The sequence below is a fragment of the Sorghum bicolor genome, chromosome 7 (assembly GCF_000003195.3).
Source record: "Sorghum bicolor cultivar BTx623 chromosome 7, Sorghum_bicolor_NCBIv3, whole genome shotgun sequence".
NCBI classification, from domain to species: domain Eukaryota; kingdom Viridiplantae; phylum Streptophyta; class Magnoliopsida; order Poales; family Poaceae; genus Sorghum; species Sorghum bicolor.
The window spans coordinates 996,283-1,062,815 of record NC_012876.2 but is presented as its reverse complement, the minus strand read 5'-3'; the positions used below and the strand labels follow the sequence as shown (position 1 = coordinate 1,062,815).

At 42.6% G+C, this 66,533-nt stretch overlaps 3 protein-coding genes across 4 annotated transcripts; 2 read left to right on the top strand and 1 right to left on the bottom strand.

Moving 5' to 3' along the window:
- On the top strand, positions 12,110-37,659 carry LOC8064368 (U-box domain-containing protein 4). The gene is made up of 9 exons (XM_002444856.2): positions 12,110-12,143; positions 12,990-13,060; positions 21,200-21,279; positions 21,394-21,460; positions 31,602-31,923; positions 33,214-33,488; positions 34,526-34,639; positions 35,076-37,103; positions 37,216-37,659. The coding sequence occupies exons 1-9, from the start codon at positions 12,110-12,112 to the stop codon at positions 37,273-37,275; spliced, it is 3,051 nt and encodes a 1,016-aa protein (XP_002444901.2). The 3' UTR covers positions 37,276-37,659.
- On the bottom strand, positions 38,335-47,730 carry LOC8068544 (phospholipase SGR2). 2 transcript variants are annotated; one of them, XM_002443691.2, is made up of 22 exons: positions 47,257-47,727; positions 46,668-46,768; positions 46,200-46,352; positions 45,894-46,049; positions 45,386-45,457; positions 45,165-45,308; positions 44,488-44,538; positions 43,494-43,664; positions 42,881-43,030; positions 42,545-42,610; positions 41,925-42,446; positions 41,589-41,676; positions 41,384-41,490; positions 41,222-41,294; positions 40,647-40,749; positions 40,335-40,428; positions 40,183-40,245; positions 39,942-39,990; positions 39,756-39,856; positions 39,312-39,358; positions 38,981-39,224; positions 38,335-38,681 (listed from the first exon to the last, which is right to left on the bottom strand). In XM_002443691.2, exons 1-21 carry the CDS (start codon positions 47,537-47,539, stop codon positions 38,993-38,995), a joined length of 2,826 nt encoding a protein of 941 aa, XP_002443736.1. In that variant the 5' UTR covers positions 47,540-47,727; the 3' UTR covers positions 38,335-38,681; positions 38,981-38,992. The 2 variants fall into 2 exon arrangements, 1 of the variants encoding a protein (XP_002443736.1); XR_002455501.1 differs by lacking the exons at positions 38,335-38,681; positions 38,981-39,224; positions 39,312-39,358; positions 39,756-39,856; positions 39,942-39,990 and having other exon boundaries at positions 40,192-40,245; positions 40,335-40,444; positions 47,257-47,730.
- LOC8068543 lies at positions 57,747-60,670 on the top strand. The gene is made up of 2 exons (XM_002444855.2): positions 57,747-58,849; positions 59,611-60,670. Exons 1-2 carry the CDS (start codon positions 58,253-58,255, stop codon positions 60,250-60,252), a joined length of 1,239 nt encoding a protein of 412 aa, XP_002444900.1. The 5' UTR covers positions 57,747-58,252; the 3' UTR covers positions 60,253-60,670.

Below are 66,533 nucleotides of genomic sequence, written 5' to 3'. Positions count from 1 at the left end.
TCCGGAAGTGATCGGGTGTGCCGAATTGGACAGGCAATGTTATCTGTCCGAGGGGCACCGAACTTTGACCTGGCAAAACCCCCCAGAATTGGGCGTCGTAAGGTTTTAGTTGTGCCGGTGATATCTTGAGGGCGGGCAGGCTGTTGCGGAAGAGGATGTCGATGGAGCTTCCCCCGTCCACGAGCACGCGCTCGAATCTGATGCTGTTGATGCAGGGGTCAAGAATCAGGGGGAAACGACCCGGCTCTGGGATAGCGGCCCACTGGTCTTTCCTGCTGAACGAGATCTCCCTGTGGGACCACGTGGGAAATTTCGGGTCTGCGATCAGCCCGTCCGTGCTGTCTATGTTGAGGCAGGCTCTTTTTAACAGCTTTCTTTCTCGCCTGGACTCGGTGGAGACCTTGCCCCCGAAAATGGAATGGACCACGTCGGTGGGGCTGACGTATTGGTGTCGGGGATCCCTATCTTGGTCCTCATCCTCGTCTTCGCGGTCGTGCCCGTCGCGCTTGTTATTTTTCTTGGCGGAGTCGTCTTGGGCGGCCCGCCGTGTATAGATACTTTTGAGGACGCGGCACTCTTCCATGGTATGATTGGACTTTGGGTGCAGTTGGCATGGTCCCTTCAACGTTTTGTTGTAGTCTTCTTGGTAGTCCCGTCGTCCATTGGGACGTTTAACCGTATTTACTTCGTGGTCGTAGTCGCGGGGGCGCTTTCCTCTGAAGTCGTCGCGGCTGTCGCGCCGCCGATCCCAACCCTCTCGGTGATCGCGGTTGTCGGAGCGGCGGTGATTTCTGCTGTCGTAGCGACCACGACCGTCATCTCGCCGGGGAGGCTGGTCGGGACCTCTCGCATCGTCTCGGATTAGTTTTTCTGCGTCGTCGGCATCGGCGTAATTTTTGGCCGTGGCGAGGAGCTCTGCTACCGTTGTTGGACGTTTACGCAACAGCTTGCTCCTCAGCGCTTCGTGGAATCGCAGGCCCTTGATGAAGGCTGAGATGGCCTCGTCATGAGAGATCTTCGGGATTTTGAGGCGCATATCCGAGAATCGTCGGATGTAATCGCGCAGAGGTTCGTTCTTCCTGTCCCTTATTCTTTCAAGGTCATACTTGTTTTCGGGCTGCTCGCATGTGGCGATGAAGTTGTCGATGAAGGCCTGGCGCAGCTCTTCCCAAGAGTCGAAGGAGTCCTCAGGCAAGCCGAGAAGCCACTGATGGCCAGCCTGGTCGAGAACTACGGGGAAGTAGTTGGCCATGACGTGCTCATCCCCTGCCGCTGATCGGACGGCGATTTCATAGAGGGTGATCCAGTTCTCTGGATTTTCCTTGCCATCGTATTTTTTAAGTTTTTCGAGCTTGAAATTGCGAGGCCACACAACCTGGCGGAGGTGTGAGGAGAACTGTCTTAGGCCCGGAGGACCGTGCGTTGCATCGTACTCGATGCGGCGCAGGTTTTCGTGGACTGCTCTCTCTGCGGCGCGCCTGTTGATGCGGTCCCGGGCATCTTTGGGAGGGATGTTGTGGCGGAGATCCCTGTGTTGATTTTCTTCTTGGCCGCGTGCGCGGTTCTGCTGGCGGCGGCCATCGGCATCCCCACCACCATTGTCGCGCCGTGAATCCCCTCGACGATTGTCGGGGGAGCGGCTGCGGTGACGCCTGCTGGGCGAGGCCCGGCTACGATTAGTCTGGTCGGAGGCGGCTCCCGTATAAGAGACGTCCTGGACTCTCTTGAGCAGAGTGGCTGTCTGTCCCATTGCGGCGATCAGGTGTGCTCGGATGCTGGTCCGGACTCCCTGGCATTCGGGGGTATCAGGAAGCCGATCTAGGTTAGCCATGGCAACAACCACGTTGGCGCTTGGCGTTTTGTAGACTGGCTGGTCCCCGACCATGTCAAAGGCATCGTTGAGATTATTTGGTGGCATTTGTTGTTGCTCGTCCGCACGTCGTCGGGCGCGCTCGGCGTTACGCTGTTCGCGGAGTTGCCTCTGGTCATCTGTTTCTCCATCAACGTCCGGTTCGTCGGCGCTGACATTAAACACAATATCCCCTCGCCGGGGGGGAAATATCGGGAATCGGTCGAAACCCGGAGGGTGTGAAGGAAAATCCAGGTCGTAGTCCTCGTCTTCGGTGTTTATAACCTCGGTGGGAACGGAGCCAGTGCTTGAGTTGGTGCTGGAGACCTGGCCGTCCCGTATTTCTCGGATTGTCACCATGTTGACGTGGTGACGATTGTTCCTTGTCGGCGACCAACCCGCCTTGCTGAAAACGGATTGGGTGTGCCGTGAGTAAACAGAGGCCGAGTTGTTCAGGCCGCAAGGATAGTCTTCCTTCCTGAGCTCGACGGATCGTCCTGAGGGGGTTGAGGTTATCGTCAAAGACGTCCCCAGCCGTTCGTGTGTGGCGACACGAGTTAGCCGGCGGGATTTGAAAAAATCTGCTGAAGCAGCTTGGTCGGGCCGACACAGAACTCCATCTATTAGTTGGGAAACTTCGAGTAGCTTGGAGTCAACGCGATCGAGCGCTTGGAGAAAGTCCGAGCAGTCGATCTCCTTTCCCTTGTAGAGTGGGAACGGTGGTCGGGCGCTTGGTGCCGTCGAGCGCGTGGTCGGAGACTGCGTGGTCTCAGATTGGATCTGGGTCTCATTCGAAACCGTGGTCGCGAAGCCGCCGCTGTACGTCGTCCACGTGATCTGGCCGACGGTGAACGTGAGGCCTTCGGGCACGGTCGCGGAAGCTGGGATCGTAACCATCTTGTTCGCCGGAAAAGTTGCACGCACACCCCCTACCTGGCGCGCCACTGTCGACGAAAGCTGGTCGGCAGTCTACCTTGGGGTATACCCACGGTAGTAGTTTATCGGTAGACGGTGCGCAAACTACGAACTCGATGGTGACGCAAGACACGGACAAGCTTTTTATCCAGGTTCGGCCGCCGAGTTGGCATAATACCTACGTCCTGCGTCTGGCTGTATTGATTTGTGTTGAGAGAATATGATGTGTGCTAGGGGGGTCCCTTGCCCCTCCTTATATAGTCTGGAGGGCAGGGTTACAGATCTGGAAACTAATCCTAGTCGGTTACAATTGCCATGGATAATTCGATATCAATTCCTATTCTAACCGACTAGAGTCCTGCTTAATCTCCACATCTTGTTTCCTTGCGCGAAACTCCAGGTTGTCGGATCAAGCCTTGAACTCGTCTCGTAATGGGCCCAGCCTCCTGGCCGAAGTCTAGCCGTAAGGGTATAGGGGTTTATACCCCCACAATGACCAAAGTTTAACTCCAGCTTTTATAATTCTTAATAATTTGGTCAACTCAACTTTGATATATTTCTTTGGAAAGTCTATCACCTTCTTTTATTAAATAAAATATGACCAGCGCATAGTTGTCCTCTCCGTTACACTTTGAGCCTCGAAAATTCGTGTCCGTTTAACGATAGCTCCGTTCTTAATCGTTCTTGCGTTGTCACGATCGTAGCATCAAGTCGTGTCATTTAGCGCACTTCTTTTCAAAGCTTTTCTTTTGATTGTTGTTAGTTCTTAGTCGTTATTGTTTGTTTGTTTGTTTGTGTTGCTTGGTTGCTACGAGTAGAAGAAGCGTGCATCGTCAACAGTGAAGATCAGGAGCTGAGGACCGATAATCGAAGCAGAAGTTGGAGATCAGAAGAAAGAAGCCAAAGGATTCTGAGTAGATATACACTGGGAATTAAGGCAAGTGCAGACACCCTTTGATCATATTGTACCTATGAACTTTAAATACATTTACTTTCCACTGCATGTGTCTTAATACTGCAAACCCTAAGGACGTGACTAGCCCTCTACTATATTCCTTATACTTCTGGGTTTATACATGGGTAGAATAGTGAACAGTAGTTATGCTTAGCTGCTCTACTCATCTAATCTATATAATAATAAAAGTAATAATCTTGATCAATGAATTCTTCAATGATGAATAATGTTTAAATGATGAACAATGGTCACTTCGGTGATGGAGATGTTGCGGTGCTTGCGAGCATCGTGGTTTGGTTGAGAAAAGGGGGAGCGGGTAGTGTTGGTGGTCCGGTTTGCCGGGCGTACCCGTTTCTGCTCTCCGTAAGGACTTAGTCAGGGAGCGGCCCCCTGGGACTTACAGTGCAGCTCCAAGCTATATGGCTCTGGCTTGACTAATTAGCAGGACCTCCACTAGTAGGGTGTTACTTTCTGGGTAGGCGTGAGGAAGTAGCTTGGGTAATGAATATTAAGTTAGCGGCTGCTCGGTACGCCATGGCTATGGGTATCGACTGTCGAGCGCCCCGGTGAAAACTTGCGAGTGACATCCTATTAGTTGGACCCTGTGAAAGGTCTCATAGTGAAACCCTGTCTGCTCACCTCGGTAGTGTTTTGGGGAGTCGCGACCCCGGGCGAATGGGAATCACGACTTGGAGTGAAAGTGCACACCTCTGCAGAGTGTAAAACTGATATATCAGCCGTGCTCATGGTCACGAGCGGCCCAGACCCTCACTTGATGAGCAAATTGGATTCACTGGATACTTGGAGATGGATCTTGGCGAGGTTGCTACCTCGTGTTTTGGCGGAATGGCTATTCCGTGTTGGCAGGATTGCTATCCTGCGTTAATATTTGGGGTTAATCCCTGGACTTCTATAATTAATTAGGATAGTCCTTTAAAAGATGCTAATTACTACTTACACTAATTAAGGGTTGGGTTTATGCTACTCATAATTAGTAGTAGGTTGTTCTAATAATAGTCATAATTAAAAGTGATCAACTAAAATGCTACCGCAGTCAAACCAAGTCAGCTTTACCTTGTTTTAAGTCTTGCATGTCATTACTTTCCGTCTGTGCTTGCTGAGTTCGACATGAACTCACCCTTGCTATTTCCCCCACACCCCCAGTGTGTAGTAAAGTGCTGCTCAGAAGAAGGATAAAGATGTCATGAAGTTTTCCAGAAGTATATCAGAAGTGCTTGGTGTACGGAGCCCCCAGTCAACCGTCCCTGAGAAGAATGGAGCCAAAGAACTTTAGCTACTGTTTCCGCATACTCTGATGTTTGTAAGTGTTATTATAAATATGTTTTCCGCTATATATAACATTGTTTCTGATATTTCTATTCTTTTGTTGTATGTGTGGACTTCCTGGGCACACATATGACGACTCTGGTCTTATTTTAAAAGCCAGGGTGTGACAGTTCCATCCTCAATCTCGACGCTCCCCCTCCTCTCTGCCCTCAATCTCCCTCTTCTCTATCAGATTTGGTGGTTCTCGCCCTCAATCTGCATCTATTCCCTTGTTCTTGATCCCTGAAAGTTGATTCCTCCTCCCTGACTCCTCCGTGTCTTCTGTACGTCGTTCTCATCACCGTTCGGCGCACCTTCCTAGGCTCCAGTCTCCGTTGAGGTACGGAGGGTGTGCTCACGGTCTTTCCCGTCATTTCCGATGCTCCGGCTACATAGGTAATCCCTAACCCTAATACCTAACCCTAACCCTAACCCTAATCTGCATCTGTTCCCTTGTTCATTGATGCAGCCGTTGAGGTACCGGAGACGGCAAGGATGGCCCTAGGCGACGATAAATGCAAGTTTGATCACTCGCAGAATGATGAGCTGCGGATGCGCGGGATGACCGGGGATGATGAGGATGACAATGTCCAAGATGACGTGGTTGCCGCCTTTGGACAGTTTGCTGCCGATCCCCATCCTCGTGATGATGATGACATCCCGGTGCATGCGGCTGCAACCGATCCTGAGGGCGACAGTGGCGATAGTGAGGTAGCAGGCTCCAATCGGCCTTCTACCTCTGCTGCCTGGGAGGATTTTGACAAGATGTGCAAGAAGGTTCCAACTAAGAAGAACCCAATCAGGTATGGTGGTGTCTGCAAACACTGCAAGAAGAAATACTTTGTTTATTCTGCCAATGGTACTGGGTGTCTTACTCGACATCTTAAGGTTTGTGTTCAACGTCGTGAAAAATGCCGCATGTCTCAAACTCATATTGGTTTTAACCCTGATGGTTCTGTTAGAAGTTGTACATACAATGCTGATCTTGCTCGTGTTGAACTTGTCCGTATGCTTGCTAGGCTAGATTTGCCCTTGATGATTGGTGAAACAGATGCTTTTAAGGAGTACATAAAAAAGGCTCACAATCCTGTGTCTAAACAAACCACCGGTAGAGATCTGTTTAAGTACTATAGTCAGCAACGTGAGAAATTGATTACTTATTTACAAGATAATGTTGTGTCGTCTGTTACTGTTACCTCTGACATTTGGTTTAGAAAGGCCAAATAAGACTACCTGTCTGTTGTGGCTCATTTCATTAATGCCGATTGGCAATTAGAGAAGAGAGTGCTTGATTTAAGGTTGATTGATGCCTCACATAATGCTGATAACATTGTTGAACCTGTTAAATCTATCTTTGCTGAGTATGGTATACTCAATAAGGTTTTCTCTGTGACTTTAGATAATGCATCTGCCAATAAAAATGCAATGGATAAACTGAAACCTATACTAAAAGAGTATTTAGGTGCTGATCTATTTTTGCATCAAAGATGTGCTTGTCATATCATTAACCTGATTATTAAGGAAGCATTGATTGTTGTAACTCCTCTTATTGATAACTTTAGAACTATAATCTCTTTTTTGAACTCATCTAATCAAAGAATTGTTGCATACAAGAGTTATTGCATTGCTTTATCTGTTAGACCTAGGAAGTTCTCACGAGACATGGATGTGTTGTGGAACTCTATGCTGAAAACATTGTTACCTCACAGGAGTACTTTTAGTACTTTCATTGAGGCTAATTATCCTAGACCAACTGGTTCTCCTTTCCTGTTGACTGATGATCACTGGGAAATGGCTGAGAAGATGTTAAATTTCTTGAACTCTTTTATGAGTCCACTGTTCATTTGTCTGGTGTGTACTATCCTACGTCTCCACTGATGATTCATCATATTGTTAAGATTGCTATTCACCTGCATAAATATCAACATGATGAACACCTAAGAGCTATTGTCCAGTCTATGATTGACAAATATAATAAATACTAGAAGAACATTCCTAGTCTTTACTCCATTGCATTCATACTTGATCCTAGAGCTAAGATCAAGGGCTTTACCAAAGTGCTGAGAAAGTTAAACCTCTTTTTAATGTTGATTACACTGACAAATTGCTGGACACAAGAGCTATTCTTTTTAAAATGTACAATAGGTATGATGCAATGCATGGCTGAGATGTTCCTGCATCCCATTCTGGTAAGAAAATAACAGCTTGGGCTGACATTTATGATGATGATGAGCTTGACGTTGGAGCTGTCAGTGCTTCTCTCCCTTCTAATCTTGATCAGTCCAGGAATGTGTCTGTCACTTCTTTGCTACAGGTAGCTTGTGCTACTAGCTCTAGTGAGCTTGCTACCTACCTAGACTCAGATACAATGAGCCAGTTAGATGATGATTTTGATCTGATGCAATGGTGGCATGAGCACAAGCTTTCATGTGCTTTCTATTCTTGCAAAAGATATATTTATTGTCCCTATGTCAACCATCTCTTCAGAATCTATCTTTAGAACTACTAACACAATCATCGAGGAGCGTCGGCGGCGGCTGAACCCTGAGACTGTTGAGGCACTAACCTGCATCAAAGACTGGGAAAATGTTGAATCAAGACTGCAGCACATGGTGGAGGACAAGGAGCTGGAAGAGGCCTTTGAAGCACTTTATCTTGATGTTGATTAAGTTCTCCATTTATGTAATGGTTCTGTAATAATTATTAAAACTTGGACATGCTGGATGATGGATGTGATGAACAATTTAAGGAGTTGGCTGTACTCTTTTCCTGTTTAGGATTTCTTACAAGGGTGAGTTTTACCTAGACAAGTTTTTAATGAGGCAGCCATTGCACAGCTCCTTAAATTAGTTTTAGTTTCACAACTTCTCTGTGTTCTTTGCTCTGTTGCTTTCTTCTTGCATTGTGTGATGATTTATTGATTTTGATGACTTACAAGTTATGTATGTGAAATTATGAGTTCAATGAGTGGCTTTGTAATAGTAGTGCCAGGGCTGGCACGGGCACGCTAGGCCGTTGTGCCAGCACGGCACGCCAGGCACGACTCAGCTGGTTTAGGGCTATGCGTGGGCTAGGTGATCGTCACAGCACGACACGACCAATGCGAACGTACTCATGTGTCGCATCTGGAACCCCATAGGTGAGCATACGCATTGCGGCAGTGACTTTTTGGAAGCAACTCGACCCAAGAACATTGACCGCAATTCTTTTCTCGACAAAGTAATCACCATGCTCTTCTACAACATTCATTATGCGTTTGAAAAGCTCCCTAGACATCCTGCAAGAAATAGAATGAGAATTTTTGAGACATATCTACATTGAATTTTAGTTGTAAGTACTAAAAAATCTTTAAACATTCGGTTGAACACTCATAACTATATTAGGGTGAGCAAGGTATAGTCATCATACCCCTCTTGCAGAAAAACCCAAGATACATGGACTAAAAGTCTATGTTTAACTTGTAAACTATTGGGGGTTGGGAGAAAGATTGCCTCCTCCCACCTACCCTATAAATACAACCATGTGTGCCAAGGCAAGAGACATTATATACAACCCTACTCTTTCTCTCTTTTCCAATGTTTATTTTGAGTCAAGTTCATGGTGAAGGTACACACGAGGACCTTGATACCAACAAATTCTTTGTACAAAAATTAATATATTTAACATAGTGGTGTAATTATACTAATTAAGAGAGAATTGATATTAGTTTGTATTAATACTTATATAGTCCCACAAAGGTATATCATTCTTACCATCAAGTTTTTTGTATGGATTTGTTTTAATGAGTTATATATGCTCATGATCAAGGGCATAAATAATAAACAAAACCTTATGTATTCACAAAATATTACAGTAAAACTATCTACTCTATGATAAATAAGTTGACTATAAAGAGTACTTTATCATAACTGCAAAATACATAATATTCTAAAACTATGAATCAATAAAAAATTATGTTAAGGGTATAGAAGGGTTTAGAAGTCTCTCTCTTGACCATCTACGAAGAAGATGATGAATTTGATTGCAACAACTAGACTTATAAATTAGTTTTCTTAAGTTTACTGTAATCAGATGTCTTGTTCATGAAGATGTAAACAACTGCCAAAATGCATGAGAAAGTGTAAGTACATTTGACACCGTTGCGGGACCAATGAGTTCATCGAGTGATATTACAGCCCTTAGTCCCTTAAAAGATTTAAAATAAAGTTTATATGATGAGGCACCCCTCAATTCAAAGTTTAAAGCGGCTTCTAAAATCAAGTGGCTTCAATTTCTAATTTGGTTTGAAATTGAGTTTAGGTTATGCCTCACTATCAAGAGGAATACAAATCTAGGTGATATAAAGAAGATCGAGTTGCTAAGTATCAAATTAAAATCAATTTTGAGAGACACTCTATCACAACAACATGGGCACATGGGAAGAATTTGGTTTTCTTCCTCTATTGGTAGTAATGATCTATGTCAGTGGTACTTATGAGGTTGGCGGTACCTTCCTCTCGGCGGTATTGGTAACTGCTAGTGGTACCAACATGTTTGGAAGAACCTGCTGATGCTGGTGGTACCAACGATCATCGGTATTACCGACATTTATTGGTGGTATTGACTATCTTGTTTGCACAGCTTTGCCAGTGTCTGTATAAAAACTATAGGTGTTGGTACTATGGATGATGCTCTAGATGATCACTCTCCCCTTTCTAACTATTATCCATTGGGTACTGCTAGCGCCCAGACGACTAGCGCCAGAAGCGCGTCCAGACGCCGAGCTCCCCACCCGCACCACATAGAGAAAAAAATAAAACCATCCGCCCTAACCAACTCGGCTCGCGTGGAGGACTGCCCTTCGTCCGCTCCCTGCGGAAGGAGCTCGTCCCCATCCCCACGAGCATGAGATCCTCCCTGCCCCTCACCTCGCTGCCCCCTAGCACATCCGCCCGCCGTCGTCCCCACAGAAAGTGATTCCCGCCCCATGCCCGCACAGAGAAGAAAGGCGACCATCACGTGCATGGATCTATCTGCCCCAACCTTGCCAACCTAACACCTCTGATCCAACCACCAGGTCACCACCATAGTCTGTCCTCTAGCTGCAACATGAAAAAAGGCTATTGCAAACATCGAAGGACATCTAAAATGCAACAAAAAGAAAAACTGCTAAAACAAACAAAAATAGCTATTAAAACATCAAAAAGAATATCTAATGCAACAAACAAAAATATGAAATGCAACATCAAAAAAGTCTACTGCAACATTCAAAACACATCTACTGCAACATGAGGGGAGAATCGGCTGCAACATTGAGAAAAAGTTATTACAATATCTCAAGCACTACTAATGCAATCATAACGCCTCTTTCAACAAAAAATCTACTACAACATCGGGAGAAAATCTGCTAGAACAATGAGAAAAATCTATTACAACATCTTACGCACTACTAATGCAACATAAAAAAAGGCGCTTGTTGAAACAAAAAAATCTACTGCAATATCGAGGGAGAATCTACCACAACAATGAAAAAAGCAAAATGAAACATCTCAAGAACTGCTCTGCAATATCAGAGAAACGCCTATTGCAACAACCAAAAAAAGGTACCATTGCAGCATTCGACATCATCTGTTGCAACATTGAAAATGAATCATTGCAAAACAACGACGAGATCTGACTCGTCGGAACACTAGCTACCACCAAACCCTTAGATCCAGAAGGGGAAGTAGAGGAGGAGGTGCAAAAGGAGGGAGCAGATCTAGATGTAGTGGGAGAAAGGAGAGGGAGAGAGACCTCAAATCTAGATCCCTCCCTACCTACCTCATGGGAAGGCGCACGGGCTCATCAGAAGTCGCCCGCCATGGCCCCCACTTTGACAGCCATGGATGTTGTGGGGAAAGGAGGGGGAGAGATGCCTCAGATCTAGATTAGGAAGGTGCACGTGGAGGAAGGGTGGCTAGATCCATAGAGGGGGGAGGGGAGGAGGTTTGCTTGAGCCACCGTGGAGTAAGGGGAGCGACCGCATGGAGTGGAGAGAGAGGGTCACGGCCACAGCTACGAAGAAGAAGTGGTGTGCAGTGGAGGTCACGATGCAGAATGAGGAATCGATGCAGTCTTTTTTTCTTCTGTTGTATAACCGTCGCTCGGTTTAGTTGGGCCGCAGGCCCAAGCCGTGGTGCCCGGACAGAGCGGACTCCCACATTCTATCATTATCGTTATCCATTCTTTATCCATGACCAACCTTCAGACCAAAAGGCTCTTGGCACTCAAAGCTCTCCTCTCATCTCCCCTTTGCCCCTAGATCCCAATATTGGAAGGGATTGAGTGAGAGAAGATTTCTTGGTGAGAGAAATAATGAAGCAAGCTTGAGCAATTGATTTCTTCCTCAAGTGAGTTGGATTTGTGTTTATTACTCTTGGGGCTTTGGCCCTAGCCGGCTAGGCATTGCCCAGGAGCTCCCGATCTATGTGAGAACCCTGAGAAGCTTGTATTACCATTGATTTTGTAGTGAAGAACTCAAGTTGATATTTGTGGTTGCTTGGGAGAGGCAAAGGAGGTGGAGGAGACTCCGGCCTTAGTGGTCACCTCAACCACAAAGATGTAGGTACTTATTAGTGGGGTGGCCAAACCTTGGGATAAATATTTGTGTCCCTTATACTTGTTGTTGTTGTTGTTGTTGTCTCTTTCTCTGTCAAGCTGTTTCTTAGGTATTGGCCCCAATCTACAAATTGGAGGTGTTCTAAGGGCAAGGGAGTACCTTATCACCATCTACCTCTAGAAAAGTGGGGTAAAACTCATATCTGAAATCAAGCTTCATTATCTCTAGCTTCATTGTCTCTGATTCAGTAGCTTTCCTATAGGGGTCGGTAGTACCGATGAGTTTGGATATCCATAGGTAGTAGCAACAAAATTGATGGTACCATGTTGGGGGGAGTAACCCTGGCCTAGCTCCTTCCCTGACCCTAGAACTACTGACCGTTTTAACTGACCTCTGCTCAATGAGGGTGCACTTCATCCGCTCAAGCTATGTCGTTGTATCTATGCAGGTGATCAAGAAGCTGCGCCAAAGGCAAGCCTCAACGACGATGGAGGACAAACCTGCATCGGGGACGCAGGAAGGTCAGGGTCTATTGTAAAGGGGAGTCACACTGATAGAGAGAATCTTTCTGACACAAAGAAGTAGGCCCAGGAGTTGGCAAGCACAAGTCATCATGTTATGTTTCCTTTCTAGGGGTTTACCCCATAGTAATTTTACCAGGTCACCTAGGTATGGCCTATAAATACTCGGTGACTCTTGTAAGGGTGGATGGTATTTTATTAGGAATGAATTAATGTGCACTTAATCTGCTTACTTGCTAGTTCCAAACCTTCATCACTCTACCCTCGTTGCCTCTCATCTTACTATGCAAAACACTGACCTCTCCCCACGAGAGCGAGAGACCATGAGTGACCTCACATACTACCGATATTTACCCATTTGCTGCTTTGAGTTTATGTTTAGGTTTTTTAGGTACGCCTATTCACCCCCTACTCTCTCTAGGCATTGTAGATCCTTTCAGAAGAACAAGGTTTAAACTTATATTAAGTCTTTATTTGATTACAAGTGTCAAGCTTCTATTTTTACCAAAATAACTATTAAAAATAGTAAAAAAATAGATTAGTTAAAACAAAACTTTCATTTTTTTTTGTTAAAGGAGAACTATTAGAAACAATATCATAATATGAATGTTATAACTAATATATACCTCTAGGAAAACTTTAGGTAAATCGTGAAACATTAACTATTAGAAGTGATATCATAATACAAATATCATCATCATATATACCTCCAAAACAACTTTAGCTAAATCAAGAAACATGTTCGATATATATCTTTTTGATGCGATACAGGTACTCAAACTTTTGAATTCTAGATCAAAAATCAATTATTATCTGTCATTATCCATCTTTCATTGGGCGTCACAGATTGGGCATTGTTCGCCTTTAATCAAGTGTCGGGTGTCAATGTAACGCAACGATCAAAGATCATCGTTCAGGTAAAGTTTAAGTCTAATTCCAAGCCCTACTGTTGAATCTTATGTGTGTTGTAAGCCATGTCTAGTTCCAATTTGCAAGTCATGTCTCCTTCAAATTGGGATAGAAAATATGTAAAGCTATCATATACATAAGAAGAAACAAAACATAGAGAAGATAACTCAATACCCAAATTTTATTGTAGTTTAGGGCAATATATGCTACATTGCTATTGTTTTTATTTTAACACTATATCTAGGGTCTTATTTAGATATTCACTCAAGGACCATAAATTACTCCGGATGCCACTGTTTGTCATCAGAAATAAAGAAAGCAGGGGTAAAATGGGCATTTTTTTAGTTTTTTCATACTAACGACAGTTATGCATGTAGGCAAATTTTGTTGTTGGACACTATAACACTGTAACTGTTTTCCACATACCACTAAAAAGGTTGCATTGGCAAGAAACCGTTACAAAATCATACATATTTGAAGAGACACTAGAGTTTTCATCTCAAACAAGGCACAAAACATATAAATCTTGAGAGAAATACCCTTACCCATCCTATATAGATATTGCCATGAACACAATATGAATGAACTTATATCTAATATGAGTTGTCTCCTTTGTCATTTAATCTTTGCTTGACATTTCCACACTTATATATTCTTGATTCATCTTCAACCTTGATCAAAGATAATTCACTATCAAACTCTTCTTGATCATGCAAAGCAAGCCACACTTGAGACCAATCCAAAATCTTTCACTCATGTCTCTTTTGTCATTTGCCAAATATGCTTGCTTTCTCATGATACTATGATATCCCATAACATATAAGCCATTTCATCAATTTCATTTGTATTGCTGTCTTCTTCAAACTAGTTTGTTTTCATAATTTTCTAACACAACAATACTAAATCTTGGCTTCATTTCAACACCATGCATGTGGAATACCAACAAGCTTGCCTTCTTGTTGAACCTTTGATACATCTTGTTATGAAATATTCATGTGTATGCAATATACTTAATTTCATATTCAACACTTAGCAAACTTGTTAGTCCTTTAATTGTGTTGCCATTCAACTCACCAAAACTCATTAAAGGGCTAGATGTACTTACAATCTCTCTCTCTTGGTGATTGATGACAACACAATTAAAGCTTACAAGAGATTGATAAACAATAAGATTTTTAATCCTATGATATAGAGAGCTCCCCCTAAATGTGTGCATTGAAAGGAATTCAAATTTTGGACTTAAATGCCAAATTCACATATTTAAGAAGTGTGGGAACTCTCCTATATCTTAGCATTTGTGGGGTGCAAGGTGTCAATAAGATAAATGTGATGCTCATGACAGTTTATGCACTCTGGAAGTTGCTAAACTGCCATTCCGTGGAACCTCCACGTTGAGGTGCGGAACCTCCATAAGTTGTGCAATTAGCACAAGTAAACAATACATCATTCAAAGTATGAATGTCACACACTGGCATGAGCAATCCTTATCAAGAGAATCAATTTAAACTCTCCTTGCCCAAACCCACAATTTTGAAAAATCTTACATGCCTCTCTTTTACCCCTTTAAATCCACAAATCAATCTGTCCTCCCTTACACTCTCCCCCAATATTTCTCCCCCTTTGGCATTAATCTATAAAAAGGATCTCTCCACCAAAAGGAAGAAATAATGGTAGATAAGTGAGGGCAGGAGGTAGGTAAAAGTTCAACATATAGAATTTCTCTCCTAAGTTTTCTATCAAACAAAGTATGCAACACTTTAAGTCAAGATTCTTGAGAAGTTAGCATATTTAGTTTATACCTCACTTAGACGACAATTAACATGAGACAAACTCACTTCATCATCACAAGAGGTATATCAACTGAATATCTAACTCATTCTCTAGTAGTCACCATAAGAACAAACTCATGGTGTGACCAAAAACATTCTATACACATGCACACACTAGCATGTAAGGGCCTAGATGCACAAAGGCAACACAAGTGTTCATGGAGCGATATACCTTTGATCTAAGCTTCATAATCTCCACCGTGATCATGAAATTTTGAGTTTAGTGCTTTCATGGGCTTTCCACAATGCAAAAAAAAAACTTCATTTGTACCCATCTATCTTGATCATAGGAGATATCACAAGCTTGTGTTTGACTTTAGTTGAAAGTTCATTGCTAGCTCTTGTTGTCATTATGAGATACCAATTGAAGACATATTTCTTGATATACCAAATCTAGAGATTATCCACTAATACCAGTTGAAATATGATCTTCACAATTGAATGACATCAGAGTATTACATGAGCAATATGATCTCCACCAATTTATGATCTTCAGAGCAAAACAAAATAAAAGGAATAAAGTCAATCTCATAAACCCATGTCTGAGACAGCAAGGCTAAAATAAATACAGATGCAACTATAATAATCACACAGAGTGGTGAGCCTGGAATAGACAAACTAAGAAAGAGCATGTCAACCATGCATACCTGCATTTGCAAAACAAATGAACTTCAGTTCAGATTGCAACAAATACATTTCTCATAATAGCTATGTTTCAGACATCACTTCATGCCATAATATTTAAGATGGATTTAACCATACATTTTAACAGAATTTAAGATGGTTTTTTCTCATAATATGATCAATTCCCAATACATTGGTAATTCTAATCAAAACTACAGGACCTCTGAGGTATTAGTTAGCAGCAAGGTACATACACTATTATGAAAGGTATTGATGCTTAGCTACGGTCGCTGCTACCCAAGATATAAGAGCAAAGCCGCTGATGTGCTGCTGTCCACCTGCTTTTACACAAAACTGAGCTGCTCCTGGAAATCGATAAACAAAAGACCTCACATGGTGCTCCTCTGAACTGCTGAAAACCGCAAGCAAAGAGAAGGTAGGACGGATAACTCAAATTATGTCTGTATGGTTTTATTTCTGACTTGAACACTAGTGGTCACTGAGCTCAACAAATAAAAACAAAGAGCAGATAACTCAAATTGGCGGATGTGTATATTCTAGCATGATTTGTTTTTGGACATCTAACCAATCAAACAGCATGATGACTAGCTTCCATGATGAGTGAGGCTGGAGACTAGGTTTTCTCCAAACATGACAATAGACCACTAAAAATGTCATATCAATGTGCTTATGTAAGCCTACTTTAACTGCTGCATGAGCATAGCAGCTACTGTTCACAAAAGCATATCTTCGTGGATTTATTCCAAGATTTAATAGCGATATGCTTTCAATGGTAGATAACTTACGTGTGTCCATATGTGTGAGTGTCTACATTATACTGTGTAATTCTCAAATAAAAAAATCTATTAATAATTCTGGAGTGCATTACTGTTCAAACCTTCTGTATTTGTAATCTCTCTTGATTACCTCATACGTTGATTAGTTGAGGTTTAGATAAAAAAACATGTGGACGGATTGTTTATTATTTGACTTCAAGATGTTTTATAAGTTACCTAGAGCAGCAAGATTAATCTTTTGCCCATTTGTTGTCACATCAGCAAGTGTTGGTAGTCAAATCATATCTCGATATGGGATTACTGAATTACTATGCTAGCATTGTAGATTACTAGACTGTGAAACAGACATTCCTTGGTTATTTTTAAACTACAATTTAGGTTAGCATAAAAGTTTCTCTGACACTTAATTGCTTTAGAAAATAAGGTTCAAATAAATTTTAATTTTATCAGGCTGAATAGTGAACATATTTAGTCACAACTTTGAGAGAAATTTTAATATTTAACCCTTAATTCACACACTTCTTAATATTTGACATCTAATTTATATAGACCTTTCAAATTTTGACCCTATGCATATCAATTATTTCTTATTTTTTTCGAAACTCACATCAATTCTTTCAATCAGAGGGATTTCTCATATTTTTCTATCCTTTTCTATTCCCAAATATCTCTGTGCACTCTTGAGGCACGGGAAAAGTCAAAGTCTATTTGTTTGTCTGACAACAAATCAGCAAAGAGTACTTTTAGCTATTGTTTTTCAACGTGCCAACATACACGTGCACACGCACACATGCCCATCACTCGTTCGCGCTGCCCTGCCCTCGGTTATGAGTCATCAGCAAATTAGATTCCACTCTGTATGGTCGACTCCGTCGATGTCGTGGTGAACCGCCTACAGCTCGCGTTCAATCATAGACGCTACGCCTGCCGCGTTGAGGCTGGACCTGGACCTCGAGGCGCTTGACGACGCTAGCATGCGGCTCTTGGACTACCTCGACCACAACAGACATAGGAAGGTGAGGTGGATGCGTTGGTGTTGTGTACTGCCGGGGAGGATCAGAATGGTGCATCGTGCGGCAGGAGCTCAACTCCGGGCATGGCAACCATGCAAGGGCGAGTAGAGAGAAAGAGGGCAAGGGAGCTAAGACCGACATGGGCGGGCGTGCGAGTAGGGCGGGCAGGGGTGGTGCATGCCCCTGGCACCAGGGGCCGACATGGGCCTCTGGGCGTCAAGAGGCCGCTCCTATGCGTGCGCCTCTAGGTCTGGGCGTTGCGGTTCGGCCAACACTTTGCGCAGGACCGGTGTGTGCGGTGCATGCTCAGGGACGAGCTGTGGTGTTGTGGGCCCGTAGTGCTCTCCGTGGTAGCGGTCGCCATGTGGCTATGAGTAGCTTATTGGTTGATCGCGGAGATGACAGCTTTGTTGAGTCTTATATAGTACACCTCCCGTCTGTAGGTTATATCCGTAGGAGACCTTTGTTACGTGGTAGATTCATACTATGTTTGCGGTCTTCATAGTAATTTTGCAGTTGAATAGTAGAAGACATGGAATGTCTGAGTTAGAAGTAAAACCCTTATCGAGTTATCCTCTCTATACTTCTACTATCGACCCCATACTAGATTGATCCTTCCCTATGTTTAAATATTGTTTCCACTTTAGATCTTGTCCCTAGCATAGTTTATATTTCCAACTGAAAGGTCCTAATATGGCTAGAGGGGGGTGAATAGCCTATTTAAAAATTCTACAAAAACACTAGAGCAAGAGGTCAATAAATAACAAAGCGAAGCTTTTTGCTCTAGCTCTAATGGGGTGTTTGCAAGCCACCTACCCAACAATTCTAGTTGCTATGATCACTATGCACACAAGAACTAAGTCTCTACTTACACTAGAGAGCTACCTAAAGTTTCTATACAAGAAGTAAGCTACTCTAGTTTGCAAGAAAGTAAAGAGAGAGAGTTTGATCTTTTATACCACCACGTGGAGGGGATGAACCAATCACAATATTATGAAGTCCAATCACCGGGAGAAATCCAATCAACAAACACAATGGAGACACAAGATTTTTCTTCCGAGGTTCACGTGCTTGCCGGCACGCTACGTCCCCGTTGTGTCGACCAACACTTGGTGGTTCGGTGGCTAAGAGGTGTAGCACGAACCTCATCCTCACTAGGACACCACAAGAACCTACCCACAAGTGAGGTAACTCAATGACACGAGCAATCCACTAGAGTTACCTTTCGGCTCTCCGCCGGGGAAGGTACAAGACCCCTCACAATCACCGAGAGATGGCCACGAACAATCACCAACTCGTGCCAATGCTCCTCCGCTGCTCCAAGCCGTCTAGGTGGCGGCAACCACCAAGAGTAACAAGAAAACCGCAGCTAGAACGATCCCCAAGTGCCACTAGATGCAATCACTCAAGCAAATGCACTTGGAATCACTCCCAATCTCACAAAGATGTTTAATCTATGAAGGAGATGAGTGGGAGGTGTTTGCTTAGGCTCACAAGGATGTCAAGTATGTTAGAATGCCAAGAGTGTAAGTCCCAAGCCGGCCAAACACGTATTTATAGCCCCTCAAACAAATAGAGCCGTTGGCTCTTTCACTGGGCGAAACACGGGGTCACCGGACGCTCTTAAAGGGGCACCGGACGCTCAGCACCAGTGTCCGGTGCTCCAACGTCAGCCGCGTGTCAGAGTCTAACGGTCACCTGCAGTGCACCGGACGCTGAGCAAGTTAGCACCGGACGCATCCGGTGCACACCGGACTCATGCGCAGAGAGTTCCGCAAACCTGCGGGACACCGGACGCTAGCCACCGGACGCACCCTGAGCGTCCGGTGCTCACCGAACTCGTGCGCAGAGAGGGTCGCCAAGACGCCCGCACACCGGACGCGCACCACCGGACGCTCAAGCCAGCGTCCGGTGCCTATCGTCCGGTGCCTTACCCTAGCTGGGCTAGGCACTGTCTGCACCGGACGCTCAGACTTAGCGTCCGGTGCCTCAGTGGCCAGCGTCCGGTGAGTGTTTTCTCAGCGAGAAACACTCCCGCGACTTCTCCAAATTTCCCACCGGCGCAATAGAAAATATGCACTTCATTTTCTCGAAAAGCGCCGAATCCCGCCTCGCAAGCTCGGCGGGAGGGAGAGAGGAACCCATCCTCTCTCTACCCTCGAAACTCCACCTCCTTCTCAAAGTGTGCCAACACCACAACGTGTGTAAACCAACAAGCGTGCACGTGTGTTAGCATTTTCACAATCATTTTCTTTGAAGGAGTTAAGTTAGCTCACTAGGTTCTAAATGCATGCACATGAACAATGACACCTAGTGGCACTTGATAACCGCTTAGCCAAAGAATTCCCCTCTTTATAGTACGGCTATCTATCCTAAATGTGATCACACCCTCTATGGTGTCTTGATCACCAAAACCAAAACCCTAAGCAATACCTTTGCCTTGATCTCCATAGGGTTTTGTTTTTCTCTTTCTTCTTTTCCAAGTTGAGCACTTGATCACCTTGTGGTCATCACCATGATCATCACTTGCTCCATCACTTGGCATGTACCAGCCTCATTGAGTCTACACACACTTAGTATAGAGGTTAGTACTAGGGTTTCATCAATTATCTAAAACCAAACTAGGGCTTTCACCAACTCATTCACCCTTTTATAGTCAAGTTAGTACGTAGTTGACTCACACTTTTTTCTGTGGATACGATATTCAAAACCTTTCGGGTGAAAGCTACACGATATCCGTGCGCTTGTGGACCATTTCTGTTCACGTTAATAAATACCAACAGCTACCATAGCTTTAATACGAGCATTATGCAAGTAAAAAATTAGTAGGGCAATGTTATTTGGTAAGTTATTTGGTACCCAACCCCACCCGCCCGTAGGGCAGCCTTCCAGTCTGACGTCTCGTAGTGTCATCTTTTAATCATGTAGCTTGCTATGTTATAGGATCTCCCACTACAAAAAATCTAGGTAGCTTGCTATGCTATAGGATTTCCTACTGCAAGAAATCTGGGCTTCTACGATGATTGTTAGGGTTTTATGATGATAGATATCAATGACAATAGTTGATCGTCATAAAATATAAAACTATCATATGTGGCTGCCAGGATACAAATCATATGTTCTACGTGGACTCTTCACGTCCATGTCTCCTAGACTCATTTTAGAATTCAAGAAAACACTTCAAAACAGCAACCAAATGTAGCCTCTTCATGGTTCAAACCTGCACCGTATAGCCGTATAAACACTCTTTTTAACATCTGGACCTTCAAAACAACTACTACAGAACAAAGTGGCCTTAGCATGGTTCAAACCTGCACGGTTGCACCTCAGCTGTTAGACCAAACGAGACTGAGGTAACCAATCGAGCCAAGTTTCTGTTGGTACTAGAAAACTAGGCGCGGCTTTGCCATGCCCCCTAGAGACATGGAGTACGCTAGCCCGTGTATATTTAAAAGATGACACTAGAGACACTATCATTCTAGACATATTCACTACTACATTAATTTTTACAGAGGCGGACATTTTGGATTTTAGGAGGCGGGCAAACAAAACGTCTCCAATGAAGGCGGTTGTCCTGTCCGCCTCGGTTAATAAATTCAAAATAAATAAAAAAACAGAGCCCACCGCTGAGCCCATTTCTAAGCCCACCGGTGAACCCGGTTCCAGCCCAACACCCCCTCCCCGAGTTCTCCTCCGCACACCCCTTCCCCGAGTTCTGCCCCGCGCACCACCCACCGCACCACCCACCGGTAAATGTTGACTTTCTTGCACTTTATCCATACATTTGCTTGATTGTGTGACAGTGGAAGTGCTGCTATTTTTTTTGTGCATTTTTGGTGCATGTTGATATGTTCTTATATATATGCTTGTTTTTGTCCTAACAGGGAGCAGGGGCGGTGGAGGTCGGGGACCGGGACACCCCAGTCCCGGTCAGGGACGGGAAGCCCTCCATCACCTGTGATGGGTTCTGGACGTCTTGACACTCCTGGAAAGAAATTACGCAAGGCAGCGGACTTTAAGAAGGTTCAGTTTGTCGCTGGTCTTACTGAAGCTCTTGATTGAAGCTCTTGATTGTTAGGTTCAGGGTGAATGGTGGTATCGGACAGAGGGTGGTGGAAATGAATCAGGGACTGAATCAGGGACTGGTATATCGGAATCAGGGACTGGGTATATCGGTCTATCCTAGGATGGTCGCGAACTTATTGTAATAGTTTGGTTGTGGAAGAGTACTAATTGCAAACCATGATTTCGTATTCTGTTTTAGTTTTATAATGATATAATTACCGATGATGTATCTTGATAAACCAGCAAAATCCGGGTAGCTTTGGCAACGGCTTCTACTCCACGTAGGATGTGTATTCGTCCTTAAACTAAGGCCTTGTTTAGTTTATGCAAAAACTAAAAACTTTTCAAGATTTTTTTGTCACATTATATAGTTTATCTGTAAATTACGAAATAAATCTTTTGAGTCTAGTTAGTTCATAATTAGACAATAATTATTAAATAAAAATAAAAGTTCTACGGTTTAGGCCTTGTTTAGTTCCTTATAAATTTTGTAAAATTTTTTAGATTTTTGCTGCATTAAGTATAATTATCTATAATTTGTGAGATAAATTTTTTAAATTTAGTTAATTTATGATTAGATAATATTTGCTAAATACAAATAAAAGTGCTAAGGTAGTAAACAAGGCCTAAAGAGTAGCGGTGATGTGCGGCGGCTTCCTGGTGAGCAGCGGCGTGGGCAGTTAGGGTTGGAGCCCCTGCTGCCTGCCGATCTGCCCCTATAGGCCGTGAAGATGGCCCAAGGTAAACTACTGCGCCCTGATCTCCCTCCCTGCTGTTCACTGCACGCCCGATGGGTCATGCTGGGCCCAAAATGAACGTGGATTCATTTCCAATTCCTATGGCTGGCTGGATCTTTTTGTTTTATTTTTTTTATCTATCTAATTTCAGAAACAATTCGTATAAGACTTAGTCTTTTATAATTACGTGCTGTAAAATTAAGTACTCTTATAACTTTAACTACATTTGTACTTCTGATAACTCTTTTATTTTTTGTAATTGAACTCAGGTGACGAGACACGAGTTTATTTAGTGGCTATCTTTGTCCAACCTCTCTCCTTCATCCCTCCGCACCCTTCTCTCTTCTCGATGCATTGCCCGAAACCCTAGCTCCACCGATCTCTCTCCCCAGCCTAGCCAGGGAGAGGAGATGGAGGCGTCGTTTTGAAAGGTTGTGCTTGGTCAGTCCATTGAGACCATTAGCGTCGTGGTAAGGAAGGTGGAGGCCTAGTTGAGGATTCAAGTTTGTGGTGTCAACGGTGGAGGAATTTGGTCAAGAGGAGGGCGTTGGTGTGGCGATTGAAGGGCCTCGCATCTACTTGCATTAGACCATGAAGTTGGCGTGGAGGTCGTCGTGGGAGGCGCCCACCAAGTTGGCTAGGAGGCCGGCATGGGAGATAGGGGTCAACAGATTTGAGTTGCCGAGATGACCTACGTGGTATGGCCACTGACAGACTTGCATTGTGGTAGCTTTTTTTGGCGCGACGAGGTGTTCTGACTGGTAGCTGGGGGACGTGCCTTTGTTGAGGCAACTAGGTTTGGGAGCTACTGTGTGAGTTGTGTTTGAGTTTGTGTGGTGTAATAAGGAATAACTATATGCATCAGTCTATGAAGAGGGTGAGATATTAATATATTTCTTTTTAAAAGAAAGCTATCAAGGCCGGCTGACATGCACATGATGCATCCAGCACAGATTAACTATTGTACTTTATGGATGTCTTTTACATCCTTAAACATTATGTGGGGTTAGAATAAATCTGCAGAGTTGTTTGCGGGAGATGGCCATATCATATAGGAACTGATTGTCAATCTTGTGATGCGTAGACAGGAAAAGGACAAACTATTCTAGCCTTTTTGATTGAGATGGAGTGATTGTGGCTCATATATATATGATGCATTGATAGTTGTGATTTAGAATTGTTTGGTGAGACATAATGTAGCTTCCTATAAAATGGGAATATCCAAAATTCATGTGAAAGTTCAATTTTGTTTACTTCTAACAATGAACTAATTGTTTCATGTAACTTGGACTGTTGGAGGAATATTGGTTAATTTCCCATGTTTTCTAGAAATAGACGGATTGCTGAAGTAAAGGAGAAGGAATAGATAAGGACTTTGGAGGAGATACTCTTATGCTCTGGTTGTTCAGAAGTTTGTTGAAGCTGGTGTTTCTTTGGTTCCAGCACTCTCACACTCCGTCAATTCTTCTGGAGGAGTTTGATCACTAGGCAGAAATTGTGGAAGAGAAGCTTCAACATTTGCACTCGCCTGAGGCCTATGAAATGATCGAGAATCACCTCGCTCTCATTCTGACCAGGTCTATCCTGCACCTGTGATGTATGGTTATTTCCTGAAGAGAGTTGATCAGAGATTTCAGCTTGAGAAGACCATGAAGAGCCTCCCTTGGGGATCAGAGGATGAAGATGGTGCTTTGAATCAAGTTATGATGACTGACTAGATGCCTTCAGCTCAGGCTTCTATCATCCACAGATAGGCTCGTGGATTGCATCTGATTTCAGCGCAGGATGGCCTAGCCAATCTTCTGGTTTCTGACCCGGCGTGCAATAACAGATCAATATGATTTTGTGACCTAAAAAGGAGCAATTAACTGAAGAAATGTTAGATCTCATAAATAGTAATATAACACAACACATTAAGCAGATCAATATGATTTTGTGACCTAAAAAGGAGTAATTAACTGAAGAAATGTTAGATCTCATAAATAGTAATATGAACACAACGCATTAAGCAGATCAATTCATGGTTGGTAGTTAGGGCTTAAGGCTCTGTAGTTGTCTTACGATCATGGCCATGCGTTGAGATTAGAACCTATGCCATTTCATTCTCATAGTTAGTTATGTATGACTGCTATTGATTTATTATGACTTTATTCAAGCAACCTTGACTGATGAGCATTGGTATTTGACATTTTGGTATATTCTCTTTGTTTATGGCATCGTAACAGACCATTGGGCTAAAGCCAATTATGCGATATTTCCAGCAAACCCTAAGCTGTTCCAGTTGAATTTATATTGTTAGTTAACAAATGAATCTTATTAAATGTGCAATGTTCAATCTATATTTTCGGTTTGACTTTGCATGGTTCTCACTGATGTGGCAATGATGGTGTCAGAGCAACCACAATGTGTGCCATAAGACTATCTCCAACAATCGTCACCCAAAATACAAGACCCATTTGTCCAAAGACAATCGTCACCCAAAATACAAGACCCATTTGTCCTTTGGGTAGCGCTACAGGTAAAAGGTTTCATACATATTTTTAGTCTTCTCCAACAACAAGACCTAAAAGACAACACTCTCTGCAAATGGGTCTCGAGGAGAGAGGATACCCAAATTTGGGTTATGCCTCTCCTGATACCCAAAATGGGTCTTCTGTATGGGTACTCTGTTGGAGACTATAGGTATTGTGTTGGAGACCTATTTTGGGTTTGGGTTTCCAAATGGGTCTCCTGTTGGAGATAGCCTAAGGTAGTCCATAAGATTAAAATATTTGCTATCAGGTAACTGGAACATTGTGAGACTAGTCCATAGAGGAGTCCATAGCAAAAGGTACCCATAAGCCTATGGACTACCCATAGGAAATAAAAAAATGTTATTTTTTCTCACTCCTCCCTCTCTCTTTCTTGGCTTTGCACAAAATTATAAAGAGAAATAATTCTTTATTTTATATGGGACTCACCTTATGCACTAGTTGTTGGCTGACACATTGTGGAGACAACAATAGCTATTGTCTACTGACACAAAAGCTGCTCATATGTTTAATCTATATACATTGTGGTTGCTCTCATATTGCTTCGTCATGCTCTTCTCATTGGTACTTTTATAATCTACCTAGCATTATTTCTCTATTAAAATTGACACCAGAAACGTTTGGGCTGACTATTTCCTCACGTCGGTCTAGAAGCACACCGGCACTGTGTGGCTGTGAGGAACGATAGTTGAGGGGCGAGAGAAAAATGAAGTTGCGTTGGCTGTGACGAATGGAAGTGAGGGCACGCAAAAAAAAAAAAGGTCACCCGATGAAGTCGTATTGTTCTGTTCCATTGCAATGCATGTTCATAATCTTAGTAATAAATAAAGATTTATTAGATCCATGCCATTATAATTTTTGAAGTTTTGATTTACACCAATACTATTTACTTATTTGAAAACGTACCATTATAATTCTTCCTTTGCCATTTTCTACTTATTCTTGGCCCTACACGCAAGTGACTAAAAGTCATTCTCGTATGACTTAAAATACCCCTGTTGCTTCTCCAAAATCCACTTCAACCTGCCGATGTTCTTCCTCCTCTCCCCCCACCTTCTCTTGCTGAGTAGTAGCCGCCACCATTGATGCGAGCTGGCAAGCCGTGGTTGCCGCGGCCACGCGTGCGCGATGGTGAGCAGTAGTGGTGCGCAGGCGAGCAGCAACAGCTGCAGCCACGTGGGCGAGATTCCCTGTCAACGGAGATAGCCGCCATTGCAATGCCCCATCACAATCACCGAGATGCAGACCACGGACGCGTTTCTTTTACACGCGTTACTATAGATACTCTCATCTATATATATCTCTAGATTTGAGGTGTATATGACCAGATAAAATGTATATAGACAAAGTATATGATCATACTAGACCATCTAGAGTGATATATATGTTAAGTATGCATACATACATAGAGTATACGGTTATACTTATTGTATATAATATAGTAGTGGCATTTTAGTAATATATTTAACATATAATTTTTTTTGAAAAAAATTCGTGTGATAAGATCTAGAGTATCTTAATATGAGTATATAAACATACTCGAACCGATAAACAAGTATAAATACATACATAATGTGGTTTATTGAAGATGAGAGTAACTACACGTACGTATAGAAAGGAATACATATATATATATATATATAGGATAATTCCTTTTTACGCCAGGAGTATTTACTCCTGCGGTAGGCACGCGACGTCAAGTGAGAGCCCGCGCGGCTTCGTTGCTAACGGACGTTCATCCGTCGTTTGATGCTGGTCTTGTACGTTGCTGTGTTTTAGCGATGCCGGTCTCGTACGTTGCTGTGTTTTAGCGGGTTAACTAACAAATCATTATCCGTTAGACAATATAATCTAATATATGATTCTATTAATATTACGATAATACACAGGGAAATACTCGTGGTCTAACTAATTTCTGCACGTATTCACAGATCACAGACGATGGTTCCATCTATATGTATATCAGATCAACTAACTTCGCTATTTTATTGCTATCAAGTCCATTAACAGAGTAGGATCAAGTCCATTAACAGAGTAGGATCACATATATCCATCGATACAATAATTCTGAAATTGTCAGCCACGTACTCGTATATATACTCTAGTTCTCAAAATATATCACTGAATAATCAAGTCCATTAATTAACAGAGTAGGATCACATACTGAGAGAGCGTATGGGCACATACTTTCCTGGTCAAATATGTATCCGTACATACTCCAAAACCAAAAAATATTACTCTATAAAAAAAACCTTTTTAAAGAGCATGGGCAACTACTTGCTATGAAATACATGTATCCATCAATACTCTAGTTCTGAAATTGTCACCCACGTATCCATTCATACTCTGGATCTGAAATTCTAGCACTCAGGCCTTGTTTAGTTCACCCTGAAAACCAAAAAGTTTTCAAGATTCTCCATCACATCGAATTTTGTGACACATACATGAAACATTAAATATAGACGAAAACAAAAACTAATTACACAGTTTAGCTGTAAATCACGAGACGAATCTTTTGATCCTAGTTAGTCCATGATTGGATAATATTTGTCACAAACAAACGAAAGTGCTACAGCACCGAAAACTTTTCACTTTTCGGAACTAAACAAGACCTCAATAGTAGATTTCACTGACAGATTACAACCACAAACTGAGGGAGCGTATGGGCACATACACCATGTCAGACATGTATCCATACATACTCTGATTCCCAAAAATATATATTATTATACTACATTCTCAGTATACAGAGTATGGACACATACGCCATGTCAGACATGTATCCATACGTACTTCAATTCTAAAAAAATATACTATACTACATTCTACTGACAGAGTATGGGCACATACTGCATGTTCAAAAAAAAACATGGAACTACAAGGGTATTCTCTCTAGCAAGTACGCCCTCATACTTTGAAATTACCACTTTTCCAAATTCTAGAGAATCAAAAGGACACTTCCATTAAGGTTAGATCGACTGAAACGATCAAAGAAAACAAGTACATGGGACAGTTCACATTCTGAATATTAACCTATACATACATAACTAAGTTTCAGGAACCAGCTAACAATTAACATTTTTTCCCAATCAAGCCAATAGCTTGGATGCCTGTCAGACATGTATTCATTTGGTTCTTCTGCCGCATCTGGGCAACCTGAACCGCCTCTGTTCTTTTCCCTGGTCACAGCACCATGAACATCCTCTCTGCAAGAACTACTGTACGTTAAAACAGGCATAATCTGTATATCAATCTTTAGGTATCATACCTTGTTTTTTCCTCATGACTAGGTAGCATGCCCGTGCGTTGCTACGGGACAACAAAATTTTTATACGAAAAACATAAAACACATGATAAGATAACAATACTATAAAATTAAATATCAATGTTAAAGTGGCATTTAATCCAAAAGGCAAAGTTCGCAAAATCATACCTGTGCATTGCAACGGAAAAAAAGACAATGATACTTTTAAGTTTACATGTGTGTTTACATTTAGTTTTTAGCCAAAAATTTCTTTTACACAAGTGTCAATGAAGCAAACAAATGGTGTCTAGTTTTTTAGTGGTCAAGAAGTTCGAAAGATGATTGAAAAATGATCATCAGCCACCACATTCATATCTATCATCTCTCATCTCATAAATCATAATTGAAAAGAGTAAAAGGTGGCTAATCTCTTCATGTGACAAAATTTTGCGTCGTTGGCCTCCCTGCCCCCCCCCCCCCCAGCAGCCATGGCAAGCCGCCGCCCTACCCCGCAACCACAATCCATGACCGTCGATGCCACTGGACCACCACGCCTCCTCCTTGCCCTTCTCGGCTGCCTCCCTATTCTCACAGCCCGCTGCCGTCCGCCATCCCGCATCCCACTGCCTCGTGCCACCACCACTGCCACACGCCAGGTGCTCAAGTCTTTGTTGGGTGCTTCATCGGAAATGATCACCCAACAATGCCCACCCTTCTCTTCCCTTCGTGCAGTGTGAAACCAAGCACCCAAACCCTGGCTATATTTGTATTCAGATCTGATCTAGTTACAAGTGGACATGTATCCCTTTCAAAGATAGCAAAGATACATGTGCACACTCTGGATCTGCACTTGCGATTTTGTATGCTTTGATGTGCTTTGCAGAATAGTTCTATGTATCTATCTAAACATAAATAGTCTACCCATATAAATATATGTACGCTTAGTCCATGTGGCACAATGGCTTGTTCCTCTTATAAAAAAATATTTGATACATGATGCATTTGACAATGCTGGTTCATGATGATGGAACCTATATATTTCTCATCCCCTTCGCTAAAAGAAAAAATCCAGCTTACCGGTAGGAAAAGAATGCATGTGAATTGTAGTTGATCTGTGATTTCCATGCAAGCTTCAAAGCTAATTGTTGGTTCTTAATTCTGCATTTCACTTGTAAAAAACTCTTGTCATGGAATTATACAGAATCCCCACTTTTGATATTGTGAAGAGAGTGATCAAGACTGAAATAATAACAACTAAACCTTATTTGCTTCTCGCTAAGCAGCTGTAGTATGACGTCCACCTTGCTGTTTCACCCCCTTTGTGTCTTCACCGACTCTGGTTATGAAACCTACTATCAAGGGTGAGATTTGCATAATCAATCACTACAATTTGAACATATTCTTCTATACACCAAGTAAAATCTATGACGTGTTCCTTCGGTCAAAACTGGTGCTTTCTTTGCTGTCAAATCAAAATGATAAATAAACCATTCAACATAGTTCTTTTTTCTACAAATTAAATTGGTTGATAAATTTCATGAGTCGCTCCTTTACTGAAACTCAACTATTAAATTAATCAAACAACCTATTTCTATAACAACTTCTGAAACCATTAAACTTTATTGTAGAAAACTCATGAATGTCATTGTACTCAAATCAAGTCTGCATTGAGATTTTGGCGCTGCAGCATGATACAAATTTGATAAAGGTGTGCATTCCAGATGCAAGACAGGTGTGTATGGCTTCCAATCCATACCAATTACTGATTCGTCAATAATGGGTAAGATCAGAAAATTTAGAGTATGGATAAATATAATGGATAAAAAAAATGGATGGCAGATGTGAGAACGAGAGGCTAGAGCTTACCTGATAGAGGATAAGCATATGGACATGGGGTGTCGAGCGCTGTCTCCTGTATGCATGTAAGCCTCCTTCGAGTTGTCCTACAGGAGTATCCAAACCCATCTGCTCTGGCACCATCAACGACATGGTACAGATCAAGGACGGGACTCGGGAGTAGTATCTTAGGAAGTTGTTCATCCCGTCGCGAGAGGGTCCACCCGAGCATGGGAAATTGTGCCTCCCATGCGGCGACATGAGGGAGAGGGGCAAACATGAGCGCAACGTCGACGGGGCCAGCGAAGAACCCTCAGGCCTAGGTGTAGCGGCGACATGGTGAACAACTTGTCGCTCTCGAACGATGAGGTGGCCGCCAAGGTAGCCGAGGCCGTGGACTCATTAGCCAGTAGGAGAACATAGGTGGAGGTCGCAGACTTATTTCCTACGAAGGTCGTAGGGGAGAGCTGCGGGATCGGGAGGGTGTCGAGGTTGGGCGACGACGACCTAGGCACCTTCCTTTTCTTCGGAGCCTGAAGGGAGCAGGAAGACAGCCACGGCAGAAGGGAGCAGGAGCCGTGATCAACGCCTTGCGCGGCGTTGTTTCCTACGGAGGATCGCGGATCAGCGTTGCGGGAAGGAAGGTCCCATCGGTGCCTCGTATTGCAGCGGCTATGGTGTGGCAGACGGATGAACCAAAACAACAATTGTTGCACCAAAAAAATGTCCACTCTTTAGTCTTTTTAGCTGTGAGAGAAGAGATTTCCTTCTGAATCTGCAAGACCGTGGATGACAATGACCTCCACAACGTCCTCATGCATAGTAGAACGAGCTGAATGCAACCACAAACAAGTATGTGCAGACGTCCCATATATATAACCTCAAGCGTAGTTTTGGATCCGATTTCTTCGGTTTTAGTTATCAAGCCAAAGCTGCTACGACGATTATTAAATAAAAATACACGTATATCCCGGCATTTATGGTATATACGTGCGGCCTCCGCGTACTCGCAACTAACGGGCCGCACCAGTTGTTACCCGGACGTCTCCGTCCGTACGACCGTGGAATTGGATGGACCGACTCCCTCACGTTAACTCTCAGCCGAGAGTACATACTACCGGGAGTACAGAAAACTCTTTTATATATATATATATATATATATATATATATGACGCGTTTTTTTACACGCGCGTGTAGTTACTCTCATCTATGTATCTCTAGATTTAAGGTGTATATGACCGGACGAAATGTATATAGACAAAGTATATGATCATACTAGACCATCTAGAGTGATATGTATGTTAAGTATGCGTTTTAGTAATATATTTAAAATGTAATTTTTTTTTAAAAAAAATTCGCGTGGTAAGATCCTGAGTATCTTAATATGAGTATATAAACATACTCAAACTGATAAACAAGTATGAATACATACACAATGTAGTTTATGAAGATGAGAGTAACTACACGTACGTGTATAAAGGAATTATATATATATATATATATATATGTACACGTATATTGGTTTGACGAACAACGGGTCTAGGCACTTGGAAGACGTAAAAAATAACAAGGATTGGGAAGAAGAGGAATTAAAACAGTGCGAGTAGTAACGGGTATACTTTGAAAATTATACAAAACCCCATAATAATAATAAATAAAAGCATTGCTTTGACGGGTACGTCAACGTTCCTGGTCGACGGAACGGATCCGTCATTGCTGAAGGCTGGCGAGCACAAGCCCGAGACCGAGTGTGGCGGGGCTGGCTGTCTCCCTCCACCGCAATCCCGACCGGCGACCGCGTCGTGGGTTGGGTTGCTGCCACCCTGTCCCTCTCTTTTTTTTTTTCGCTGTCGCTTGGACCAATCCCCTGCAGTGCACCGAAGCAGGCCCAGCCCGCCTCGCCCCCGACCTGCTGGCTGCTGCCGCCCACCAAACCAGAAGAGAAGAGAACGGCCGAGCCCAACCACTCCACCACCACCACCTCTACCTCGGCGACGAGTCCTCTGACCTCCCCTTCCTCTTCTCGTCTCGTCTCGTCGTCAGCTTCTCCGCCTCCGCCTCCGACACCAGACGAGAGGAGAGAGGGAGGGAGGGAGAAGGATCCCTCCAACCCGACCCACCACCGCCGTCACCACCGCCGCCCGGATCTCCTCCGACCCCACCGCCGTCGCCGACACGACTCCAGGTCAGGTCAGGTCAGTCTCCACCTTCCCTCCTCTCTACCTGCGCCTCAAACCCCCCCGCTTCCTCTGAATCCTGCCTCCCCGCTAGGGTTACTTCACCGTCACCCACGCGGATCATCTCCTCCCATGCTCTCACTTCCTCTCGCTCCTTCCATCCATCCTAGGGTTCCGCGCCCCGAATCTCCCCAGCAGCCCCATTCCCGCGCCATCCCTCCAGCCTTAGACGGGACCGCGTCCCCGCTCAGCCTCATTCCAGCCGCGCTGCCTCCCAGCGCTTGCCACCTCCCCGCGTCCACATAGATTTTGCTTCCTAGCTGCCATGGGTTGCATCCAGCAACCCCTGAACTAAGCAAGCAAGCAAGGTAGAAACGTACGAGTACTTAGCTGCTCAAAACCTTTCTCGTTCTATTTAAGCCTCCTCTTGTTATTGTCTCAAGTGACCATCATTCAAATCCTAGGTTAATTACGGTGCTATTCAACTATTAGTTTATCACTATCTGGATGTCTCCTGTTGATACGGCCCCTGGCTGCCATTGCAGCAAGCTAGCAACACCACTGCTGACTGTTGCCGCCTGCTCAGTTGGGAAATGCCTTTTGCTCCCCCTCCCCCTCTCCGAGCTGTTCTTGCTAGTGCTAGCTGGCGTACTCAGGACATCCATTGCTCAATTGCTGTAGGTTACGTACTTTACGGCTTCCGACATAGCTTCTCTGGCGTTTACGTGTAATCGTACATTGTTTGGTCTTCAGCTCCAGCCTCCAGCATCTCGTTTGTTTGGACGTAGGCGTTGCGCTGACGGCATACCCGGGAACCATAACGGCTTTTTAACCTTTATGGCATGCTAATGAATCAGAAAGAGCTAAATGGAGTGCACCAAAACAGAAAGTTAGGACAAATATTCTCTCTGTTTGTTCTTCACACCCTCACCGTTGTCTGTGTTGTCTGTTCAGAGTCGGCACATGCAGATTTCTCTTTTTGGCAAATCAGGACTTACAATTATTTGTTCCTACCGAAAAAAAAAACTGTCATTCTTATGCACACACGCTATTAGTCAATACCTAGAGTGCCAATCAGGATATGCATGTTCTATATTAAAAAGAGATGTCACGGTGCAGATGGAAATGGATTATAGCTTAGCAAATGTTGAGATTACCACCAATAAGTATGCACCGGTAACAGTATGTGCCTAGTGAGAACATCTTGTACATTTTCAATGAGCTACAGACAACATATATGGATGTCTTTCATTTTCAGTAATTGTGATTTACATGGCCTCACCCACACACGTATGTTTTCTTGAACAGGGTTGATGGATAACCTCTCTCCAAGCACTCTGCTCAACAGTATCTCGTGTCTTGGCGCCTTAACATCTGATGTCTCTACCGTGAGACCCAAGCCTATTCAGAAGTATTGCAAAAATGTATATGATGTCTCAAGCATCGTTAATCCCCTTGTTGAGGATCTTTGCAAGTCTCCTGAAGAGCAACTCAATGAGGTCCTAAAAGATCTTGACACTGCTGTCAATGAAGCTTCAGGCCTTATTGGAAACTGGCACCAGACAACCAGCAAAATATATTTCGTAAGTGCATACGACTATACAAGTTAATATACTCACTCTTCACTTGTTCACTCCTCTTTCCATATATTATGTATTTATGTTTTAAGACTTATGCTTCCCAAGGAAAATCAATCTGTCGTCAGCAGTGCATCCTTTCCAGTTCTTACTAGGAAACTCTAGGAAGCTGGTTCTCTTTTGACTCTTTGATGTGAAAAATCAGTATCATACATGCATTTGCTAGATACAAATGTTTCACATTATCTGTTAATATCACTATTTAGCCTCGGTCTCCCTCTCTTTTTTCTTGTTGTCTAGCATTTACACCAGGCATGAGGCTGGCGCTATCATCTTAATAACTTGAACTCTGGGCCCTTGAAATATCATAACATTTTAGCTCTTGTTTGTAGCATAGATACTTAACTAAAGCATTTTAAGAGTCATATATTCAACCTTCAGGCTAACACTGATTTTAGTTGGCCATGTCTTGTTTTAAATAAAGTTAACATTCCTCTGTACAAAACCTTTGAAGTGTGCTGGCCATTGACCTTGGTTATTGGTAAACAGCCAAGATGTTCTAGCCAGACTTGCTTGAATAGCTTTAAATGTGCAGTTGACATTTTTATTAGTTAATATATGGTTTATCTAGTTATCATACTTGTTCAATGGAAGCAGCATGTAAATGCATAGTATGTAGTATATACAAAAAAGAAAGGGGAAGCCATCATAAGGTTATAAGCATTCATGTAGGAGGGAACTTGAACGAGTTGGTGGTGATTCAGTTTTATCACATATACTGAAAAGTATACTCGCCCTTTTTACTGGATATTCCTTGATGTTTATGCCATTAGACATGGATCCCTTTTCTGCCCATGTTGGTGTAGGTGAAATCTGAATTCTGAATGGTTTCATGCTCATGGATTTGCCACCAAACTTGACGTGTTACTTTCTTTGTATATTGCAAACTTTAGCTATTTAGCTAACCAAACTTGATGAATGCCATAAATATTGAAAGCTACTCCTGCATTCTGATTTGGTAATGTTCTTATTACCTTAAACAGGGTTGGCAAATCGAGTCAGTAATATCAGATATTCAGGGATGTTCCCTTCAATTGTGTCAGCTGGTCAATTCGCTCTTGCCTTCTCTGACTGGTCGTGCCTGCACGTGTATTGAGGTAATTAAAGTGATTCCTTTTTATTATTCATAGAAGGATACCCTGGCTGCGTGACTTTCTTATATAGAAATAAATCTGTTGGATTCATGAGTTGGGCCTACATGTTCTTCCATCAGTTCTGGTCAAAATTAGGCAATGTAATGAAAGAATCCAATAAAAAAACTAATAGAATATTCGATCAAATTATAAGATGATGGAACGGCAAAACAAATAACATTATTTGGATGCCTTGCATTTTTGATTGATTGAATATAGTAATTGCACCTAGTGGGGGATGACGTGGATAGCTTATGATGTGGATAGCCTGCATGTTGAGATTGAAAGCTAGTGGGGCTAAGATATATAGATGTAGACTTAGGTATAGATTTCTGTTTGTGACCCTAATTTTTCTTCCGCACCCAATCTAACTCATCTATGATTTTCTACTCTTTTGTAGAAACTCCAGGACATCAATTATGAGCGCATGTTTGATCTGATTAAGGAGGTTGCCGTGGAACTTGCAGAGACAAATGCAGTGGGTTCTGAGAATCTGTTGAAACTGTCAAGTTTGTTGAGCTTGTCAACAAACATGGAATTATACATGGAATCTGTTTCCCTTGAGAATCTCAGGACAAGAGCACTACGCAGTGAGAATCGTGAAGAACTGGAGCTAGCTGAGCAGATGATTCCACTGGTCAACTATATGCATGACCATCTTCTCAGGGAAAAACAACAGCTAAGCATCAATGGGGTGCCTATTCCTGCTGATTTTTGTTGTCCCCTTTCCTTGGAGCTGATGTCTGATCCTGTTATTGTAGCGTCTGGACAGACCTATGAGAGGGTTTATATCAAGTTATGGCTTGATGAGGGTTTTACTATCTGCCCAAAAACACGCCAAAGACTTGGCCACTCCAATTTAATACCTAATTATACTGTGAAGGCTCTGATAGCTAACTGGTGTGAATCGCATGACATTAGGCTTCCTGATCCTATGAAATCATTGAAGTTGAACTTCCCTTCTGCTGCCTCCTCCCTTCAGGATTCAAGTGCTGCAGGTGGCAGCCCTCTACATCCTAGTGTTGTGTCAAGGGCTAATATTCCTGGGTCCCCAGAAGCTGATGTGTATTTGAGAAACTTGAATGGAGCATCTCCTCCCCATAGTTTGGCCAATCAGAATTCTCATGTGCATGAGGTCTCGACAAGTCAAACTTCAGAAAATGCAAATGGTTCTGCACCAGATGTTTCAAGGTTATCTCTTGCAAGTTCGGAAGCAAGAGAGTCTAGTTTGGAAGGAAGGCGTGGTGGTTTGATTGGACAAATGTCAGAACATTCTACGGAGGAAGCATTTCAATCTTCTAATTTGGATAGGGATCTGCAGGACAACTTGGCTAGCTCTTCATTGAATGGTAGTCTTCCAAATAGTGGTCAACTTGATGGGGAATGTGACAATGGGGTTACAAGGGTTCCAAGTGATAGGACAAATTACAGTAGTGATGCATCTGGAGAGGTTACAGATGGTGGTGGTGCGCCTGTGGCCTCTTCTGTTCCTCAAAGGGAACATTTAATCCCTCCAAGATTGGGTCCTAGAGGACAATTTATCAGGCGGCAACCATCAGATAGGGGTTTCCCCAGAATTATATCTTCCTCAACGATGGATGCACGGAGTGATCTATCTGCCATTGAGAATCAGGTTCGGAAGCTGATTGATGATTTGAGAAGTGATTCTATAGATGTTCAGAGATCAGCAGCATCAGATCTTCGTTCTCTAGCTAAGCACAACATGGAGAATAGGATTGTCATTGCAAACTGTGGGGCTGTAAACTTGCTGGTTAGTCTTCTTCATTCACCAGATGCCAAAACCCAAGAACATGCTGTGACTGCTCTTTTGAATTTGTCGATCAATGACAACAACAAAATTGCTATTGCAAATGCTGATGCTGTCGATCCTCTCATTCATGTCCTTGAGACTGGGAACCCTGAAGCTAAAGAGAATTCAGCAGCTACTCTTTTCAGTCTCTCGGTTATTGAAGAAAATAAAGTGAGGATTGGGCGATCTGGTGCCATCAAGCCTCTAGTAGACTTGCTAGGAAATGGCACCCCACGAGGAAAGAAAGATGCAGCTACTGCATTGTTTAATCTGTCTATTCTTCATGAGAATAAAGCTCGCATTGTGCAAGCTGATGCTGTGAGGCACCTGGTTGAGCTTATGGATCCTGCTGCTGGGATGGTCGACAAAGCTGTGGCTGTGTTGGCAAACCTCGCTACGATACCAGAAGGAAGGAATGCAATTGGGCAGGCACGTGGCATTCCAGCCCTTGTTGAAGTTGTTGAGCTGGGTTCTGCAAGAGGGAAGGAGAATGCTGCGGCTGCATTGCTTCAGCTCTGTACAAACAGCAACAGATTTTGCAGTATAGTTCTTCAAGAGGGTGCAGTGCCCCCTCTAGTCGCCCTTTCACAGTCAGGAACACCGCGGGCGAGAGAGAAGGTTCGCAGCTTACCACAAGCTATTTCTTAGGTTTAGAAAATGCAGCACACTTTTTTAATCACTGTGCTAATGCTGATTTAACGAACTCTGATTTGCTATTTTTGTTGTGCAGGCACAAGCGCTTCTGAGCTACTTCCGCAGCCAAAGACATGGGAATTCAGCAAGGAGATAGCCTTCTGATTTTTCTTTTGTTGTAGTGTACATTAAGGGACACCTTTTATGCCCATCATCGCGATTGAGCTCCTGTTGACTGTTGTTGATTGGCACTGACAGATGCGGTGGCTGGAATTATGCAGTGTCCTGTGCTCTGTTTATAGATTGAGATTGTTATGCTCATCTCATGTAAGTGTTGTGGGCGGTGAGTGTTGTCTGTTGAGATGGTATCTTTTCTTTTTTTTCCGTTTTTGAGGATTTTTTGTATAGCTTATCCATTGGTAGCAACTTACATATATTTTCACCGATTTTGCCCTGTATATTCTATTAGCTGTGGCCTGTGGAATTATGATGGTTCGATGGTTGTACAAGTTATTATTTGATCTGTAGTAGTAGTACCAAATAAGGCCATGTTTGGTTGCAAAGTAATTTCGAAGTATTGGATAAATACGCTTTTTGTAAAATACTTTGGTTTTTAAAACCCTGCCGGCTGTTTGGATAAAACAAATCTTTGTAAAATCGTGGTTCTGTCAAAACTCATGACCTCTTTCTTTTTAGATTATGGTTTGGCTTATAAAAACTACAGTTTTGTGGTACGACAACTTTCAAAAAAATGTCATTTAAACAGGCACTAAGTTGTTTTGCATTGTTATTTGCTCTTATTTGTTCGGAAGTTATTTTCGCTCTCTCGTCTCTTTTCTATGGAGTATTTTGACCTGATATCCCATGATCAACAGCCTGAAGTAGTTTCCAGCACTTCTACATTTTCTGAAACTATGGTTAGCACTTCTTACATTTTCTGAAGCTATGGTTTGCATGAGAAGCAAGACATGCCGCAATCGCATGCTCATGCGATGTTGAAGCTTTGCAATTACCGCACGCTAGGCACGCAAGCGGTTTTGCTTGCTAACCCACAAATATATTTAATGCAAAAGCAAAAGATGCAAGCAACGGTTGCGACCTTCGTTTCAGCTCGGTGTTGCTATAGGCTATCGTTTCACATCGATTCTTGCGGCACATACATTACAAATAAAAATTAACTAATTACACAGTTTGCCTATAATTTGTGAGATAATTCTTTTGAGTCTAGTTAATCCATGATTGAACAATATTTATCAAATGGAAACAAAAATTGCTAGTGTCCATTTTGCAACTAAAAAGGCCTAATTCGTGACATTCTGTAGCATGTACAGCAGGCAACATTACATTCAAGATTCACACAAAACTACAGCCGGACGTTCTATGTACAACCTGCGGCAACCGGACGTGCCCTAATTCTGGTGTGAAGTGTAAAACATCATTTCGTGGATTTCTCTCTTAGGATCACGATCTTATGGAATCATTCTTCCTTCCCATGTCTGCATCTTTGCTTCTGCTTGGCGAGGAACGTGGGGTCGTAACATGGTTTCCATCAGAAAATGATCCCTGGGGGCCAAACAGAAAAAAAAAACACTGGGTTTAGTGTTTTAGTGTTCAATCAACGAAGCAAAATATCGCACACCCATGTTCCAATGACTACTATGTGTTACGGTAAGTTGCCAGTCCCCCACAATTTGCTCATCTTTTTCTGAATCAGATATTTGCTGATTAAGTTTGATTTTAAGTTCAGATAAACAAGTACCTAAGCAGCACAGTAAAACTAGGCGAGATGCTATTAACAACTAACCAAAATACATATGCAACAAGACTAAAGGGAAATGAGAACGATAATCATGCACACGTACCATCAAGAGGCTTTAGCAGTTGGCATCCTCTGTTTTTCTTGAGTAAGCTCTCAACTTTCTGCAGAACTCCTTAACTGCTGCATGATCTGAAAATGTCACGGGCGTTTCTTCCTCAACTGGATTTCTCTCATAAAATAGTTTAACAGGCATCCTTTCAATGACATCGCTTGGAGGATCCTCAGGTATATCACGATACAAATGTTTGAGAATGAAGAGAGCAGTATCATGATCTCGCCAATAGTTGCTACAGGACATCCACAGGTCAGTGAAAATCTGAACCTCGATTGAACAGGCAACGATAGTTAAATCAACAGGAAAGGCTTCAACTCACGTATGAGCACCCAGAGCAGATAGATATGGATGTTGAAATGTTTTCTCCTGCAAAAATAGAATTAAATTAAGACTTCTAAGATAATCAACGTAAAAGCATACAGGAACAGCCAACCCAAAAATATAAGGACAAAGTGGATCATGTTGCAAACAGGCTTAAATGCAAATGTGAATGTGCTAATCAGTTACAAATAATGTTACAATAAAGTACTGTCTGTATGGCACATTGAAATGATGAGAACGCAGTTTCAGAGTTGCACAACCCTTTGTACTCTTAGACCTTAATCTCAAACCACAGCTTAGTAACCAGTAATTCTAGTGGTGGAACCCACAGGTACTCACAGATAAAGGTGAGATTGTGGGCCTGTGTCAGCAGTGGCCCATTGTACTGCAATACACCAATACAGAGTACAGATTTGAGTTCTCTAAGAGCAAAATTTATCACCTGAAGCACATGATCAATTCGACCATCCGGTGAACCGGTCAACTTTTCCATCATAATGGAACCATATGATCTTTCTTTCTCATTAGTACTCTCACCATCCTCTAGATGAATAAAGATCATCATTATGTCAGAATCTCTTTTCTTTGTAATTTTAAATGTATAAGATAGACAAAGAAAAATATATACCTTCTGTGTCATTTCTGCTCAATGCTAGCATAGCAGCTACTGCTTTGACCTATATATAGAAGATAAAAAATGAAGAGGTGAAAGCACATATTTCCTAAGGCTATATTAACAGCGTTCACTTTTAGACCATTCACAAGCATAACACATACTGTTTAATATATCAAAAACACGAGAATGACAACACTGTTTGTTAAAAGGATGCACTAAATTCACAAAACCCCAGCAGAAGTGAAGAACTTACCTTCAGTGACTTCAATTGACGGGCAATGGCTTGAGAACATGCAGAAATATCTTCTCTGAACTCCTACATGATATACCAACCAAAATATTGGTCAAATAAAAACATAGCAATTCTCTGCTAGGAACAGACAATTAAAATGATGAACAACCCACCTGCACTCCAACATGTATCCGCTTTCCGCCTCTATGGTAGGGAACAATTACAGGACGCTTCTTTAGATAATCTTCACATACAAGTGGTTCAACTCTGTATAAAAGCCCACCTAGATTCATATGACATATTCCTCACTATGCAACAGATAAGTGCACTGTCTTCCAGTGCAACAAAACACAGTATCTAAATTTAACAAAGGTTAAGCACATCTTTTCATATCAGGTTTCCAATATTTAGTTCTGCTGTGGTATTGTATGTTTTACAAACTCTCCAAACATTAGATAAGAAAAAAGTGTAAGAAAGCTACAAACCTGTATGCTACAGGATCAAAAGGATGAAAAATATTGAACATCTGCCTGCAGCATGGCATCTCTTCAATTATATTCTCATCTTGCCAATAATCTTTCCCTTCGCCTGTAGAACAAGTTATAGAATTCAGATACAGATCATGGAATGATATAAGACAAACAAAACATGGAACAGCTGGCAATATAGAAGCACTAGCCAGTTGCCAGGAACACTTGTAAGTCGCTGCACACAAAGAAATGCTAACAGTAGCTTGAAGCATGTGCCACTATCAACATAATCCTTGATGATACATAGGAACAATTCCACAAGTCTTTGTTCAGGCAACCATGCAACGGAGGGTAAATAATCTTCTTCTAGCTACTCGTGGATGAATCCTTATCGAGCAGGTAGTTCAAAAGGTGATGAAACGCTATACAATCTAAACCTAAGGAGAGCACTATTTAAATTTGTAAAAACCAAAAACAGCCAAAACAAAGACATCGACACTGCTGTAAAACAAGGGGGACCAATAGGGCTTATTGTTGTTCCAACAATAACCCTTATAAACATGAATTATTATCAGTCAAAGGTTGCATACCAATACCAATACGGACATTACGCAGAGAAAGGAAGACACCCAAGGGAGATCCAACAGCAAAGAATGTGTCAACCTGAATATCCAAAAAAATATTGCAATAATGACATAAAATTCAAGTGGAAAACAATGACAGAATACTCAAAATAACTAGGGCGATATCACCTTAAAGTTTAGTTTTGTGTATCTGATTTGTGGTGAGTAGGACTGGTTTGTAATTCTTTGCGCCATGAAAAGTTTGCCAGAGTTCAAGTCATGATTGCCATTTTTGCCTACCACAAATATACATAAAATTTTGAATAAATACATCAAAAAAGGAACACACTAGAAGCCTTCTACAAGATGCCTTGGATTGAAAGCAACTACTTACCTTCATGATACTCGATACCACTGGTGCTTTCAGTCACTAGATGATTATGTTGTTCAAGATGATCTAGTCTAGCCTTAAGACATTTCACCTGAATAAAGGAGAGTATAGGCATCAATTTGTTATGCCAGTTTAACTTGCACTATTTGCTTGGCTTCAAGAGTGCTTGGCTTCAAGATAACATTGTTATTTTATTATAATACATTTGTTTCACTGTTAATTAAATATATGTTTGTATTAATCATTTCTTTCAAGGCAATCAACAATTGGCGATCCTCATGAAGTTCGATGATTCAAAGATACATAGTATTAAATCAGACAAACTCCATGTATTCACACCTCTTCTTCTAGTGAAATGATCAATTTGTCTTTGTCAAGGACCTCTTCATGGACTTCCTCAGCAGATCTTGAAATGCTTGATCCTTCAGCATCTTTTGTGCTTACACCTGAAGTTGTTCCTTCCTCAGTATACACCGTCTGATGATTCTCAACCTTATTTTCTTCTCCATTTTTCTCAGCAACAACTGCACCACGTGGCACAACAGTTTCATGGTTATTTGATGGATCATCGGGCACACATGACGGGAGGATGCTGTCCATATGTGACATGTCAGTTATGGTGCTATCCTCATCAGCGACACTGTTTTCATTATCAGCACAAGAATGCCCTAGAGTAGAAGTATCATGATCCTTTGCGCCTGAATCATGCAAAGCAACTTCATTAGCTGATTTTGCTCCTTGACTCCGATCAGATGTTTCCATGTTCAGATACTCTGTTGGAAATGGGGCCCAAAGGGATTCTTGATGACAAAGTATATCATACGATAGAACACTTCCTAACGAGTGGCCATACAATGACACCTGCAAAATAGGGCAAGGCAAAAGATTTCTTGTCTAATTATCAGCATAATGGCAATTATGAAAAACATGGTGAATGGGTCATGAACTATCGAACTGACCTTTCCACTGTAACCAGGATTTCTCTTCAGAAATTTCATATACAGCTTGTTCAACTGGTTTGAGACCTGTAACAAGTTTAAGTCACTAATTTGTTGTACGGAGTTCAACAATGCTTTCTATCAATCAGGTAATACAGCACAAAAGATAGCATGGGAATATTCATGTTTTCTAATGTACACCAAAGGAGGATAACTGGAGCTGTGAGATGGAGTTCAAAGACAGTGTCATCACAGTTGCTTGGACTAATCAGATTTGATTCTAAAACCACGAAACAAAATCAAGGACTTTGCACCAAAAAAGCAAACAGAAGGTACTGCAGTAATATAGCAAATTACCGAGTCAATAATATGCTGACAGTAGATAGGACTCATATAATATAGAACATCATGTACTGTGGCACCTAACGCGACTCGAAGACCTTTAACTCCATCTAAAGTGAGTTTCTCAACAGTACTTTCACCACTGAGCTTCAAGCCCTTCCTCCACTACAATAATAAGCATCATTATTAGAAATAGAAATCATCAACAAATGGAGATATAACCATATGATATATCATGGCTAATGAAAAAATCAATTTGGTAATCTGTTACCCTTAATAACATAAATAACTAAATAAGAAACAACTAAACAAATGTTATTTGTTTACACTTAGTGGTAGCAAAGTATGACTAACAGACTAAGTATATATACATATACAGATCGAAATGCCTGTGAATGTTAGATAACCGCCAGTCATGCATATCTTGTGTTTTAGTTCATGTTAAACCATAGAAAATATGAAAAAGTGAAGTGCTAGACCCATTTTGTTAGAATATATAACAAAGTAGTCCATTATGAGATTAACTATAGACTGCATGTTAACCCTTAACTCAAGAAGCCTGAGTCCAGAATTCTTTATTAGCACACTCGTTGTATTGCTAGGGTTGTGTTAACTTTGAGTTTTTTACCTGACATGGAATAAATAGAACCCTCTGGGTACTTCTTTGATAAGAAGTTAAGTATCTTTCAGCTAGGTTAGCAGTTACTCGACGGAAATCAACAACATCATCAACAAGATTAGCTTTCTCCAGCCTCTGTCCAATGCCATGAACCATGAATACCAGATGACCAACTGGAACCTATTAAGGAGCAATTGCAGAATTTATTATCACTTCAAAGTTTTTTTGCTGCACACAAAACCATGTAAAACTTATGGGAAATGTTTTCAACACGATGATCCTCTGATACACATTATGTGGCAACCTTTGGTGTAAGATTGGTAGATAGGGCTAAGCATTCAGGTGATAGAAAAAAGTGCTCCATTGAACTATATAGTTTTGTACATGCAGTCATTTGCAATCAGGCAATCCCAATGCAAAATGTCCAAAGTAATGTCTAAGAGGTGAGCAAGTGCAAACACCATTAAACACCCCAATGAATAGTGCCCATACATAGTGCCTATGGTACTTTACAAGGCCAACCGACGAATGAGTTAACCCATTATGAGGACACCACCTTCCCCCCAATGTTTGTTTTATGGTTCTAGATCTGAGCCAAGCTTGTTTCTTCATGTACAAATTAGCTTCTTCTCCCTAGTCTTTTAATGTTCATACAAGATTTTATCCTAGGCAAAAACACCTAATCATTTCCTAAGGCAATGCCATGTTGGAGACTTGGAGCATCACAAGTGGCCTCATGTCTTTTTGGGCACAAAAGTTCACATCATGCCACCTAGTGATATATTCAACAAAATGTTGCTAAGAGCCTGCCAGTAAGGGAATTAAGTGAATTTGAGAATGTATTGGGGGAAAAAATACTCTGAAGTACCTTTTCCTGTAATAATTAAGTACACCTAAATCCTTTGCCTGGGGGAACATAATACACAGAGCAGGCCAGTTTCACTTCCAAATTAAGACTACTGATATGGAGAAAGGTCACTATGCCTCATCAAATAATAAATACCTGAGAGCAGTAATCATCCATTTCCTCTTCTTTTGTCTGACGCAACTCATCCTGGCAAAGAATCAGATGGCAGTTATGCATTAAATAAGAATTGATTGTTCAGTACAGCTTAAGATGGTGAGAGACAATTATTTTCATTCCAGATTCAAACTTACAGGCTCTGATATGATGCAAGTTGACAAACCAAAAATAGGAGTGCATTTCAAAATTTGAAGCAGAAAATTTGAGAATTAAGCAGTTTTTCCGCACTAGCTGATTTGTTTTGCTAGTGTTTTTTCCTGCTGAATGAAAGATACAAAACCACAGGTACGACCAAACTCGCAGGCAGCAAAATGCTAGGCTAGGGAGATGTGAGTGGTGACTTTTGTCTATGCACTACAGAAAGTTCACTTTTGCTAATTGTATATAATTCATCTTAGAGCAGCAGATCACATGTTCAACAGGATATAACGTAATTGGTTTACCAGTCCTCATGATGCTTAAATTGCAATCCATAGAGATGCTAACATTTTAAGCTTATACAAAATAAAGAACAAATAAGCAGTAAACACTGGACCAAATATCAAGATTTCAGTTTCCTTTTAGAATGAAAAAATAAAAGTAAAAGCATCGACTTGCAAATTCTGAACACATTGGATAGATAATGGCATTAAAAAAACAGCAACATGGTACGTTACCTGTGAAGGGTTTGTACTTGCAGATTCAGAAGGAGAAAATCCGCGCCTTAATTTGATTGTGTTGCTACCAAGTTTAGGACCTGTATCAAAGACAAGCCAAGCTTCCCAAGTATCATCCTCTCCAGTAAAAAGAGCATGCAAATCCTGCACAAAATTTTTTTAGCTTGACTCCAAATTATCAATCTTCACTTTCTGAAGAAGCTTTTATCAGCATTACATACCGGTGTACTTCCTTGGAGGTCAACCCTTGCTGCAAATAGGCCTGAAGGCTGAAATTTTCGACGATGCCAGACCTAGTTTTGACAACAATACGGTGTTCAGCTGTTTTCTGAGCTAAAAAACAGATATGGTAGTATGAGTATAGGGACGAAAGTAACAGTGCAAGATGACTAGGGAGAAAGGTTCATGGTTTCATGCAGTAGTTATATCATTTTCCATCACAATCATGATGCCCATGGTTCAGAGCTATGTTCCCATCCCAGTTTTGTTATCCCTTGTAGCACAAATCAACTATCCAAAGATTCTTTAGACAGTTTAAGATTGAGCGCCCAGACCATTGGATTAATATAAAAATATTTCGATTTGGTAAGGCAAGCTTGGTTATCATTCCTAAAGCAAATGACTGTCCAAAAATCCTTAACAGTTATGGTGAACTGGCAATCCAGGAAAATGCTTGCTGATAGTCTTGGGCAAATGTCACTAAAGAAACACTCCACAAAAGGTTTGTACCTGACAATTATACGCTAACTCAAGTTGTTCAGAGACATCCTCACGCAAGGGAATCCAATCAACGCCACCTTTGCGAGCAAACCAGTGGCCTCTCAAGACACGCCTATTTTCACCGTTCCAGTACACAGGGAAGCAATGCCGCCTCATCAAATCAACCTGCAGAACAGTAGGTTGTTATGGAAACAACAAACTCCTAGATAGCATACTGAGAGTGGTCAACAATAATGGGTAGAATGCTTCCCAATGATCCATACATGATGATTCATTCTGGTAATGATAGAACACACTAGGAAAGAGATTACAGACCTCATATAGTCCACCTTTCACAGGAACCCCAACTCGCTCTTCCTCCACCTTATAAAGGTACGCAGAGTCATCACTTTCAACCAAGGATCCTCTCGGTCCTGCGCTGCATTCAGCGTACTCCCTCCACCAGTACGCAAGCAGCTCTTCCTCCCTCTACAAAGAATAACCAATGACGTGAACTTCAAGATAAAGTTATTAAGAATGGATGCAGTTCTCCTTATACCGTATCAGATGTGTTAAAAAAAGAGAGCAAAACAAGTCTAATAAAATAACAAACGTACCAAGATATATTACACTGTACATAAATGCACAAAATTAGACAAAAAAATCACCATCATGGATCAATTACCTGACAATGTTATCAGTTTACATATACATTATACTTCAATAGCTGTAGAATTAATATTAAAGATGGTATAAATTTCTAACTAAACATTTAGGCATCCAAATGTGTGCTGAGATGGTAACCTCCAGGAAAGACGCCTCCAGTGCCAGAGAGTCCCTCTCGCTGAACCGGAAATAGTCTCCTTTCCCCACTATCTCTGTCCGTGGTACAGAAGAAGAGAGCACTGCATCAACAATGAACCACATGCGATCGTTAAGAGTCGAATCAGTAAAACTTTAACCTGAAGCATAAAAAATGTGATAGTTCAGGAGATCAATCAACTATAAATCTACAATAATAGCCGGTGTGCAGACATGCTCTGCTACTGTTTAATTATAATTATAATGATTCTAGTTCCTAAGACAGATAGAATTCACATGGGACTACGGGAGTATGGGACTAAAATTGCAACCCCCAATTTGCAGGTTCGGGGACCGATCCTTTTGAAGCCCCCACATGAGTTATGAACCCAGAATAGTAACTAGTTTTTGTGTGACATCTAAACCCCAAGCAGTCGGCATGCGCCATGGTGGGTGAGCTGCTCGGAAGCAGTGAGTACGTGGGGCCACTGATCACCTGGTACAGCCCAGGCGTCGCATGAAACCGAAACACCCAAGTCAAATACAGGCGAGGAGAGGGGAGGGGAAGGGGATGGACGGGGGGGCGGTGCACCTTTGTCGGCGAGAGGGAGCTTGCAGAAGTACCAGCGGACGTCCTTGCCATCGGAGGGGCTCTTGGTGTGCGCGAGGTACTTGCGGCGCGCCGCGCAGTGCCCGATCGTGTCCTGCAGCCGGGCGATGTTGGAGGGCGTGTTCCGCAACGAGTCCGGCGACGCGCCCTCCGTCTCCCCGGCAGGGCCCGGGCCCGGGGGCGCGCGGCTCGTCGACGCCTGCGCGTGCGCGTCCCCCGGGTTGCCGCCCCGCGCGCCCCAGCTCTCGTCCGGGCCGGCCGCCATGCGCGCCGCTCCCGGTTCGGGATCGCCGGCGGCGAGAGGAGAGGAGAGGAGTGGAGTCGGAGACGGGGAAGAGAGAAGGGCGGTGGGGGCGGCGAGGTGGGGCCCCCACCTCAGGAGAGATGGGTATGGAAGTCACGGGACGGGACGGAGGGAATGTGCCGCCCGAATCAGAAGAGCCCAACTGCAACTGCAAGTCCGTGGCCATGGGTGACTGGTCGGTCGGGCCAGTGGTTGTACCGAATCCGTTTTCTGTTTTTGATTTTTTTATTTGAATTTGAAATTTGAAAACGTGGAAAGTTTGAATAGGTCAAAAGACATGTAGAGATGACAGATGAGAGGATGCTTTCACAAATGACATAAGTGCAACAAGATTATATATAAACAACAGGTACAGATGAGAGATTTTCGCAAATGACATAAGCCAACGTACTTTCAGTGAGTTTTGAAAGCAAGGAAGACTTCGGATGGCACAAGCATCATTGTTATCGAAGGATTAGCAATTCTTACTTGAAGAAATGGTGTCCTATACTCCTTCTATGTACTACTCCAGCCATTTCAAACGCTAAACAATCCACCTCCAACAACAACTAATAAATGAAAGGAACCAATTTCAGGCCTAGTAAAATTCGTCGCTTCCTGAACTTGCATTTACGTTGATGAACCATTACTCTATTCCATCTTCATGAAAAAAAAAGTTTATAGAACCTCCACATGCAAAAGAAAAAAATGCAGCATTGTTCCACATAATGCCATCTCTATTGTCACACACATCACTTTTGTGACTCCTTGCGTTCTAGTGTCAGTGTGTTGCTAGCACCGAACATCCGACGGTAAAAACATCCAAACGTCGAGCTCTCCTCCCGCGCCACACGGGGAAAAGAAAAAAAAAAGGAAAAGGAAACCTCATCCACCCCTAACCAACTCACCTCTGCCACACTCATCCCGCACGGAGGACCGCCCTTTGTCCAATCCCCGCGTATGGAGCCCGTCCCTACTCCCACGAGCATGGGATCCACCCTACCCCTCGTCTTGCCAGCCCCTAGCAAATCCGTCTACCGCTAACTCATCTCCACAGTCTGCCCCCGTACACTTGACGCTGCAACACAATACACATGATAGTGCAACAACACCAGACATACTGGTACAAACAATAGACTGAAGTAGCTGAAATACTATAAATATAGTATTATTACAACATAGTCTTACAACAATAACGAACGGTTGCTGCAATAACATGTAACAACTAATACAATAACATAGGTTGAAGAATAGGGACGCGGGCCATGTGGTAGCCGGGTTGCCTGGGCTCACCACTCGGGACCGTCGGGACGCCTGAGCGCCACTGCAGGGCAGTTCGATGGAGCCGTGCGCAGCCACCACTGCACGCGAGCTCTGGCGAGGGTCAGCCTGCTGTCCACACTTGTGTCGATGGCACCTCTCAGCTCGGCTCTGTGCGCTCGAACACATGCACCACCTGCTCGTCAGCTCTCCTCTCTTAGCTCTGCGACACGAGAAAGCCAGAGAAACAAGAGAAAGTGAAGCTAGGGCCTTGTTTAGTTCCGAAAAGATTTTGGATTTTGGTACTGTAGCATTTTTGTTTGTTTGTGACAAATATTGTCCAATCATAAACTAACTAGGCTCAAAAGATTCGTCTCGTGAATTACAGACAAACTGTGCAATTAGTTTTTGTTTTCTTCTATATTTAGTGCCTCATGTATGTGCCATAAGATTTGATGTGACGGAGAATCTTGAAAAGTTTTTTAATTTTGGGGTGAACTAAACAAAGCCTAGGGTTTCTTTTATAGATGTGGCTGGTTGGTTTTGTTCTCGGCAGGAGCGGCCTCAGACGTCGGATTGGCATAAATGGTTCAGATGGAGCCAATAGCTAAGTGGGCTTATGGAGCATCGCAGACCAGCATGCTTCCGGAGCCCAAGCCCAGGTAGCTCAAGTTAAACCTCACACGTGCATTCAGCAGGCCTCACTCTTAGGCCTTGTTTAGTTCACCCCAAAAAGCAAAAAATTTTCAAGATTTCCCGTCACATCGAATCTTGCGGCACATGCATGAAGCATTAAATATAGACGAAAGCAAAAACTAATTACACAATTTAGCTGGAAATCGCAAGACGAATCTTTTGATCCTAGTTAGTCCATAATTAGATAATATTTGTCACAAACAAACGAAAGTGCTACAGTACCGAAATCCAAAATCTTTTCGGAACTAAACAAGGCCTTAGCCTTGACCGTTTCCACACCTTGTGGGCCCATCCTCCGGGGACACGTGGTGACCCATCGTCAGTCCGCGCTCGCCGCCGGCCCAAACGTGTCGCTGCAAGATGTGCTTTGTTTGATGGGCCAAGGTTCAGAGTACTGGGCCGGCGGCCCAAAACAGTTGCGGCGGCCTGCCACGCGCGGCGACCAGACGACGAGGACCCTGTCTGTCTGGGTGGTGGAGGCAGCAGGCCCGCCGGGTCAAAGTCTCCTCTCCTCTCCTCTCCTCTCTTGCTGACCCTGACTGACTAGGTCGAGTCGTCGACGCGGCATGCCACCAAGTTGACGGTCAACTGGTCAAGGCATAAATGCATGCAACGGCAGTCCATGCGGAGACCGGGTAGATCGATGTACTCCCTCTTTCCTATAAAAACTCCAATTCCTAAAATTCAATTTTTTTTTCAAATTTAATCAACTTTATAGAAAAAACATCAATATATAACATAAAATAAGTATCTTATAAAAATATATTCTATAATAAATCTAAGAGCATCTCCAACAACTTGGTATTTCAACATGCTATCCTACCAAATTTGCTAAAAGCATAAAAATCCTCCTCCAACAACTCCTTATCTCAACTTGCTAATTTTTTTTTAAAAAGGAGGAAAACTCCTCTGCTTTTTAGAAAGCAACAGTACCAAGTAACAAGCTGGGGATACCAGTTCACAGAAAAAGACCAAACAGAAATAAAAGCCAATCAGCGCCTAAACCAAAGTCAAATCTCCACTATATCGGAAGCAGCTGATACTGGCTTGAAGTCCTTGAGCCACCTGGTGATTGTCTCTTTCACCTTACCGACTTGATTTTGATCCTCCTCTTTAAGCTTGATGCTCCACTTCTGCAGCAATGACAATGCAATGTACATAACATCAGTGGGAGCCTGGGGAAACTTCTTGTTTCCAAAGAAACTTGCTAAATTTCCCAAGTTGCTATCTAGAGATTTCTACTGCCGAGATTTGTCAAGTTGTTATCCCAAGTTGCTATCCCGAGCGCAACTTGTTGGAGACACATATTCTTTTACCAAGTGAGCGGGTCTCATCTGTCATCCTCTATTTTTACCAAGTGAGAATAGCAACTTATTGGAGACACATCCTTTTTTTCTTTTGCTAAACAAATTAGCAACTTGCTATAACTCAAGATTTGACAAGTGAATTTTATCAAGTTGTTGAAGATGCTCAGTATTAATTTAGTACTATAAATTTTAATATTTTTTTAAAAAAACTGGTCAAAGTTTAAAAAATTGACAAATTAAAACTTTTAGATAATAAAAGCAAGCAGCTAGCTAGCTAATTAAGTAGCTAGGATAATTACATTTATGAGCTGACTCCTGCCTGGTTGCCTAATTAACTAGCTAAGCCAACTAGCTACCTATATTATATGCTACAGTACAACTGCTACTAGCTGCTGGTGCCGGTGGGTGTCTTGCTGCTTGCTTGGTTGTGAGTACTCCGGCCAATACGTGTTAGCTCTAGCCTGTTCGCTGGCCTAAAAAAGTTATTATTAAAATTATTGTTGGCTGATTTATTGTGTGAGAAAAATACTGCTAGCTGACAGAAAAGATACGGCTGATAAGACGAGACGAATCTTTTAAACCTAATTAGTCTATAATTAGATAATCATTATCAAATACAAACGAAAGTATACGGTAGCCAAAGCTAAAATTTTTTGTGACATGAACAAGGCCTTACACATTCCAATCCTCTAGCTTCTTGTTCTTCTTCAATTATTTTTTATCAGTCTATTCGCTTCAGTTTATCAGTCGAATCTGTTAGCCATTCAACAATATTATTCACTAAAAAAAAATCAACGAACAATACTTTTTATCATCGTTTATGAGCCAAACGAACAATAATGTATCGTGAGGCTGATAAACGACGTAATAATACGACGACACGGCGGTTGCATTGTACGTATTAGTTGGTCGTTACATGCTAGTAGCTATAGCAGATAGACAGACAGATAGATACGTACTGTGTATATGCCAATTAGATTAGACGACGGCCATACACATATATATCATCAGGACGGAGGGAACAAAGTGTGGCACATGCAGATACACATATAGATATACTGCTGATGAAAACCAGTGCCGGTCGGAAATCGGAATTAATAATACTATAATTTAACTAACTAACTAACTGATTGATTGATCCAACGTATATGTAACCATAAATCATCAGAGCCGCTAGAACGTACACTACTGGATAGAGCCATGGAGCAAATGAGCAAAGCGTGATCATATCATGCATGCGTGCATATGGTCGATCCATCGAGGCTGCCACGCAGGCAGAGACAAGCATGGCATCTGATACGATTCGCAAGCAGGCAGACAGCCAATGCATGCATGGAAGGAAAACAAAAAAACTTTTTAAGATTCTATGTCACATCGAATCTTACGGCATATGTATACAACATTAAATATATATATGAAAATAAAAACTAATTACACAGTTTATTTATAAATTGCGAGACGAATCTTTTAAGCCTATAGTTACTACGTAATTATATAATATTTGTCGAATAAAAATAAAATTGCTATAGTGTCAAAATAAAAAAAAAATCGTGTCTAAAGAAAGCCTTAGCTGAGCTAGGAAATCTGGCCCGCCGCGCCAATGGATGACACACACACGCATGTGGCCGCCAACGGTGCATGCACGGGATGCAAAGCTCGCACTAGACGCGTGCATGCAGGCGGCGCCGGCAGGCTATCGATCGATCGATCGTTTCAGCGCAAAACAATGCTGCAGCAAAAGCGCACACGCTGCCGGTGCTGCATATATACTCTGCATCGTTCCATATCACTGGATCCCGCTGCTTTGCCGACCCCAATTATACTTGCAAAGGCATACTTGGCAAAGAGTACTTGGTAATGATTTTTTTACTGAGTACCACGTCAGCATTCGGTAAGGAAAAACCGCAGTCAATTCTGATGGCCTCTTTTCCGAGTGCCATGTCATTGGCACTCAGCAAATAACGTTTTTGTTTTTTGTTTTTAATTCTTTACTAAGTGTTAGGATCTTACGCTCGGCGAAGAACATTTTTTATTTTTTATTTTAAAACTTTTTGTCGAGTGTCTTAGTTCTGGCATTCAGCAAAACTGAAAACTAGGTTCTCTGCTCCTAGCTTTACCGAGTGCCATAGTCTTGACACTCAGCAAAGACCTCTTTACTGAGTGTCACACTCTAGGATTTTTTTCTATCCATCGACACAAACAAACAAATCATATAGTGCATTTTCTATACTCCCGGGGGTAATTACTCTCATCTTCAATAAACTACATTAGGTAAACCACATTAGGTATGTATTCATACTTGTTTATACTTGTTTATCGATTTGAGTATGTTCATATACTTATATTAAGATACTCTAGATCTTACCACGCGAAATTTTTTCAAAACAATCCATATTTTTTAATATATTACTAAATGCGACTACTATAGTATATATAATAAGTATAACCACATACTCTATATATGCATGCATACTTAACATACATACTACCTTAGATGGTTTAGTATGATTATACACTTCGCCTACATACACTTCATCGGGCCATATACGCCCTAAATTTGGAGATATACACATGAGAGTAACTACTACTAAGAGTAAAAAGGAATTATCCTATATATATCATCACAAACAACACAGGATATATCACATACATATCCATAATCTATCGTATACACATTCATCATCCATCGCATACACATAGTGTTCCGAATCCACCACATACATAATAATATCTCTTAAGTCTAAGTTCAACATAAGTCTAAGTCCAATACAAATCTGAGAGCGCTAGGTCCCGTTAACTCCCTAATAATCTTTGTCGAGTGTTAGACTTTGCCGAATACTAGTCACTTGATAAAGACTACCTTTGTCGAGTGCCATATTTTGTTGAGTGTGGCATTTGGTAAAGCCTCGTGTAAAGTGGGCGTTTCCGTAGTCTATGTATGCAATGCATGCCGTCGCATTTGATCGTGTCTGCTATTGATCTCCTCCCGTACGATCGAGTTGAACACTTGCTGGGAAACAAAATCAGCGACAACCATAACGTACCCCTAGGATCGGATCGGAGTGTACAATAAAATGCCACACACAGATAATAAACCGAAGCTACTAGGTCTGTCCTAAAGAAAACATAGTTTGTGACGACATAATAAATAATATATACATGCATGTCTCCGATCCATTGTGCACATATCATTATTTATATACATACATGTAATCCTTCAGAAACAAAAACAAAAAAGTGTGCGTACGCACGCACGTACGTAACTACTATACGTACTGCATAGAATCTTCATTAGGTCGTTACAGGTGGACGATCGACAATTCGACATGCATATGCATGCATGGAGTGTGGAACGAATACGTACGACAACAGGGTAGCTCCATTGGCCACCCTCCAAATCTCAACCCGCTTAGCTTGGCCTTCTTTACTTCGTTCTAATTTTTTTTGAAAAACGAACACCGTAACACTTTTGTTTGTATGTAACAAATATTGTCTAAATACAAATTAAATAGGCTTAAAGGATTCATCTCGCAAATTATAGATAAATTGTGTAATTAGTTTTTGTTTTCATCTATATTTAATACTCCATACATGTGTTTAAAGATTCGATGTGACAGAAAATTTTAAAAAAAATTGGATTTTGGAAAGTAACTAAACAAGACCTTAGTTATGTATAAGACGATCAGCACCGTACCGTGCAGTGTACGTGCAGGCGCCTTTGCATTGGCTTTTGTTTCCACACACTGCGCTAGCTGGCGTTGACGGTTGACGGCGAACAATTACAATAGGTAAACGGCGGTAACAAAACGACAGCATCCAGCTAAGTAAGGCCTTGTTTAGTTGACTTAAAAACCAAAAAATTTTCGAGATTTATGTCACATCGAATCTTGCATCATATATATAGAACATTAAATATAGTCAAAAATAAAAATTAATTGCATAATTTGTTTATAAATTATGAAATTAATTTTTTAAGTCTAATTAGTCTATAATTAAATAATAATTACAAAATAAAAACGAAACAAAAAAATTGACAACTAAACAAAGCCTTAACGTGTTTCCCTGTCGCTGTCCCTACGTGTCCCTATTCCTACCCACAACGTCACCGTACGCGCAGAGGACAAGGCAGGACGCGAAATGGAGGCCAGGGGTTTACTAACACGTAAACCGAGTTTAGTCGTCGCATAGTTTTTTTTTTTTGGTAAACTTGCTATCTAAGGCCTTGTTTAGTTCACCCAAAACCAAAAAAATTTCAAGATTCTCCGTCATATCGAATTTTGCGGCACATGCATGAAACATCTATAACTCTTATAATCCTAAACCCCACTAAGTATTTCTCTAAGCATACAAGCTATCCACCTAAGCAATAAGCAATGCACTACCATATTGAGTTAAAATCCACTAAGTAAAACTTCAATAACAATTTATCTCAACATGCAATGTGCTACCACATATATACAATTAAAATCCAATAGCACATATGACAATTATATTGTAGTGTCCACGCCAGCAAGACAAATAAGTATAGTCCACATCATCATACTACATAATCCATTAATCTGCAATTCCCGCAGCAACGCGCGGAGTATGCTCCTAGTTAAATATGGACGAAAACAAAAACTAATTACATAGTTTAGTTGTAAATCATGAGACGAATCTTTTGGTCCTAGTTAGTCTATAATTAGATAATATTTGTTACAAACAAACGAAAATGCTAATGTAGCGAAATCTAAAAAAAATTTCACATCTAAACAAGGCGTAAAGTTGTTTAAGCTAGCGTCCGACTTGTGAAAACACACGTTCATATATATTTTGTGCTTTAGTAATTTAGAGGTACATGTATCTATATTCATCCAACGAGTGTGTAGGTAGAGCGCCAGGGCCATACATTGGGCAGCATAACCCCACCTCAAAATTTAGGAGCACTAGTCAGTCATTTATACTTCATCCATCCTAAATTATAAGTTATTTCGAGAATTTTAGAGAGTTAAAATATCTCATGTTTGACCAAATTTATATGATAACATAATAATAGTTATGATATCATATAAGTATTATTAGGTTTTTTATTAGTTATATTTTTATAGTAATATCTATTTGATGTCATAGACCTTTCTAATTTTTTCTATAATGTTGATCAAACTTAACATACTTTGATTCTATAAGATTTTTAGAATGACTTATAAATTAGGATGGAGGGAGTAGTATCTATGTTCTAACTCTCCATAACATCCACCATGACTACTCACCCTCCCACATGACAGGTCAATGCACTCGACATTATTAGCATCGAGACATCGACCGTCACTCAAGAGACGCTGCAGGTGGTACTGCGCGTACGTGATGACTGAAGAGAGAGGTAACGGTCGTTGGCACGACGAGTTCCTCACATATACTCCAGTTGACACTAGTAGATGTATGTTAGTACTTCCCTCTATCCCAAATTCTAAGGCGTGTTAAGAAATTTAGAGAGTCAAAACATTTCAACTTTGATCAAATTTATATGATAAAATAATAACATTTGTGATATTAGCTAAGTATTATTATGTTCTTTCATTAATTATATTTTCATAGTATATCTATTTGATGCTACAAATTTTTGTAATTTTTTATAATAATTTTGGTCAAACTTGAGATGTTTTGCCTCTCTAAAACTTTTGGAATGCCTTATAATTTTGGGATGGAGGAAGTAATTTTTACTTTTCAGCTCTACCGACACGGAATGCTCCAAAGGTCATGACAAGTCATGATTAGTATTACCGTTGGCTGATTTATTGTGAGAGAAAAACACATGCAGTTCCTGTTTGGTGGTTCATAGAATGCTCCAAAGGGTTAAATATCTATCATAGTTCTTGTTTTATTGGAAACCTTGTAAATGTAGTCATCATTCTCTGTTCCATTGTACATACCTACTCCTAATTTTTTTATGCAATTAGATATACGATAAAGATACATAAGGGCACTCACAACGCAAGACTCTATCACAGAGTCCAAGACAATTAATTACATATTATTTATAGTATTTTGCTGATATGGTAGTTTATTTATTGAAGAAAGAGGTAGAAAAAGTAAGACTCCAAGTCTTATTTAGACTCCAAGACCATATTGTTTGAGGTAATAAATAATTTTAGACTCTATGAGTGCCCTAATATAACTTATTGTGTATCGAGAAAGGACAAACCGACCTATATATTGAAATAGAGAGAGTATTTTATTTGTTGATAAGATATAGGGACCACATTTTGTGTTTGTTCACGAGCCATAAAATTAAATCCTAGGTACGAACATGTAAGAGTGTCTAGGTTTGTAACGTGATTTTTCTTTTTTGAGAGATCAAATGTGACCCAAACAAAGTCCCGCAACTGATAACGGCTCACAGGCACAGGCACAGGGGTGTACCGGCCACGCCGCGTGCTCCCGCCACCGGCGAGCGGGCCCCACTCTCCCGCCCCGACCGTTCCACTCCCGGCTTTGCACCACACCAGCCACCCTGTCCAGTCCGTACGCCACCTCCACGCAGACGCAGCGGGGCAAAGCGCGTGACGTGATGAGCCGCGCCGCGCGCGAATTCTCCACGCCGCGTGGGCCCTCGCTCGCTTTTCCTCCCTCCAGGCACAGGCAGGGACACGTGCTGGCCCACCGTCAGTCGCCCTCGCCGCACGCCGCCGGCCCAAACGGACCCAGCCCGCTTCCTTCCCACCCACGCGCTCCCCGGGCCAGGTCCAATCCATCCAAGAAAGAGCCTTTTTTTTTTTCTTTTCTTTTCCTCGCGGACACGTTGCGGGTCCGCCACCCTCGGCCTCGTGTCTGCGCGGCGGGCCCCGCCCGCGTTTCTGACCGTTTCGCCCCCCCCCCCACCCCCCTGCTGCGGGGGCCCCGGTCGGTCCCTTTCCTTTCCCCCTCCTCTTCCTCTTCTTCTTCCTCGCCGCCCGCGGCGACCTCACCGAGAAAGAGAAATCTCGCTCGCGGTCGGGGCCGTCGCCTTCGCCATTCCTCCGATAAATACGCGCGCGCTCGCTCCTCCCCCGAGCCCAGTCGCGTCGTCGCTCACTCCCCTCCCCTCCCCTCTCCACATCCAGCTGCGTATCCACCAATCGACAGCGACCTCCTCCTCCACGCGCTCCCCTCCCCTCCCCTCCCTTTCCCTTCGCTCCCTCCTTAGCCGCTAAGCGTCCTCCCCTCCGCACCGCGCCGCGCCGCGTCCCGCCCCGACCTGCTCGCGCGGCTCCGCTCCGCTCGTCGGCGCCGTCGAGGACCACCCCAGCACCGGCGCTGCCCCCTACAAGAGGCGTCCGTCCGCCGCCTCACCGCACCAGCGAGCACCCGCTGCCGCCTCCTCCGCTCCCGATCTCTCCACGCGGGCCGGAGATCGGCCGCGGCGGGCTCCCGATCCCGCCCGATCTACCCACGCCCTCGACGCTCCCTCGCCGAGATGTGGGGCGGCGACTCCAACGCGAAGCAGATGCTCAAGTCCAGGGGCGGCACGGGCGGGGGGTTACCCACATCCGGGGACGACGAGTCCGACTACTTCCCGCCGACCCCGCGCAAGGACAGCTGGTGGTCGACGGGGCTCCTCAAGCTCGTCACCGCCACCGTCATCTTCATGGGCGGCGTCGTGCTGGGCCTCTCCGTCAGCGGCAGCGTCGCGCGCTACTACTACAACGCGTCCCACGCCGAGCTCTTCTTCCCGACCACCACCTACAGCTGCGACCCGCGGGACAGGGACTGCGGGATGGGGCTCGCGTTCAGGGCCTTCGTCCACCCGCCACGCCTCGCGCACTCCATGACCGACGACGAGCTCTTCTGGCGGGCCTCCCTCGTGCCCAAGGCCGAAGAGTTTCCGTTCCAGCGGGTGCCTAAGGTCGCCTTCCTCTTCATGGCGCGCGGGCCTCTCCCGTTCGCGCCGCTCTGGGATAAGTTCTTCCGTGATCACCAGGGGCTCTACTCCGTATACGTCCATACTGTGCCGGACTACAAGCTCAATGTTTCCAAGAACTCCGCCTTCTATGGCAGACAGATCCCAAGCCAGGTATTGCCTTTGCTTTTGCTGATACATTGTTCCCCCTCCTTTTTTGCTGCTACATTCGTACAATACAATCAATCCATCATTTCATTGTTCAAAAAAAATAATAAACTGGTAGTGATAATTCATCCATTCCCCTGTTTTGTTGTCACCATGGCATGAATCATCACTAACAAGCAAGTTGTAGCACATTGCAATCCATCAGCAGTTTGGGAATTTGCATCGCATTATTGTTGCCTTTGTGCAAAAGAAGAAGAAGAAAAAAAATCTGGTTGAGTGGCAGATAGCTGGTGCCTTGGTGGCCGCTTGTCATGCTAGTTGGTGGCTGCCATGTGCCCAACTTGATTGGGATGCGTTGTGTGCAAATGCCTGAGGATTTGCCCTAGTAGGGGAGATGAGAATATGCTTGCTTGCTTGTCCCAATGCTAGGTTGGTAAACTACTTAATTCGTTCAACTACTAGTGGTGTTCACGAATTCCAGATAAGTGATGATGAGATTCTTGCTTGACAGATGTTCTGCTTCAATTATTTTTACTAAAAATAATAGTAACCGGTCAACAAGTTCGGGCTGACCTGCAATCATGATTTATCACTTTCCCCTATTCTTTTTGTGCTAAAGTAGTGCTTTTCCAGTTTCACTGTAATGTGTGCATTCCTTCTTTGTCTCACAGCACTACTCTCCTTATCATGCACTTGCAGTTTATGCCCATTATCGATGGATACCTTTGTTCTTCCACGTTCTAATATTTCATTTCTTTCAAATGCAGGATGTGTCTTGGGGATCAATAACCCTGGTGGATGCTGAGAAGCGCCTGCTGGCCAATGCCTTGCTGGATTTCTCGAATGAGCGATTTGTGCTGCTGTCAGAGAGCTGCATTCCTGTCTTCAACTTCCCGACTGTCTACGAGTACCTCATCAACTCGGCACACAGTTTTGTTGAGTCCTACAACATCGACACCCCTCAGAGTGCTGGGCGGTACAACCGTCGCATGGCTCCTCACATCATGGCAGATCAATGGAGAAAAGGGTCAGAGTGGTTTGAGCTTAACCGTGAGTTGGCTGTCCAGATAGTAGCAGACTACAAGTACTACTCGATCTTCAGAAAGCACTGCAGGCCATCCTGTTATCCAGATGAGCATTACATACCGACTTATCTTCATTTGTTCCATGGGCCCCTCAATGCCAACAGGACCATCACATGGGTTGATTGGTCAAGAGGAGGCCCGCATCCAGCAAGTTATGGTGCTGCGGACATCACAGAAGACTTCATCCAGGCCATCAGGAATAATGGTACGCAGTGCTTTTACAACTCGAAGCCCACCTCTGTCTGCTACCTGTTCGCGAGGAAGTTTGCTCCTAATGCTTTGGGAAGGCTGATGAACATGACCTCGACGGTGTTGGACTTTTGAGTCGTTCACCATGCATCGTGGTCAGCATTTCGCTACTGAGGTATCTCTATGGATGCGCGTGCCAGTCGGGAACTAGAACTACTCTACCCTACTAGATTGGAGTCGGCAACATGTGTCTCACTATAGATGGATGATCAGAGATGGCTTTTGGTGTATGCGTCTCTCGCTCTCGCGGATGATGTGTGTGGGACAGTGAAAATTGCTTCACTTATCCTGAAGCTGATTCCCTGAGTGATCGACAGATGGCACCGCTTACGGAGATGACATTTCTTTGACCTCCCATTCTTTTTAATATATCATAGTCATATGATAGAGGATCACCTTCTTTTCTTCTTCTTCATCCTCCCTATCTACTGTATTGACTTGGTCAGACACTAATTTCTGTGAATATAACTTATCGATCATTGCTTTACTTCAAGCCTGGCATTGCCAGATGTCTTTGTATGCTTGATAGCCTGTCTCTAAACCTTGAAGTAACAGATTGCCATTGGTTGTTCTGTCGATGATGCTTAAGTACGGGTAAGCTAGATAGGGATGCAAGCAGCAGAATATGCCATATTCTTGCATAGTGCATATATTATGTAGAATTGTGGCTGTCTTTTCAGGAAGGGGGGAAAAAGTAGGCTCCTTTTTGAAAGGCACACATGAGCATGCCTATACCATGCTGTTGCGTGGAGATTCTTGATCAGTTCAAACATGGGGGTCCTGTCCTGTGTTTATTCTTGTTCTTTATCAGTTCAAACAGATTGCCACGAACATGTTTGATTGCCTTCATTTGACAGAGAAACAATTATTCTAACATTGGCTGGTGAACATGGGGGACATGATTTAGGCTGGTGGTGCCGTTCCACAGCCTTGTCATGCCCTGTTGTTTGTATGTAATATATATAAAATCCATGATGAGCAGAGGTCCCTGGACCATGGTACTATAGTGGGCCTCTGTGTACTCTGTATCTAGTCTAACCTTAGTCTAATCCAGGCATTAGTTTATGTGCTGATACCTGTGTGATTACTTGATATAATATATGGTAGCAGTTAGATATTTGGGTAAATTCTGGTGTGCTGCTGGTGAGTGGTGTTTTTGATTCTTGGTGAAGAGAGGCAGTGTCTCTGAGATTGGGTGAAAGTGACCTGTTCCTGGTGCTTGTGCCGTCTAAGCAGAGAAGGTTGATTCTGTTGGTGACCTGGCGCGTTCTGGACTAGAAATAACAAGAGATGAAAGTGATGTGTCCTATGAATTGATTAAAAAAAAGAGAGAGATTTTGGACTACTAGAAACAAGAAAGGGATGAAAGTGATGCGTCCTGAATTATGGAGTTTTGCCTCTGTGAATTGGTTGAAAAAAGAAAGATAAATCGTTTTTTCTTCCTTCTATCTTGCAGAAATGGGGAAAAGAGAACAGAGAGGGACAAGTGATAGGATGAGCATGGCCAAGTCTTTTAGTTGGAGGAGAAAGCAGCAGCAACAACACTTGAAATACATGCCTTATCCGTAGCAATTTCTTGCAGCTTTCTGCACACAATCGTTGATGCGTAGATTCTTTCTTGTGTTCATCAAATCTGTCTTCCCATCCATTGGAGCATACATACGAAGAGATAAAACGTACAGGCCTTGGCATTATTCTTGTGTGGACGTCCTTGATTCAAATTGCATGATACTGCAGCAGCAGGCCTAGATATCTAGTCCGTTTACCATGCACACAGCACACTTTGTCAACAAGGATGGAGATGGACCAGTGGCAGGATTAGCATGTGATGTAGCTACGTGGACCCTACTCCATCAGACGGAGAGTGATGACGACAAAACTCTGATGTTGGCTAATCCTTGCACCTTAGTACTGAACTTGAACTCTGGACTAGCAAGAACAAGAATGCTGCGACCAAGAAATTTGGATGTCCCATTTCCCTCAAAACACAGCTAGCGCTTCAGCCATTGCTCCCCTACCTAGAATTGGATAGGACATGTAAGTTAAGTAACTGTTTATTATCTCACTCTGAGTGCAAATCAAATACTCCTACATGGAAATCATTTAATTAGTTTTTACTAATGAGTGTTGCGTTGCATTCCATTGCAACCTCATCAGATACAAGAATGTGCCACTGGAAATGTGGTCATCAGCATCTAAAAAGAAAACTGGTCAACAAATGAACATGCCAAAAAAGAAAACCTATGGTCTGAACTGAAAAATGTCAGCAAAGGTCCAAAAAACAGCAGGAATGTGTATCCACGCAGGGGGAGAACGATTTCAGGGTATTATTTACATTACTTATTTTCTTTCTGAAATTTACCATCCTGGAATACTTCATACTAATACTACCAATTTCAATTCAAAAATGCCTTACATGTACAACTCTATGTAGTACATTAACTTTTTATGTACCATGCCTATGGTTAGTACACTTTCTATGTACCACTTTTGATTCGTGATGAAGAGACGTGTGTCTCTGAGATTGGGTGAAAGTGACTTTGTTTCTGGTGCTTGTGCCATCTAAGGCCTTGTTTACTTCTACCCAAAACCCAAAATTTTTCAAGATTCTCCATCACATCGAATCTTTAGACGCATGTATGAAGTATTAAATATAGACGAAAATAAAAACTAATTGCACAGTTTGGTCGAAATTTATGAGATGAATATTTTGAACCTAGTTAGTCTATGGTTAGACAATAATTATCACAAACAAACGAAAGTGCTACAGTGTCGTGAATTTTTTTCCTTTACCAACTAAACACGGCCAGCAAAGACGGTTGATTCTGTTGGTGATCTGGCGTGCTCTGAGCTAGAAATAAGAAGGGATGAAAGTGATGCATCCTGAACTTTGAATCTGTGAATCTGTAAATAGATTGAAAAAAAAAAAGATTTTTGACTACTAGAAACAAGAAGGGATGAAAGTCATGCGTCCTCCGTGAATTGGTTGAAAAAAAGAAGATGATGCGTTCATAAATTGGTTGAAAAAAGGAAGATGATGCGTTCAACTTTATTGTTCCCCCGAATGATTCTTCTTTGGAAAAGAATCTATATCATTTTTTTATCTATCAGAAATGATGGGGGGAAAAGAACAGAGAGGGACAAGTTATGGGCGTGGCCAAGTCTTTGAGTTGGAGGACAAACCAGCAGCAAGCCTTGAAATGCATGCCTTATCCGTAGCAATTTCTTGCAGCTTCCTCCACAAGTGATGCGTAGATTCTTTCCTGTGCTTATACCCTTCCGCCGGTGATGCTCTTGTTGACGGTCTGCTCATATACACATTAAACAAGCAAAGTTAGAGTTTTTTTTTGTTAAATGGCAGGTACACAAAAAATCTCCTTACTTAATGGAAAGAACTTCTGAACAATTCCATAAGCACATACCCTGCAATCAGAGCATTCATCATGCACTAAGATTTATGTCGCTTTCGACCTTTCTATCATGTTTTCTCTTCTTCCCCATTGTATGAAGATGAAGATAGTAATGTTGTTCGTTTCAGCATGATGCACAGCTACAACGTATAACGGTACTATTCATGTGTTAGTTGTTAAGTTCCGTGACTTTTTTTAGGATCCACAAAAATACCTAATTTTAATATCTTATTAAATTCGGTAAGTGGTTAGTCCTGTCAATAATTGGTTTCTCTATTGATGAGTACGAAGTATGAATGAGATCTCTCTCGATTTCCACATGTTAGCCTGCGTTGAGATTTGTTATATGAACACTTAGAGATTTACACCGGTATATGCGGATAATTTGGAGAAACATTTAATTTGATTAGATTTGATGACAAACATATCAAGATTTTAGTTTATATTTTGATTAGTTAGGCCATCAACTGATTTATGTAATTCTAATATATTTTTTTTTCAAATCAAATTACATCAACAACTTAAGGATTAAAATATTTATATTTATTTATTAAGCAATGGTCTATGTTTTGAAGACCCATAATACTGTTTTTACTATTTATTTTTTATCTTTACAACAAAAAATAGAGTTACATTTAAAAAATTTACAAAAAGAGTGGCACTGGGACGCCATACTATGCAACATCTCTGAACAAACTAGTCAAAAAAAAATAACGTAAAAATGAGACGGAAACAAGAAAAAGAATGGGGACAAAAGATAGTTTATTCGGCATTTTAGCCAACTGAACCCACGCGTGGGCTTTAACTTCGGCTATCTGGGCTTGGGCTGTGGAAGCACGTTGGTCTGCGATGCCCCGTAGGCCAATTAGCTATCGGCTCGATATAAACTGTTTATGCCAATCTGACGTGTGAAGACGCTCCTGTCGGGAACAAAACCAATCAGCCACCTCTGTCCAAAAAAAAAAAACCATAGCTTCACTTTCTCTTCTTCCTTTGGCTTTCTTGCGTCGTGGAGCTAAGAGACAAGAGAGCTGATGAGCAGGTGGTGCCTGTGTTGGAACATATAGAGCCAAGCTGAGAGGTGCCACCGACGCGAGCGTGGACGGCAGCCTAAGAGCAAGTCCAACCCACCTCCTAAACAAGTCTCTATTCTAAATCTAGAGACTTGATTCAAAAGAAATCAACTCCAACCCACCTTCTACTTGGGCTCCCATTTTCCATGCACTTCTAAATTATAGTTTCAGCCCCTCACATCTAGAACCCCCTATCCTACTTGTTTAGGAGGTGGGTTGGAGTTGGGTCTTAATTTGAGCCCCTACTTTTTTTTATCATAGCATGTAAATAAAAATTTAAGAGTTTAATTTAGGGACTTGGGCTGGAGTTGCTCTAACCCTCGCCGAAGCTCACGTGTAGCGATGGCCGCGCGCGGCTCCATCGAGCCACCCCGCAGTGGTGCTCAGGCGTCTCGGCGGTCGCGAGCGGTGAGCACAAGCCACCCGACAGCCACGTGGCCCATGTCCCTGTTGGCCGCACACGTGGCTCCGTCGAGCTATCCTATAGTGGCGCTCAGGCATCTCGGCGGACGCGAGCGGTGAGCACAAGCCACCCGACAGCCACGTGGCCCATGTCCCTGTTGGCCGCACACGTGGCTCCGTCGAGCTATCCTATAGTGGCGCTCAGGCATCTCAGTGGTCACGAGCGGTGAGCCCAGGTGCCCTAGCGGCCTTGTGGCCCATGTCATTGGTGGCCACATGCCACCACACATGGTGTACCACTGCCATCGCGTTGGCAGCTTGGGAACACGCGCGAGGCTTGTCACGTGCTCGTCTCCGGCGCGCCTCCTGGTTTGTGCTTCCGTAAACAACTGCATTACTGAGGTTGTCAATGCCTAATGTTTTGATTTTATAAGTTTTCTTTGATTTTATAAGTTTTCTTTATAAAGTTGGTCCGATTTGGGTTTGGATTTGGATTGATGTGTTTCATTGATTCTGATATTCGATTTGGTCCTAGGCACATTCTTGTAGATTTGGGCTTATCGATTTGGAAAATCTTTATATATATTTTGTAGGAGAACTGCTCCGGTACTCCTCTTTTTAAAATTACACAGATCTCAAAGCAACCTATTTAATTAATAATTATTAAATGCATTGCGTGGGAAGAATTTGGCGATATCCAGGACAAGCCTCGGCAACTGAGCTGGAAGACACCGCCATCGCCGGGAGAGGACTCCGGCACGGACGCCGGCACGGAGGGAGAGCTTCTCCAGGATCGAAACTAGGACGTCGCTAGGCAGCTGACTTATCAAGTCTTCCTCCGATGATGGAGTAGTAGTAGTAGTAGTAGTGGACTCCATGATGATCAGCTAGCTAGCTTCTTCTGATGATGGCTTGTAAATAACTAGTACGTACTCTAGTAAGTGTTTGGATCCTTCTCACCTATTATATCTATCTCTCCGGCCAATGCAATCACGCACATGCAACTAGATCGATCGGAACAAATTAAGCAGCGTTTGATGCATATATGTAATACGGGCCGGGGTGGTCTATTAATTACGAGATGCACGTACACGATCGGAATCCGTTTCCGTTCCGTATTACAATACTAATACGTCACGTCCCTGTCCAAGTGTCAGTAATGTGGTCATGTGGATATCTCTATTCGTATCGGTTTCCTTTTTTCGAAAATACAACTTCAAACGCATTTCATTAAAAAGAAGAGTGCAGGGATTAGCACCTTCCCCTTGGCCGCTATACATGACCAACTGTCCCGCGCCGACCCTAGTGTAATTACACATTCGACAAAGCTTTTGTCGAGTGCCCGATAAAAAAATACTCGGCAAAGATAGCTTTGCCGACGCTTTTTTTACTGAGTACACTTTGCCGAGTATTACACTTGGCCAAGTCTTTGCCAAGTGTAATATGGGCTTTACCAAGAAGCCAAATCCGG

Coding starts and splice junctions, on each gene's coding strand:
- LOC8064368 (XM_002444856.2), top strand. CDS start 12,110: ATGGAGGACAAACCTGCATCGGGGACGCAGGAAG. Junction 31,924..33,213: donor ACGACTCCAGGTCAGGTCAG/GTCAGTCTCCAC, acceptor TTTCTTGAACAG/GGTTGATGGATAACCTCTCT. Junction 33,489..34,525: donor CAACCAGCAAAATATATTTC/GTAAGTGCATAC, acceptor TACCTTAAACAG/GGTTGGCAAATCGAGTCAGT.
- LOC8068544 (XM_002443691.2), bottom strand. CDS start 47,539: ATGGCGGCCGGCCCGGACGAGAGCTGGGGCGCGCGGGGCGGCAACCCG. Junction 46,353..46,667: donor TGGAGGCGTCTTTCCTGGAG/GTTACCATCTCA, acceptor TATTCTTTGTAG/AGGGAGGAAGAGCTGCTTGC. Junction 42,447..42,544: donor ATCCTGGTTACAGTGGAAAG/GTCAGTTCGATA, acceptor CCTATTTTGCAG/GTGTCATTGTATGGCCACTC.
- LOC8068543 (XM_002444855.2), top strand. CDS start 58,253: ATGTGGGGCGGCGACTCCAACGCGAAGCAGATGCTCAAGTCCAGGGGC. Junction 58,850..59,610: donor GCAGACAGATCCCAAGCCAG/GTATTGCCTTTG, acceptor TTTCAAATGCAG/GATGTGTCTTGGGGATCAAT.